At 57.5% G+C, this 72,089-nt stretch overlaps 1 long non-coding RNA gene across 1 annotated transcript; it reads left to right on the top strand.

Moving 5' to 3' along the window:
* Nucleotides 1-28,156: 28,156 nt before the first annotated feature.
* Nucleotides 28,157-42,837, top strand: LOC144946735 (uncharacterized). The gene is made up of 3 exons (XR_013639942.1): nucleotides 28,157-28,214; nucleotides 40,041-40,118; nucleotides 42,814-42,837. It is a non-coding gene; the product is annotated as an uncharacterized LOC144946735 (long non-coding RNA).
* Nucleotides 42,838-72,089: the final 29,252 nt, after the last annotated feature.

Below are 72,089 nucleotides of genomic sequence, written 5' to 3'. Positions count from 1 at the left end.
AGTTGTCCAACACCTTCCACAGCTCCTTGTCAATCCACTGCTGGAAGAAGATCGCCCCACGCCGTGTCGGTCGAGTGTCAGGGGCTGTTTGACCATCACGCTGGTCGATGCGGGCTGATGAAGGTGGAGGGGTGGGACCTCGGACAGGTTGAGATATCACGTGCTGCCACTGATGTTAGCCGTGACCGAGACTCGGAGTCAGGTGGTGTCCAGGCTCAAAAAGTCCAGCGCGAGGCCAACCACTGCGTCACCGCTCCACCAAACACCCTGACACTCACTCACCAACCAAGCCACTCACCCAACACCACTCCATCATCACGCCAAAACACATCACCCCACCACTCACACACCACACAGCGCAACACCCCGACGCTCACTCACTCACCAACCCACTCACCACCCCCCAACCCCCTCGTACCCCCTCCCTCATGCGCCCCCCCCCCCCCACCGTTAATCTATTTTGGCAGGATAAGCACTTAACATTCCCGGCTCTAATCACACGGCCCAGCGATTAACATAATTATTATATTCCTGGGTGCGTTGGGGGGGGGGGTAGCGGGGGGGGGGGGGGCAGTGGGGGGCAGCGGAGGCAGCAGACAAGAGAGGAGGAGGAGTTGCGCTCTCCAAGCTGCTAATTCCCTGGCCAATGTCATGCAAGGAGACGTGGCCGAGAGGGAGGGAAGGGGGAGAGCGCGGGGGGGGCAGGTGGGGGGAGCGGGTGTGGGGGGAGCGAGTGGGTGGGGAGGGAGTGGATGGAGGGAGAACGAGTGGGAGGGGGGGGAGAGCAGGTGGGGGGGGAGCGGGTGGGGAGTGGGTGGGTGGGGGAGTGGGTGGGTGGGGGGGAGCGAGTGGGTGGGGAGGGAGTGGATGGAGGGAGAACGAGTGGGAGGGGGGGGAGAGCAGGTGGGGGGGGAGCGGGTGGGGAGTGGGTGGGTGGGGGAGTGGGTGGGTGGGGGGGAGTGGGTGGGTGGGTGGGAGTGGGTGGGGAGGGGCCCTTATCGCGAGAGATGAAAACTACCCAGGGGTCTATTTTCACGCGGAGGGGGTGCGGGCGTGGAGGGGCACGTCCTTCATTAGGGGCCCCCCACGGTCCCACTTAACGTGTGCGGTCAGGGCTCGTTAGCATGCGCTGGGGTGCGCCGTGCGGGGGGGGGGGGCACACAAAAGATCCCCCTTATAGCCTTACATACTTTGAGGGGCAAGTGCTGCTAGCGAGCAACGCATCACGTGAAGGCCGGCAGGGCGCACGAGGGGGTGGGTGGCCGGCACCACGCACGGCCGCTCCTGCCTCCCCAGCGCTGATGGTCACGCAACGTGCAATCAGGGATTCGTTTGAGGCTGAGCCGACCAAGGGGAGGCCCAGGCCCCGCGTCACCTATCACTTGCCACTTATGTTCGGGTATCGAACGGGGAATGGGGGGGTAGCCGAGTTCCTAGCGCAGTGTGTTAACTGCTGCACCACCACTCCGTGGGTTCACTCACTCGCAATGGCTGCTGATGATGATGATTACACTGATGATGGTGGTGATGATGATGGTGGTGATCATGATGGTGGTGATGATGATGATGGTGGTGATGATGATGATGGTGGTGATGATGATGGTGGTGATGATGATGATGATGGTGGTGATGATGACGGTGGTGGTGGTGGTGATGATGGTAGTGGTGATGATGGTGGTGGTGATGATGATGATGGTGGTGATGATGACGGTGGTGGTGATGATGATGGTGGTGGTGGTGATGATGATGGTGGTGGTGATGATGATGGTGGTGGTGATGATGATGATGGTGGTGATGATGATGATGGTGGTGGTGATGATGGTGGTGATGATGATGATGATGGTGGTGATGATGACGGTGGTGGTGATGATGATGATGGTAGTGGTGATGATGGTGGTGGTGATGTTGGTGGTGGCTCAGTAAACAGGGCGAGCTCCCACTTTGCCAATCAGCTCCCCGCAGCAGCAATAGCAGCAGCAGTCATTGTAGCAGCAGCAGCAGTCATTGTAGCAGCAGCAGTCATTGTAGCAGCAGCAGTCATTGCAGCAGCAGCAGTCGTAGCCCGCGTATGAGTGTCACGTGACTCAAAGTTATTCTCGCAAACCGCAGGATGGCCCACCTCGCATCACACCTCGCATTACACCTCCCATCACACCTTGCATCACACCTCCCCGTCACACTATTAATGGATCATCAGCAGCAATGGCAGCAGCAGTAGCATCAGCGGTGCCATCAGCAGCAGAATCAGCAGCATCAGCAGCAGGAGCAGCTTTAAACCCCTGGGTTGGTGCAGGCAGGCGACCGGGCATGGTTCTGGCCTCGTGTACCCCTTGCCGGCCTCAATAGGCGCTCGCTAACAGCAGCCAACAGCGCTCTGAAATCCCTCTGCTCCCCCCCCCCTCTGCTCCCCCCCAACCACAACGCGACTCGTTCCCCTTGGCCAATGCGCAGCCTACACACACATAGCCTACACACACATAGCCTACACACACATAGCCTACACACACATAGCCTACACACACATAGCCTACACACACATAGCCTACACACACATAGCCTCCACACACATAGCCTACACACACATAGCCTCCACACACATAGCCTACACACACATAGCCTACACACACATAGCCTACACACACATAGCCTCCACACACATAGCCTACACACACATAGCCTACACACACATAGCCTACACACACATAGCCTACACACACATAGCCTCCACACACATAGCCTACACACACATAGCCTCCACACACATAGCCTCCACACACATAGCCTACACACACATAGCCTACACACACATAGCCTACACACACATAGCCTACACACACATAGCCTACACACACATAGCCTACACACACATAGCCTACACACACATAGCCTACACACACATAGCCTACACACACATAGCCTACACACACATAGCCTACACACACATAGCCTACACACACATAGCCTACACACACATAGCCTACACACACATAGCCTACACACACATAGCCTACACACACATAGCCTATACACCACAGGCTATACACACGCGCAGCCTACCACACAGCCTATATACACACACAGCATATACACACGCTATATACACAGCCTATGCACACACAGCCTACACACAGCCTTCACACGGAGACACTTCATACACTCTCAGAGCTGAACATTCTACACACACACAGCTTACAAAGCCTGTGACAGGCTGTTGGGGCAAGCGCTGTTAGCGAGCACCTATGAAGGCCGGAACGACACACGAGGGGGTGGGTGGCCAGCACCACGCCCGGCCGCCTTTGTTTCCCCAGTAGCGATTTTTACACACCGCACCAGGTACTCGTTTGAGTTTGACTCGACCTAGGGGAGGCCCAGGACTGGTTCGGATAATCGTCAGCGGTGTTGGCCGTGAGCGCGAATCGAACTCGGGTCGCCGGGTTCGTAGCGCAACGCGATAACCGCTGCACCACCGCTCCTCACTACACACACACAGCATACACCCATAGCTTACAGCCCGACACACACACACAGCTGACACACACACACAGCCTACAGCCCTACACGCACACACAGCCGGCACACAGCCGACACACACAGCTGACACACACACACAGCTGACACACGCACACACAGCGGGTGGCACTGATTGTGTGTAAACACGTACAGTGCGATGGGGAGAGCACACGTGACACCGCGTGGAAATCGATATACTTGTGGAGTACAGTGCACAAACTCACCCCGACACTTTGCGTGCCTCCCTATTTGCACATCCCACACGCAAAGAGCCCCCCCCCCCCGCGCCTCCTCCTGCCACCACCATCATCACCATCAGCAAGGCGAAGAACTCCCGTGCCTAATTGCCGCAGTCCCATCAAGCTGCCAGTGATGGGGGAGTCAGACCCACAGCACACGACAAAGACCCCCCGTATAGCCTGTAACAATGTTGGGGCAAGTGCTGTTAGCGAGCACCTATGAAGGCCAGAGCGGCACACGAGGGGATGGGTGGCCAGCACCACGCTCGGCCGCCTTTGTCTCCCCAGTGGCGATTTTTTTTCTGGGTTTTTTTCAGTTTCATTTCAATCGGCTCTTGACTCGGGTGCAATCGCAACGATCAAAAACATGAACAAGAAAACATCTTAAAGTGACTTAGCACAAACAGAAAAAAAACAGCAAAAATATTCCAGAAAAAAGAACCATACACTAACGCTGTGTGCAAAAATCCCAGTGGGATGCAAGTCAAACAACAACAACCACAAGACAGCTTAGATTAAAGCAATCAGTCTAACTCCGTGCGATGTTTACACACCGCACCAGGTACTCATTTGAGGCTGAGTGGACCTAGGGGAGGCCCAGGACCGGTTCGGATAATCGTCACCGGTGTTGGCCGTGAGCGGGAATCGAACTCGGGTCGCCGGGTTCGTAGCGCAGCGTAGCGCTAACCACTACACGACCGCTCCCCATCATATCTATGGGACCTTTTTGCCAGGATCAAACAATCATGAAAAAAAAATAGGTTTTACCCTTTCTGGCAATAAATGCGGACTTGATGCCTTGAAAAAGGTATATATTTGGTGTTTGAACACACATCATAGACACACCATACACACATTACCCACACACACACCACACACATAGTGCGGTCACCCACACATCACACACGCACGTGGTCACACAGTGTGGCCACACACACATCATACACACAGTGTACTCACACACACAGTGTACTCAACACACACAGTGTACTCACACACACATCATACACATATCACCCACGCACACTTCAACCGCGCAGTGTGGTCATACACACATCACACAAATAAAGAACAATGATCCCCTGTATAGCCTTCGCAGACTGTTGGGGCAAGTGCTGTTAGCGAGCACCTATGAATGCCGGCACGGTACACGAGGGGGTTGTTGACCGTGAGCGGGAATCGACCCCGGGTCGACGGATTCGTAAGCGCAGCGTGCTAACTGCTACATTACCACTCCCACACACATCACCCACACATCACCCACACATCACACACACATCACACACACACATCACCCACACATCACACACACATCACACACACATCACCCACACATCACACACACAACACCCACACATCACACACACATCACACACACATCACACACACATCACACACACATCACACACACATCACACACACATCACACACACATCACACACACATCACACACACATCACCCACACATCACCCACACATCACACACACACACATCACCCACACATCACACACACATCACACACACATCACACACACATCACCCACACATCACCCACACATCACACACACATCACCCACACATCACACAAACATCACCCACACATCACACACACATCACCCACACATCACACACACATCACACACACATCACACACACATCACACACACACATCACCTACGCATCACCTACACAACACACACACATCACACACACATCACACACATCACACACACATCACCCACACATCACACAAACATCACCCACACAACACACACACAACACACACACATCACCCACACGCAACACCCACACATCACACATCACCCACACATCACCCACACATCACACACACACATCACACACACATCACACACGCAGAGGTCACACGCACGTATCTCCCGCTGTCAATGTGTACAATGTGTCCCCACGCGCCTGTCTCCCGGCGTCCGTCTCAATGTGTCTCAGTGAACATCCAAATCCCCGCGTCTCCTTGAGTCTGTCTCAGCGAGTCTCAGTGGACATCTGAACCCCGCGTCTCCCTCCCTGTGTCCACGCGTGAGTCGCTCCCAGGCGCACGCGCGGCTGTACAACTCCGGAGAAACACGACCATTCACCAACCCACCTCCCAACTCACTCACCCACGCACCCTTTCGCTCACCAGCTCACCGCACTCGCTCACCTACAGCCGCTTGTACTCACTCGTTCACGCTGACCCACCCACTGGGCCCTCACCTCGCGCTCGGCTCATCAACTTGCTGCTCCAGAGACGCATGTGGCGGCTCTTGATGGCTGCTGCTGCATCGCGACGTGTGAATTATGAAGGACCGCCGTCTCGTGTCCACATGGCACCGCGGCTCGAACGAAAAAATGTCTCCTCTATTTATTTTGGTTGCCGAACTCTCGCACCAGGGCATTCACTCACTCACCCTGTCACTCACAAGCTCATCGACCAATTCACTCACTCACTCACCCTGTCACAAGCTCATAGACTCATTCACTCACTCACCCTGTCACTCACAAGCTCATAGACTCATACACTCACTCACCCGCTCACTCACAAGTTCATGGACTCACTCACTCACCCTCTCACTCACAAGTGAATTGATTCATTCGCTCACTTACCCTCTTACTCACAAACTCATCGACTCATTCACTCACTCAACCTGTCACTCACAAGCTCATCGACCAATTCACTCACTCACTGTCACTCACAAGCTCATAGACTCATTCACTCACTCACCCTGTCACTCACAAACTCATCGACTCATTCACTCACTCACCCTGTCACTCACAAGTTCATTGACTCTTTCGCTCACTTACCCTCTCACTCACAAGTTCATTGACTCATTCACTCACTCACCCTGTCACTCACAAACTCATCGACTCATTCACTCACCCTCTCACTCACAAACTCATCGACTCATTCACTCACCCTCTCAGTAACTCGCGGAGAGACCGCCAAATCAACCACTCGCCGGCTCGCTCTTCATTCATTCACACACTGACGACCCCCGTCCATTCGCTGGCACACTCACCATGTCGTCACCAACTCTGTGAAACATCCACCCGTGTGCTAGACACCCGTTCACCAACCACACTCACAGTGGCACTCACTCCCAAACTCAACCACCAACCACATTCACTCACTCACCAAGTCACTCGCTCACAAACACTCACTCACCACGTCACTCACCAATTATCTCACTCACTCACCAAGTCATCTTCCCAGCCACTCGCTCACCAGCACTCACTCGTCAACACACTCATTTACCACGTCAAGAAAACCTCATCACTCACTAGGAAAGTTACTCACGACGAGAGCTCACCAAGTCACGAACACACTTGCCACTCACTCACCAATGATCTCACTCCCCAAGTGAGTAACCTACTCACAACATCACATCACTCACCGCGTCACTCGCTTGCCAGCACCGCTCACTCACCTGTGTGCCGCGTTACTCACTCACTCTGTCACTCACTCGCTCACTCTGTCACTCACTCTGTCACTCACTCACTCGCTCACTCTGTCACTCACTTTGTCACTCACTCACTCTGTCACTCACCCGCTCACTCACTCACTGTCACTCACTCGCTCTGTCACTCGCTCATTCTGTCACTCACTCACTCGCTCATTCTGTCACTCACTCACTCGCTCACTCTGTCACTCACTCGCTCACTCTGTCACTCGCTCATTCTGTCACTCACTCACTCGCTCACTCGCTCACTCTGTCACTCACTCGCTCACTCTGTCACTCACCCGCCAGGGCTCCGGGTCGACTGCGCTTGATCTGGCGCGGGTTGCGCTGCTTGCGCCGGGACATCGCCAAGCCGCCGGCGCCGCGGGCGATGGCGATGATGATGGTGGTGCGTGCGTCAATGATGGTGATGATGGGGGCGATGGGGGCGATGAGTGTGGTGGTGATGTTGTTGTTGTTGCGCGTGTCAACGGTGATGATGATGGTGGTGATAGTTGTCGCGATAGTGATGTTGTTTGCGACGGGGGAGGTGATGCTGAGAGTGATGGGGTTAGCAATGGTGATGGTCACGATGATGATGATGATGTCCGCGACACCGCTGATGCCGCTGATGCTGCCACTGCTGCTGCTGCCGCCGCCGACTTGTCCCCGCCGCGCCGCACGTGCGCGGGGGGCGGAGCGAGGCGCGGAGAAGAGGAGAGCCCCCCGCCCCCCCCCGCGACCTGCGCTTTCGCGTCGCCGGGAACTCAACTCTGACAACACCCCCCAGACCCCGACTGAGGGGGTCTCGGGTCTCCTGCCCCCCGCTTCGCGCCCCCCCACTCCCTCCTCCCACCACCACAGGCAAGGCGCCCCCCCCACCACCCCGGCCGCCGCTCCAAACAATGTCACCCAGGTCCCGTGCCCCCCAGCACAGCAGCACGGTGGCCCCCCGCGAATGTTGCGAGCGAGAGCGCGGCGTGAAGCCGGGGTCCGCGTTGCCCGCTCCGCTCCCACTGACAGCCGCTCCCCCCCCCCGCATCACCCCCCAACACCCCCCTCTCCCCCTGGACCGGGCCACGCCCCCCACCACGCCTCTCCTCTCGCCTAACGCCGCCGATTGGCTACGAGTCCCCACGATTGCCACGCCCACCGCCGTGCTCACCCAACCCGATTGGCGCAGCTACAACCCCCACGACCCCTCCCCCCGCTTGGCAGCTCGACGCCTCCTATTGGAGCAGCTCGGTGTTTGGGCCTCGCCTTCCTCTCCCGAGCCCCGCCCATACCAGCGGAGGGGGCGGGGCAATCGGCCGCGTATCCAGACTGGCAATTGTATAGCCGCTTTCCATCACCGTTGGTGTCCGCAGAGGCGCTTATCAGCACTACCAAGTGTGAACAGAAGCTGCGCATGCGCGTTGCGGATTTTGGTGGAACCCACAGGTGAGGGAAAGGTGAGGGTGAGTTTGGTGATGTCCACCATCACAGTCACCATCACCAAACATCATCACCCTCAGCAACATCACTAATACCATCAACATCACCCTCAGCAACATCACTAATACCATCAAAATCAGTCTCACCGACATCACCAACGCCATCACTTTCAACAACAACAACCGCCTTTTTCCATTAATTGGCGGTGATGTCACAACGACGATTGTGCCAGGCTAGGTGCACTTTGAGGCCACGTGAAGTATTCTCAGGCCCGCTGGCAGGAGGCCACGGGACAGGCTCAGGTGCCATGGGTTGACTGACCGAGATGACTCCCAGATGCACCCACCGTGTGCCAACTCGCTGCGTTTTATCCGCCCGGCGCTCGGCTCGTTGTTGTGAGCGTAGCTCCCCTGCCCTCTGTTGTTGCCGAAGGGCGACTGCCTCCAATGCCCAGCAGCAGCAGCAGCGTCCTTCACGAGCCTCCTCTGCTTCTTTACCCGCATTGTAGACAAGTTATTTACTTGCAAGCCAGAGGAGGTTGTTCGTCAATCGTGTGTGGTGGCTTCCCTGTTTGTGCGATTCGAAGGCTGGCGTGATATGAACTTTCCATGACCTTTTACATTTCATGTTGCGTTCACACAGCTCGAGTCGTATTTTATGTCTGGGTTTTGGGGAGGTCATTTCGCGCCCATTCCCGGTACGGCCACTCGTGCTGCTTACCAAAGACAAAGATCCCCCGTGTAGCCTTAACGGGCTGGAGGGGGCAAGTGTTGTTAGCGAGCACCTATGAAGGCCGGCACGGCACACGAGGGGGTGGGTGGCCAGCACCACGCTCGGCCGCCTTTGTCTCCCCGGTGGCGATGTTTACACACCGCACCGGGCACTCATTTGAGGCCGAGTCGACCTAGGGGAGGACCAGGACCGGTTCAGATAATCGTCACTGGAGTTGGCCGTGAACGGGAATCGAAATCGGGTCGCCGGGTTCGTAGGGCAGCGTAGCGCTGACCACGAAACAACAACAACAACAGCACCACGCACCTGCACTCCAAGTCCTCCGCATGTGGATGTCCGCTTTCTTGAGTCGCGACTTTTCACTGTGTCATCACTGGCTATATTAGTTGTTGTCGTTTGAAAAGATCCCATTTCAGCCACATCCATTTCTGGATGTTTAACGACTGATACGAGCCCACTGCACTCACTGCATTTTTAGAAAACGCACTGCATTCTGGTACAATGCTTTCCATGTGACCAGTGGTGGACAAACCGAGTCGTCATGAGCTCAGAATCAGTTGTGCGACGAGAAAACGTGTAATCAAGCTAAACGTAAAATCGAACATTAGTTGTATTGATTCCAACACCATACGTGTCAAAAGTTGTCAGGGTATAACTAAACCATCCTCTATCAGTATGTGAAAGGCTGCACTATATATGATCATAAACACGCTGCCACTTCCTTTCCCTAGTTATGAAACCTTTCCGCGGACCGCCTGAATGGAGCGTGGTCCGCAGACCGCAGTTTGAGATCATCTCATCTACATCACTCATCGCCATCAACAAATATACTCATACCATCGCCATAATCAGGAGTATTCATCATAATTATCACGTATATTCTCGGCACCATCCTCACGAATATAATCATCTGAATAAATAGCATATTTTTCATCGATATCATCACCTAATACCATCAACATCATCATCACTAATTTTATCACGACAAAAATCATCCTCACCATCCTCCCTAATACCATCGTGATAATCACCAAAATCATCAACAACCACTTTAGATTTGAAGCTTTCGTGACTGCAAGGATTCATACTCTTAGGTGACTTTACCGGAAAAAACCTAAGAGTAACAACCACTTTCTCACCTGTGTGAGAGCTCCCCCTGCCTATCACCTGCAGAGCAAGGGCACCATGCCTCTGTGCGAGTACGCTGTTACTCTACCCCATCTTTACCCCGGAACTACTAACACACCTCTATAACTAACACAAACACTGCCTCTTCCCTTAGCAATAGCACCACCTATATATACACCCCTTAAACTACCATTATCGAACATTTTGCCACCAAATACCCGCAAAGCCGTGCAAACTGCAAGGTAGTTTACACGTTCTATTGCCAACGACAACCACTTAAATATCAAGCAAGACCTTAACAATGCTCCTCGCCGCCAACTCAAGTCCCGATCCCCCTTGAATCGCCCTCTCACCCTCTCACCATCCGAACATCTCACCCAGATCTGGAAGAACACTGGCGGGCAGAGTGGAACAACGCAGACGTCCAAAAGAAACACCTCATTCGAGACACACACATCGCACCCCATGGCTTTGACATTCTTTTGAAGACGTTGGTGTAACGATCAGCTGCATCAGAACATCAACAGGCCGATAAGCACATCTTCATGAATGGAAACTTAAAGACACAAGCCACAGGAGTGTGATGGTGGGCATGCAACCCGAGCTTAGAGATCACGCAGCAAACTACTATAGCCTGCGCTCCTTACATTGAGGAGGAACAGCAACGCGACATGAACTCTCTCTCTCCCGCAGCCCTCTCGTGGCTAGCAGTCCTCAACATTGCCATTTAGCTCTTGAGCACACTTTTTCTGTGTGCGAGAATATAACTATCACTAGCTGACTATCCCCAACACCACCCCCTTACCCCAAACACCCATGCTACTTCTATCCCATACACTCCCCCTAGCCCTAGTCCTTCGTCTATCCTAAACACTAAAGCTTCCTCCAGCCCCAACATTATAAACAACACTTACTACCTACAGCCCTAACCCCAACACGACCGGCCTCCATCTCTCTTGCTGCGCACAGCAGTAAAACAGGACACAGGCAGCAGCCGGCACCATCTCTGCGATGAGTATTTATTTCATCATCATCATCATCACCTTCGTCATTAATATATCAATAATAATTATAATTCATTTATTTTTAAAATAATAATTGTCATTGTAACATCTCTGTGGAGTCCCAGGTCCCCGTGAGCACGATTCCATCTCGGCCCTCGCCGCGTGGAGCCTCGTGTTCATATCGGACATCACTCTCGCCTACGCTGCAGGTAACACACCTGTGTCAGTTGATAGCACCATGGGGTTTGGTCCACTGCGAGTGGAAGGAGGGCGGTCGCGGGCCAGTCAAGGACTCCCGTCCTCACGTGGCCCACCAACCCCCCTCAATGCAAGCACCTTGTTTATACACACGTGTACGTGCGTGTGTGGAAGCACACATGTGCTTGTACTTGTGTACGTGTACTTGTGTACTGACGAGAGGCGTGCAGGTATACAGCAAGTATTGTGGTGGTGATCGAGGAGGAGGAGGAGTGGAGGGTAACACCATAGTTCTGCATCTGGCACACCACATCCAGTATACCTCCTCTCGCTATGGCTGTGGCTACTCGTCACGTGGCACCTAGTCGAATCTACCAGTGACCCGTAACATATTTAGTCAGACATTAAACTCTGGGGAACGAACCTGGGGGGGCAGGTATGACCCCCTCCCTCTGTCCCCCACCACACAACACTAAAACATCAACACAGACAATGACGAACGATGAGATGCAGCGCTTGCACATGGCGGCAGCAAGCTTTTAGGGTTCGAGTTAGACTCGGGATCAGGGTTTGGGTAAGAAATTACGCGTGTGTTGAAGGCTTCATGTGAGAGCAAAGCTTAGGGGTCACCTGTAGGGTGTATAGCGGGGTTAGGGTGAAGATCGTGGTTAGGGGTAAGGTAAGGCTCAGAGCTAGGCTCAGGATTAGTGTGAGGGTTATCTTCAGAGTTAGGCTCAGGGCAACCGATAACGTTGCTTCTAGGCTCAGGATTAGGGGTAAGGTTAGACTCAGGGTTAGACTCAGGGTTAGGGGTAAGGTTAGACTCAGGGTTAGACTCAGGTCTCCGAGGGTAAAGTTAGGTCTAGGGCTAGGCTCAGGGCTAGGGGCAAGGCGAGGGTTAGGCTCAGAAATACTGTCGGGGTTAGCGTCGTCAGGGCTGGATCAGAGTAAAGGGCTTGACCCTGGGGCCAGCGAGCCGTTCGCACAACCGCCGCACGGCCCCCACCCGTGCACCTGTCACAGTATTCAAATCGAAGTTGTCTTGGCTGCACACGGGCTGGCGGTGGTGGCATGGAGGTCTGCTCTGATCCCCCACCCAGGGCCACACGGCACAGGGGAGACCTGGGCCCAGACTTCGCAGCAAACCCACCCGTCACTCCCGCCCCCCGTCTCTCCCCTCACTCCCAGGTCTCGCATTCTTAGAGGAATACGGGACCCAAATAAAACAATGAACACCTCTTCTCTTGTAGCTGCACGTTTGGGCTGAGTGTCCCGGGCCATCCCACGCGAGTGTGAAGCTTTCTTACCGAGAGAAAGGACTGTGAAGTCACAGCAGCAGTGATGCAGTGACCCCACTGAGGGCAGGATTAACAACGGCTTATGTATGCGACACGAGCGATGTCGACTTAACTTGCCACGTGACTTGGTTATATCGATACAAGGCGTCAAATTACGTTTCCGTCTCCAAGAGGCGCAGCTAGAATTTCACGTGTGGGTGTTTGTGTCGACTTCACCTGATCCAATATTTTCTCCGACGCGAATTCCACGCGCGGTGAAGCGCGGCCTCCACTCATCTCACTTCCCATTGGCTCCTGCCCCTTCGCTGGCCACGCTCGTCCCGTATTCGCGTAAAAAGAAAGATCACAGAACCACGGCCGCATAATCGCCGTGTCTTAACTTCATAATGTGTCCAAGGTTGCACTCGGCAAGGACAAAGATCCCCCGTATAGCCTTAACAGACTGTTGGGGCAAGTGCTGTTAGCGAGCACCTATGAAGGCACATATACACAAAAGCACATATATTAATGTAGATATTAAATTGTTTGTTTACCTATCAGTGAATAGCCTTCTCTGCACACTTTTTATAGTATGTACAGTATATAGACTATTTATACTACACATCTATTGCACTAATAGTACTGTATTACACCATTACATAGTCATACAGCATACTGCACATGTAGTAGAAGCTACAGATGCGCAGTCTATACTGCACTCATAGTGCTATGTATATATACCCTGTATATAGTGTTATTCTGCACATCTATATATAGGCTTCTATATATGTGTGGTTCTTAGCACCTCAAATCTTGCGAGATCGGCACGGGTGCCGATGTTTAGCATCCGTGCCGTCGATATGAGCCTGCCTTTGTGGGTGGTAGCTAAGAGCCGACAGAGCCGCCACGTGGCATTTGCCACGATATAAATTATCGCGCTTATCGTCGCACTTATGTCGACGTAAAACGCTCGCATGTCCATGGGAGTTGAGTGACGTCAATGCAGCACTTCTGACAGTGACTTTTCAGGGGTTTGTTTTGTTGGTTTGTCAATGATGAAGCTACACAAACTCGTGTGTGACAGCCCGTAACACAGCCTGGTGAATTAAACGTCCACTCGTGGCTGCTGCGATGGGTAACGTCAGCCCATTACATGTAAAATAAGAATGTTCAGCCCCCTATAGTCAATCCACTGCTAGATGAAGGCCTCCCCATGCCATTTCGGTCGTGGGGGTGTTGTCTGACCATACCTCACCGCGCTGGCTCAGTCCAGGTTGGTGAAGGTTGGGGGAGGGGACGCAGGACCAATTTAGATGTGAGCACTCATGTTAGCCATGCGCTGGGAATTGAACTCAAGCGGCCGAGCTTATAGTGCAGCGCGCTAACCACTGCGCCACCGCAGTTCGACGCGTGCGCTGCGAGCTTCAGAATCAATATTAATCAATGATGCAGCATTGTGCCGGCTGGGATGGGTGGGATAAGAGTTGCTCGTGGTGTTTGGGTTGCGGTTTCCGTCAAATCGTGGTTGTGTCCGAGAGCGATTGCTCAGCGCTACAGCTGTAAACATTTAAATACAGGAGATAACACAGAATACTGACACCAGTGGCACGGCGTGGTTGACATGGGCGCTGTTGCAAGGAATTAAATGGGCCCTCCCCCTTGTCAGCGTCACCCTCCTGGTGCCCGGGCCCTCCCCTCTGGCCCGTGGGAATCCCCCGGTGCAGTTGCACTGCCTGCGCACTCAGTAGCTAGGCCACTGACTTCAGTGTCACCACCTCGCCCACCTCGGCAGAGGAAATTCAACAAACGCGTCTGTATAAAATACAATCTGCCACATCTTGGAGAGGTACAGCAGGACAGAAGAAATGTAAAGGCTTCTTTGGTCTGGTAATTCATGGTACTTGATCACCCGAGTATAAGTGAGATGCATAGAAGCAGCGTTGGACTGCGATGGCATGGGGAGGCCTTCATCCAGCAGTGGACAGATAACTGCTGATGGTGATGGCTGCACAATATCAGGAGAGGGCCACACTGCGTGGCGATAGTTGATAAGCCTCCTGGTTATTCCGATAGCTGCTCCTTGCACTCCTTTCTCAGCGGGATCTTGAAGGTCGTGAGGCGGTGGCCGAACATCTGGTTGAGGAGATCCCGCTGCGACTGGGCCGACTTGCAGCTGGCGGGCAGCGCCGGCCGTGGCCTCGGGGTGTGAGGGCCCCCCGTGCGACTCCCGCCGCAGAGGGAATCGAGCAGCGGCCTCCTGTGGGGCCCCGGCACTTCGCGCGAGGAGGAGTGGCTCGAGAAGAAGGCCGTGTAGAGGGTGCCGACGCTCGACCTGGAGTCTTCAAGGTCGCCGCTTGCGCCAGCAGACGAGCTCGTACCGTTGACATTGCCAGCGGACGTTCCACTAAAAGTTCCACTGACGTTTCCGCCACTAGCACCATTGAGCTTTCCACCGGACACTCCATCACCACTTCCAACACTAGCTCCGTAAATCTTTCCACTGATGTTTCCACCTCCGGCACTGTTAACTTTTTCACTAGAAACTCCACCACCAACATTTCCCCCACCAGTTCCACCAATCCCGCCACCAGTACCACCATTTCCACTGCCGCTTACGGTGACGTTTCCAACGCCAGCACCTCTGCCGCCAGTTCCACCGCCGACTCCACCGACATTTCCTCCCCCACCACCGCAGGCGAGACCCAGGTGGTGTCCATGACGGGGTACGGTCTGGTTGGGGTGGCCGGGCTTGGGGGCCCTTGCCGCCACCTTGAGGCGCTTGCCGGGTGCCTCCCTGCAACCGCCGGTGGGACCAGCGCTGTCACAGAGCCGCTTGGGGCCTCTCTGGGGCTTATCAGGTGAGCTCTTCCGGTTGTAGCTGCTGGTGGTGCTGCAGGCGGCGGCCCACGTGTTATTACCTCCCTTGCTAATACCACCCGTACCGTGGCTGTTACTGATGTTCTTCATGAAAGTACACCCAGCGCTGCTGCTATCGCTGGTGCCCTCTGTCAGAGTATAGGAGCCTCCCTGGCCGGTGCCCCCTGGTGAAGTGTCCCCTGTGCCGGTGCCCCGCGTGTTGGTGCCCTCCGTGATGTTGCCCCCTGTTCTGCTGCTGCTTCTGCTGCTGTTGCTGGTGCTGCTGGTGTGCCCCATGACGGCGACCCCTGCGGTGCCGTCCCCTGCGGGAGACTCTTCCGCGCTCGTGCCCGAGATGCCCGGTGTGATGCTGCTGCTATCGCTGATGCTTTCTGAAATGTTGGTATCGCTGGTGACCCCCATGCTGGTACCCTCTGCACCGTTACCCTCTGCCCTGGTACCCCGTACACTGGAACCCTCTATTCTGGAGCTGCTGTTTCCGATGCCCCTTGTGTCGCTGCTGTTATCGGTAATGCCCATGCTGCTGTTCCTGATGCTATTCTTGATGGACCCTGTACTGGTGCTACCGCTGGTTCCTGTGCCCCATGTGCTGCTGCCACTGTCATTGCTCGCGTCCCCCATGCTGTTGCTATCTGTATTCCCTCCGCTGATGCTAATGTTGGTGTCCGCTGTGTTTCTTCTTTTCGTGTCCCCCGTGTTGTCGCTGTAGCTGGTGCCTGATGTGCTGGTGCTGTAGCTGTCGGCACTCCCCATGCTGCAGCTGTTGTTGGTGCCACCCCCTGTATCGGTGCTGCTGCTGCTGCTGCTGGCGCTGTGTCTTGTGTTCCTCGTGCTGCTGCTGCTATCATTGCCCCCGGTACCAGTGCTGTGATTGGTGGCCCCCATGCTAGTGCTGTTATTGCTGGCCCCCATGCTGGCACTGGTGTTATTAGGGCCCCCCATGCTAGTCCAGTTATTGGTGATATCTGTGCTGCTACTGCTGCTGGTGATCGTGCTGCTATTGCTGTTACTGCTGGTGCTGTTAATACCCCCTATGCTGCAATTATTTCTCGTGCTCTCTGTGCCGCTGTTACTGCTGCAATTGGCATCCCCCGTGCCGGTGCTGTGGCTCACGTCTCCCGCGCTTGTGCCATTATTGGCGTTAGCCGTGCTGTTGCTGCAACTGATTGTGCCCCCTGTGCTGCTGATTGTGCCCCCTGTCCTGCTGATATGATTTCCCTCTGTGCAATTGCTGTGGATGGTGTCCCTCGTGTTATTGCTGTTATTGGTGCCCCCTCTGCTGGTGCTGTAGTTGGTCCCCCCCGCGGGGATTGAGACCCCTCGGAGCAGCACCCTTTCTCGGGACACGGCAACCTCATCCACATACACATTGCCCTCGGTGAGGGGTGCAGGCGGGGAATGAGGAACGGTGAAGTAGCTGTTTCCTTGCAGAACTTCATCATCAGCATCATCATCATCATCACCACCGCCATCATCATCTCTATCATCATCTCCATCATCATCTCCATCATCATCTCCATCATCATCATCATCATCAGCAGGTGCTTCAGAAGGGAAGATTCTTGCTTGGAAGCCATGTGACCTCGCCACACACATCGTGAAGACATTGGCTGCCCCTATCGTCTCCGAGTGCATGGGGTTCTCCTTAGCATCTCCGTCCATTTCACCAGGCTCCTCGCCGAACATCATTCGCCTGCGCTCTGCAAACATCTCGAGTGTCTCGCCCTCGTCCACCCCCAGTTTGCACCTCTTCGGTCGTGGGCCGCAATCCATGGTCCGTGCACGTGAGCTGGTGTTGGCACGGGGCAACTCCCGTGGCCTCACGGCCCTCCGGAAGGCCCTGACGGCTCCCCCAGCCGTCAGGTGCTTGTCCATGTGTCGGTCGAACTGCTCCTTTTTTGAGAAGGTGTAGTTGCACGCGCTGCAGATGAAGGACTTCTTGATGACGTGCATGACGTCGGCACACTGTTCGCAGTCGTAGATGGTGACGTGGCGCACCACCTCGGCCTCCTCCTCGTCCACGCCGTGAGCCGCGCCCAGGTGCGCCCGCAGGTCCGACGCGTCGAGGAAGACGACGGGACACAGCTGGCACACGTGCGCACGCTGCAGGCTGTGCACCACCAGGTGCCTCTGCAGCTTGAAGGGCTTGGGGAACTGCTTGCCGCAGTGGTGGCAGTCGCGCGAAGGGTCCTTGCAGTCGGGGTGGACCCCCCCGGCGGGGATGCGCGCGGCCGCCAGCTCGCACGCGGGTCCCTGTTCGGGTCCCTGTTTGGGTCCCTGTTCGGGTTCCTGTTCGGGTCCCGCAGTCGCGACCTTCGTTGCCGGTCCCTCTCGTGCCCCACTGGGGCCCTGGCCAGGAGAGACGGATGTCGCGTCCACGCCGGTTCCGGCCACCGGCTCGGGAAGGGCCCCCGCGGGCAGCGGCGGCGCCTGCGGCTTCGGACCCCGTTCCTCGTCGTTGTCGGAGTCGCGGGCGCCGTACTCGTCGTTGCACGCGGCCATCATGAGCGCCATCTTGTGCACCTGGCCCTTCTTGGAGAACTGTGCCGCGTGCTCGCGCAGGTGCTCGTTGTACATCCACATGTCCGACAGCTCCTTGAGGCACATTCCGCAGCTCCACGTGCGCTGCTGACTTTGCTTGCAGTGCTTCTCGCGCAGGTGCTCGCGCAGCTGCTCGCGGGAGCTGAACTTGCGCTGCACGCACATGTAGCAAGTGGGGGGCGGCGCCGGGATGTGTGACAGTTTGTGGAAGTCCAGCTCGCCCAGCGTGAGGAACCACTGGAAACATGCGCGACACTTGTACTGCTTGTCGCGGTTCCTCACGGTCGGCTCGTGCCGGCCCCGGGAACACGTTTTGATTTCGTCGGCGAGTTCCCGGAGGACCCCCTCGAGAAACCCCGGTGGCAGTGGCTCTGCCAGGAGGTGCGCGTCCACCAGAGCCTCGGACGCGTCGGATGGAGACGGCGAGAAGAGGCGACGTTCCTCCACGAAGGATGGCAGGAGCTGTTCGTCCAGCACCGGTGAGCATCGGCCGCCGTGGGCTGCTGTGGCCGAGGAGAGGTCACAGATGTGCGGTTCCTCGGCGCTCGGCTCGGCGGTGCCGCGCATTGGGACGTCGCGGGGGGCATCCGCGTGCGCCCGCACCGTGCTCAGGTGCCGCTCGATGGCTTCGATGAAGGGGTCCTCGGGTAGGTCCAGCATCGGGCTTTTGTTCAACTCGCACTGGCCCATCATCTCCATGGGCGCCACCTCTGGAATGCATTGGGGATGTCTGTTACCATTGCAGCTGCCATTCTCGTCCCTCTCCTCCAGAATCCCGCTAAACATGGCCACGCTGGGGCTACCAGGATACGTGTCTCGTAGGGGTAGCGAAGCCTGCAGGCTGCAGGGGCTCTGGTAAAGGTCGGCCTCAAAGATGCGCGCTCCGTGATCCTGCAGCACCATCGGCTCCTCCCTGCTGCTGCCATGTGATGCCATGTCCTGTCGTTCTCTGTCTTCGTTCTCCTCCTCCTCCTTGTCCTCCTCATCCTCCACACTTTTATTCTGGTCGTAGGGGCCAGGCATCACCCTTGGAGCAGTGGCGATGAGGAAGGGGCTTCGGGGCTCCGGTGTTCTCTGTCCACCCACATCTGCATCCTCCTCTGTCACTCTCGGTTGTGCACGGGGTTCCCACATCTTCACTAATCCGGCACTCGCATCCACTTGTGCATGTAGATCTCTTATTGCGTCTCCCGCAAGCAGCGACGGCAGCCGGTGCGTGTGCATCACGGATTCACCAACACCACCAGCTCTTTTAGGGCTGTTGTCTGCACCGTCCATCTCAGTACCTGAGCTCTCATGTGTCGCAGCTGCAGGAATTTGGTCCAGTTCATTGAACAAACTCTCGACAAAAGCCTGCGCTGTGTTCTCCACCACTGGTGTGCACGGGCTGAGAGAACCACATTGCGGTGGCGATAGTTCGGGTTGCGCTGGTCGGGAACTGTTCACAGTCGTGGCCATGTCTGCATTGCACACCTGCGAGATGTTGGTGGTCGTTATGGTCGAGTCTAGTTGTGCTATATGGGCACGTGAGCAGCCGTCAATGTCTGCCACAGGTTGCTTGTGTGGCCAGCGCAGGTCGGAGTTGTGTGTGAGCATGGAAAGGTTAGGATGCGATATTTCCTCCTGTGCTGCCCCCGCTGATTCTGCCACCACCGGTTCTGCCCCCTCAACTGCATCCTCCTTCACGTGCGAGATGTCATCAAGCTGCACTTGTGCGTTGTGTCTGATGGCCTTGTGCCGCACTAATCCCACCCGGGACCTGAAGGAAGCCTGGCACACATTGCACAATGAGGGGGCCTCCTCTGGACCCCATCCCGTGATGACCTCAATGCTTGGGGAACTGGGGGCCTGGGTTACCGAATGTGGACAAGGGTGGCTCATTATCTTGGACCCTGGATCAGGAGGGCTGGAGTGAGGGCCCTTCTTGAGTGGTGGTGCTTCTTCTTCCTCCAGAGCTTCAGGTTCACCACTGCTCAGGGCTCTCACCTCCACATCTGCAGGTGACTTCCCAAATGTGCCACTCAGCGCCAACAATGGCACTGTCTCTGCATCTTCGTAATCGAGAGAGTGGTTTTCTCTCTTGGTGGCTGAACCTGCGACTGGCTGATCAAGGTCGGGACCTGTGTGCTCCGTGTTTAAACGAGGGAGCTCATGGCCCCCGCTGACGATGGCTCCACCGTGATCTCTGCCTCCTTCGTGACCTCCGCGTCCTCCTCCTGTAGCAGTGAACTCCAGCACGGAGGAGCCCAAACACGAAGGGGCATCCTGCTCGCCTATTGGCTCACACCGGTCAACAAGCTGCGCTGGTTGTGATCCTCGGCTTGTTGTGAAGGCCACCGGATGTGCGCTGTTATCCTCATCCACCTGGAGCCGCGTGGCACCCAGGCCCCAGTGCTGAGCGGTGCGATTGAGTTCTTGTTCATGGTGGGCCACGACAGTGACCAGGAGCTCGGCAGATTTGGTAGGGAGGCCACGATGGGGTTCGGCATGAAGATAAACGGCCTCTGGGTTCCCACGCTCCCCCAAGCAAGTTTCACCTGAAGGGTTCATTGCCTTGGTTTCCAATGCCCGTTCAGTTTTGCTTTCAATTTTAGATGAGTGCAGAATATTCAGTGGGACGGCATCAGACTGAGAGGTGATACATTCTCCATTTTTTTTTGCGAAGCGCAGCTGCTGACCCATCGCTCCTTCACTGGGGCATGAATTTCTCCTTCTACGAGGCGACTCGGTAGCATTGGTGAGATGACATCTGTTTCCCGCAGCTGCTTGTGGCTGCTGCTGCTGAGGCTCGTCAGGGCAGGGGTCACCACTAGAGGAGTGTGGACAAGCACGAGAAGAAGTCATGACACTCTCTGTTGTGGCTGAGAAACTGCTGCTCTTATGACCCAAAGAGATGTGCTCGCTTGCAAAGAGTAAACCTTCACATGTGGCCTTTGGTCTTTTCATTTCTGGAGGTTTTGCGGACTCGATGCACTCACCAACTGCTTCAACATTCTCTTTTGTTATTGCATAACTTGATTCAACAGATTTAACTATGCTGTCCATGAGCTCTATTTCCGGATCTGCTTTTGGGCTGTGCTCAAGTGTAGAAGAGTCCAGGAGAGATTTCACGTGGAGATCTTCATTAATTTGCACAAGGCTTCTGCAAACTGGTTTCATGTCCTCCCTGGCAGAGGCTCCACCTGCAAATCCACCGCACTCGGCACCGCTCACGATGTCAGTTTCAGAGCCACCATCACAACTCGCCGCGTCACCGAAGATGAAGCTGTCAGGGGAAATAGGGGAGTAGAGAACGTCGTGAAGGCCCACGGTAGGATTCATGGGCATCTGGCACTTGGGCGAATGTATTCCAACTCCAGGTGCTCCATCTGTAGGGAAGTAAGGTGAGTCCCTGGGTTCCAACTCTGAACAGATGGGTGGGTCACCCTGCACTGAACTTGAAACTACCATGGCCTTCTCCTTGATGCATGCTACTGCAGCTTCAGGGCCTTCGTCACAGAGTTCAGGGACTCCGTTCAGTGTGGCGTTTTCAGAGAGACATGTAGCTTCATCACAAGTAACTGCAGGCTGTGTGTGGACCTCATCGCATTCCAAGTTCTTTACCAGTCCCAGTGAAATTCTTCCTGCTTCCTGCTCAGCTGTTAGAGACCCCGTGTATTCGCACACAGTAACATTACCATTATGTGAAGGCTCTAGTTTTTCAGAGTCTGACGGTTTCAGCATGCCGTAGGGGGCGACCATTGCTGCAGCATCTTCACCCGAGTGACACAATGCAGCGAGGACGCTTAGTGGAGCTGATGGCAGGAAACTCGTGTCCTCGGGAGCTTGCGAACCAAGCTGCCCCAATTCAACCTGCGGCAACTTCGCTCCAAGTGGCATTGTTGTCGTCGTCCTCATCATCAGCCCCGGTGCAATGCTCCGGGTCACTGGGGACATGGTTAGAGCACCACTTTCGCTTGTGCTGTTGTCGCAGGGCAGATAGCGCTCGAGCACGGTGAGCGCACGGGAGTCCGGGGACGGTGATGGCGCTTCATCGAAGCAAGGGCTGAATGGGTGGAAGTCGCCTGTCCAGAAGTCACAGTGCAGCACTGGCGACAGGAAGCTGATGGGCTTTGTCTTGGCTAGCTTGGCATCACTCGGCACTGCTACAACAGACTCGGGCGACTGTGCTTTTCCTCTCCTGCACTCGGCTGGCTGTCCTTCACCGAGGCTGCTTCTGTTGCTACTGCTGCTGCTGCTCTCTGAAGTGCAGATGCAAGTGTCATTGTGCAAAGCTGTGTTCTTAAGATGTTCCACATCTGTGATATTTTTAATGGTGTCCATTATGTTCTTGATCTTGCTACCCTGGACTAAAGGCGGGGTGTGAAACGTGTCTGTCATGTGGAATTCTGTAGAGCTGATGTCTGTCTGTTCTTCGAAATTACTTTCTATATTCAGCGACAGTTTTCCACCGTGACTCAGCAGTGGCTGCGCTAGATTTGAGTTCAGCTCTTGGTTGAGGTCAAAATTCCCCGAGAAAATACTGCTCATCTCGTCTAGGAAGGACCACTCCTTCTCCATGGCATCCGTGGTGCTCAGAGTGTCCACGTGGGCCGCGCTGCCATCCTGGCCGATGTCAGTGGCATGTGCCACTCCGCGGGCCTCGATCGGTTCACACCGCGACCGCTCGCCCAGCTCGCTGAGCTGCAGTGCCTCCAGGATGTCCTCTGCGTCAAAGTGAGCCGCTGTCTTGCCCAGGTGGCCACCCGGCGGGAAGGGCAGCTGAGGGCTGGCGCTGCCACCCAAGTCAAATACCTCGAGGGCAGTACTCGCCAGTGAGTGGCTGGCGCCAGGAGAGACTGCCGGCAACGGATGCTCCAGGGGCCTGGTTGAGTCCGAGTGCTGAGCGCCGGGTTCCCAGTTCTGTGTCGGGTCATATCTGCTGCTCCCTGACTCACAGCTCACGGCATCGCTCCACCTTTCATGATCCTCCAGTCTCCAGCAGGGACTGGTGAGGGCCTGTAGAGAAGCTCCCTCATGGAACTGGGGCCCTCCCTGTAGCCCTGGGCTGCATATGCCCCCAAGGGACCCCCTATCCATCCCTGGCTGAGATTCCTCTTGCCTTGACACTGCCGCCTCGCCGGAACTGACACAACTGCCACCGTCATGCTTACAATGTTCAGTGGCCATGCCCAGCTCTGTGTCTTCATTGTGCTGCTCCTTCCAGGCGTGTGATTCTTTCTGGTGCTCAGGAAATTCTGATTGTTGCACAGTATCAGATTGGAGTCTGTTTTTCCCCAGTGAGAAATTTGTGGTGGTTTGTGTATTAGAGGCGATGTTCAACCTCTCACTTGGTGCGATGGGCTGTTTCAAAGGAACCTCTCTTAGGTCGGTCTTTATGCCCTTGGCTCCCATGGGATCATAATCCGTGTCTGTATCAGATATGTAGTCGTACTCGCTGAGTGGCTGATCTTTCTCCACGGACTTTGGGATGTTTAAAACGAGCTTCAACTTGTCGAGGGGCGACCTCCATGGCTTCATTCTCACTTTATAGAAGTTGTTTTTCTGCAGCACGATTTTGTGAATGAGCTCCTTGTTTAGCCGGCCGCTCACTCCCCTCCGGCTCAGCACGTCCACATGTTTAATGCTCCTGTGAGCAATGGGTTTGTACACGGAGGGCAGAGGCTTCTCCGGGCGTGAGCCGAGGGACTCCACCATGTCAGCACCGAGTCCATCCTTTCCACACGTGTTCCCATCAAGAGCGCCATCTCCCAGACCTCCACCAGTGGCACCACCAACATCGTGTGAGGATGTATGGTGTGGCCGGAGGGGGCTACTCGCGCTGTCTGGTGATGGTGCCAGGATGTCTCGTCTCAAGAAGACAGGTGTTGTGGGCACGCACGCCACAGGTGTTGTGATCGTGAGGTTATAGCCATTCCGCTTCCCGGTCGGCAGGGCTGCCCACCGTCCCCTTCGCTGCTTCTTCTTGCTCCTCCGGCTGGTGTGGTACAGCTGCCGCATGTCCTTGCCTCGCCCGCGCCTACCCCGGTGTCGACTGGCTCTGCCTCGCCCCGCGGTCGCCGTGGGCGACGTCTCCTCGCGTCCCTTCCCGACGTCGTTGTCCATTGCGGCCACCTCCGCTGTGCTCTCCGGAGGTTGTGGCAACGCGGCCGCCGCTGCGACGTCGCTGGCACGACGTGGCACGGGCGCATCTTCATCTGCGAACGCCTCGATGAAGCTGCTGTCCAGTTCGCCATCGTCCGTGTGGTAGCCCAGTCCGTTGAGCGTCTCGATGATCAGGTTGTCGAGCCGGGCCGCGTCGTCCATGTCCAAATCCGTCGCGTGAGCGAGGTGGCCCGGAGCTGTGACCAGCTGGCTCGGGTTGACCGAGAGCTCGTCCTTGTTGGCTTTTGCCGGGATATTCTCGGCGCAGACGGAGGAGGAGGCCCTCGAGCCGCACTCGAAGCTTCTCACACCTCCGCCCTCGGGAAGCTGCGTTGACACGGGCCGCTGCGTTGCCGAGCGACAGGAGCCGCCGCCGAGCGAGGAGGTCACGCTTTCCAGCAGAGCGGCACTCGGCCCGGTCGGCACGCTGCACGTCTGCCGGTGCTGCAGCAGCGATGCCACGTCGACGAAGTTCTTGTCGCACTGCCGGCACGTCAAGAACACGTCCAGACCATCCAAGCTGGCACCATTGAGGGAGTTGAGGAAGCTCTGCTGGTTTTGCGCAGCCACGTGCATTCCCATGACCCTGCACAGTGAATCCTGTAAGAGTTGCCCCGCGGCGTCCAGCCGAGACTGTCGTTCACCCGGCGCCGGCAAGTCGAGTCCCGCGTCGCTCGGTGGCACGCCCCCCTCGCAGCCCCAGGGCCCTGCGCGCGCCCGTCCCGACCAGGGCCCTCCAGAACCAGTGCAGGACGGCGACATCTGCAGGGAAGCGGCCACGCTCGCCGCATTAACGGGTACCGGCGCCGCCTTCCCTCTGCCGACGTGAGCACCGAAGAAAACTTGCGGCAAAGAGAAAACACCCGGAATCCTCGGCTCCTGGCTCTCGTGGGGAGGAAAGGCGGGCACAGGGCCCTGCGGGGCCCCGGAGTAGCCCTCAACCGCCTCGCATCTCCAAGCCGAGACCTCATCCAAAGGGAGTGGTGGGCGCTTCCTGTCTGCGCAGTCCTTGCCGTGCGGTCCCAATGCCGACATCACCAGGTGCTGCTGGTGGCTCAGCTGGCGCGACAGTTCAATCCGGTTCTGGTTTGTCGTGATGGGCGCGTGGTAGATCTGCTGCCAGGGCAGCTTGGCCAGGCCCAGGGGAACCGGGCCCAGGGACATGTGCTGCTCCTGATGACCCACGCTGCTGCCACTAATGCTGCTGCTGTTGCTGGGAAAGGTACCATGTGTCAGCTGGTCCAAGCGAGGCTCCTGCCCGCACAGGAACGGTAGTCCCTTGTCGGCCTCCACGCACAGCGACGGCGCCTCCTGCAGCTCCCACGGAGGCAGAAGGAATGCGTCCGTGCCATTCACGCCATCGCCGGCCACTTGCTCGGCCGCATTGCCAGCGGAGAAGCTGGTTGGCATTTGCTTCAGGCTGCCGTGCTTCTGAATCAGGAAGCCGCAGTCGGAGGTGGCGCTGCCGTCGAACGTCGGCAAGCACGGACCCTGGAAGCCGAAGGGCGCCGCCTGCGCAGGGCCAGACGGGTCGTCATCCGAGGGCTCCATGGGGCTGAACGGGGCAGATGGGTGCGTGCACTCCACCCAGGGTGCTATTGGCCCATGGTGGTACAGGGTGGATTGCTGTAATAGGGGCAGAGGAAAGTGTTTGACGGGGAGCTGCGCGGTGCACTGGAAAGGCACGGAGTGCATCTCGCCGTAGGGTAGCCTGTGCACGGAGTGCTCTCCGTGGCAGAAGCGCGGTGGCGGCTGTAGCGAGTAGGGTCCCTGCGCGAGCGGCTCGGGGGGGGATTCACGCGGGAGAGGCCGCTGCTGCCCGCACACGGCCTGCAGCGACTGTGCGAGGAGCGAGGTGTCGACGACGCCGGGGAGCAAGTTGCTCTCGTCAGACGATGCCGCTTCCCCTCCGGCGCTCGCGAACCCCCAGGGAGTGGCGGCAGTCGTGCCGCGGCGGAAGTGCGGGACGTGACCGACAGAACCCAGCTCCTCGCGGAAGGCACCGCCCTGCGTCCGCCCGTCCGGGAAGACCCGCGGGCTTGCATCGTGCTGCTGCTGCTGCTGAGCGGTACGCGTGGGCAGCGGCGGGCACTTTCCCACGGGCGGCCGGGCATGGAAGTGCGGTGCCTCCCCGCGCTGCCGGTGGCCAATGTCCTCCTTCTGCAGCTCGGCTTCGCGCTCGGGGATGCGGGGCACGTGGAAGCGGTAGCTCCCGTTGACGGGCGGCCGCGGCCCTGGGGCCCTCCTGTGTGGAACGGCCTTCTGTTGCGGGTAGGCAATTCCGATGGTAGGGTTGCTCTTGGGGCCACCCGGCTTATTCCTGCAGAGACCACCGTGTGTCCCTTCCCCACGGCTGTTCCTCCTCACTCGCTCCGGCGCCCGGTGCTTCTCTGGGGACGTTGGGCCACGTATGGCGTCTCCACCGTGGCCAGCGGCCCTCCCCTGGGCCCTGCAGCAGTCGCACCGTTCCCTCTCCCACTCGGCGCTTGCCACCTGCGTGTGCGCCGTCGCCTCCCGACAGACATTGGCGTCTCTTGCTGCTGCATGTTCCATGCGCCCCACGTGCTCCACGTGCTCCACATGCTCCGCTCGCCGTACATCCGTTGACGAGCAGCGTCGGCACAGCACCTCCGCGCGCCATTGCGCCTCGTCCGTGTCGCCGCCGCCGTCATGCTCGTGGATGTACGATGCGAGGTCGCGCCTGCAGCGATTGCTCATCGTCGCCGCCCGTGAGCCGCCCGCCGGTGCCGCCCCGCGTCGGCGATGAGGCACGCGCTGGTAGCTGGGTCATCACTGTGGCAGGACGGCCGGTGCTTGCGCTGAGACCTTGCGCTGGGGCCCTCGGACGGCACAAGAAGCCCACACCTCATGGCCCAACGGTGCTGCGCCACCCTCCTCCACGGCCATGAGTCCTGGAAGAAATAAACAAACACAATTGTGGACTTTTAAAGTGCCGTTATCCTTTCTTCGGGTCCTTCGGTTTCCTCCCAGGTGAAGTGAATCAACAACATCGGACAGCCTGCATCGGAAACCAGCAGCAGCCAGCAATGATGCTTTGTAACCGGCAGAGAATGTGAGCAGCTCAATTCAGCTTCTGAAGAAGCTCCCAGAATGTTGGACATTGTGCCAGACAACATGCGGTACAACCACAAAACACATCGGAGCAGCACAACCCTGAGAATCACCGTCGGAGTATGCACGCTGTTGTTTGTGGGTATTGTCTATACTACATTGGTTTTGCTAATTATACGTAGTCTGAAATCACTTCTTTACGGACTAAATCTTTTGTCATTTTCTCAAATGTCCCCCCCACCATGTTTTAGCGCCTCGAGATCTACTGCATGGGAGGAACCGTATTTATTAATGAATGCATTAGAGGGACCTCCTTTGCCTGTGGATATTGCTCTTAGCGTTGTTTCACCAGCAACATTTCTACCACCGCATTCACGCGTGAGGGCGAGTCGCAGTGCGTCCATCCATGTGCATTCCTCATTTGTCTACGTCTTGTTGTTCGTCAGGTTCTGCTTGGATACGACCTCCACATTGCAGCGGACAAGTGCCAACCGCGACGCATATTAAGGAGGATGATAGTTCTTGCCTTCTGCCTGGACTGGGTGGAGGACTGAAAGCACGGGACACTGCAGACCATGACGCTGTGGCGTGGCCTCACCCAGGTACCCATTATTATTAATTTTTTACTTTACCGATTTAAATATTTGACCTGGATAATTCCTGGAGATCGAAAATAGCATACACAATCAGAAGAAACTAAATCAATAAGCAGACAATTCACCTCCTTCCCAAATATGTCCCTCCAGGGCCATCGGGGAGTGCACCATTTGAGCAGTATTGGTTCAACACAAGCGCACTCTGGACCAGTTTCAACATTCCATAGCACGTCAGCAGTCAGGCTCAATCAGGCATATTGTCTGATGATTTATTGAGTTACTTATATTCTCCCCAACCACGTGAATCATTATTTTGCGCTGTAAGAAGAAAGCCGTGGGCCACATTGGCACGGGGGCCTGTGTTCATGAGCCGCAACCAACGCGGAGCGAAGGCTGGTTAGGCGAGCGTACGATGCCATCGCCGCCGGGTCAGATGGGGCCCACCATGTCGGGAGGCTACGGAGGCCGGAGCTGCTCCTCTTTGTCTCTGAGCCAAGGGGCCCCGGGCCACGCGACGTGGACGGCGCCCCAACCGGGCCCGAGCGAAGCGGAGCGCCGCTCCTCGCCCCGTCGCCCGCGAGCGAGGGCCGCGCGCCACGCTACCGCCCAACCGCACGCTTTTTGCAGCATCATCCCGCGGCGGGAGACCGCAAATAAATTTTCTGGTTGACGTCGGTGACACAGAGGAGAGCGGGAGGGCACGATAGCGGGACACCGGCACCAATCGGCCAAGGGACGAGGGCAGATCCCCGCGGGTCCACGGAGGTGGTGCAAGCCAGCGGGCAGGGTCTGCGGTCGAGACACTGGGAGCATCTGCTTCCGGTTATGGTCCAGCCAGCCCTGCTGCTCCTGGCTGATAACCTGTTGACGCCAAACTCGGCTATCGCATCGCGAAACGAGCTCGGCGCTCCTCCTGCCTCCATGATACATCACGCCTGTTATGACAAGGGCTTCTTTATTTTGTGGGATTTTTCGCCCTATGCCCACCCCCCCGACCGGCCCCCCCTTGTAGATTGGAAGGTTGGGGCGTGGGGGGGGGCTGCCGTGTCCATTAATGTTCAATGAAACGTGACCGAGGCCGTGAAATCATCGGCGTGTGGCTCGGAGATGCAGAGCCCGAGAGCACCGCTCGCCATTCATGTCGCCACGGCAACGGCGCGCGTGTGAAATTTCTCGCCGTGCCTCGTGAAATCGCGGTTTCAAATTTCAGATTTCATTAATGGGGAATGGGAGGAGGGGCAGTATTTACATGCGCGTAAACGTACACCCGTCCGGGCGTTTGAAAGTGCGATGCGTCTGATAAACATCTTCTAAACGAATCATCGGCAGTCGGCCCCATGGTGTTAATGGGCGAGAGTGATGGGAGGGCATACGGGCAATGCATGCAGGGAAGAGCCACTTCACTTCTGAGAAACAAAAAGGAGAAGCGAGTCGTGTTGTCACAATTCTTGTTGCACAACAGAGGCCAGAATCCATGGAGAATGAGCCACAGCTCGCGAGCACGGCACGCGCGCGTGCACACCGGGGGACCCACACGCTCCTTCACGGCGGACGGGCGTGCGTGGGTGTGTGCGTGCGTGGGTGTGCGTGTGTTCGTGTGCGCGAGCGCGGCAGTGGTTGCGAGCCATAAGCGGCGGTGTTCGTGCTTGGCGCACTGTGCAACAAACCCGGCAAACTAAGTTCAGTTCCCGGTCACGACTGCCATCTGTGGCGAATATCTGAACCTGCCATGAACCTCCCGTATGTCAATATGATATTGTGTGTGTCTCAACATGTGGAGTGATGGTGCAGTGGTGAGCGCACTGCGCTATCAACCTGGTTACTCGAGTGTGGTTCCTGACCACAGCTAACATCAGTGGTGAATATCTGAACTGGTTCCGGATCTCCCATAGGTCGACTCAGCCTTAAATGAATACCTGGTGTAGTTTGTAAACATCAACACCGGGGAGACAAAGACGGCAAAGTGTGCTGTCCGCCGTAGCACTCCTCGTGCGTTGTGCCAGCCTTAATAAGTGCTCACTCACAGCATGCTTGAGAATAGGGTTTTCCCTTTTTCTGGCAACAAAACAGGTGTTAAGATGTTAAACACCAAACTGAAACCTTTTTTTACCAGCAACATGTCTGCATTAACCACAATACTTGTGGTCAGAATGCAAACAAAAAACGTACTCTGATAATATTTGATGCATTGTCTTTGAAACTGATTGGTCCACACCAGAGACAACTTTCTTTTGAGCCTATTCTCAAAACGGTGTAAAGGGTTTCAGTTTGGTGTTTAAACAACTTAACAGCTGTTTTGTTGCCAGAAAAAAGTGGAAAACCTCTTCTCATATTTTGGTGCAGGCAAAGCAGGTCCCATGATGTAACAGCATGCTTCTTTAAAACATCTGTACGGAGGAGTTTGTCTTTGCTCCAACAGTCTGTATGTACCACAGAGGGAATCGTCTCTTGAGAGCGTGTGATGCTGTTTGTTCGTAGGGAACGGTGGCGCAGTGGTTAGTACACTGCGCTATGAACCCAGGTTACATCGGTGTTGAGTGAGATTTGAAGCTGTCCTGACTACCACCTTCACCAACCTGCACTGCCCAGCGTGGTGAGGTATAGCCAAACAAATCCCATGACTGATATGATGTGGGCAGGCTTTCATCCAGCAGTGGAATAAACAAAGTGCTGTAAATTATCTGATGTGATGTGTGAACATCAACATTGGGGAGACAAAGGGAGACAGGCGTGGTGCTGGCTACACCACTCCCGTGTTTGTCAAAGTAGTGGGTGTGAGTTGCTGTGAGTGAGTGAGCGGGTGTGAGTGAGTGAGTGTGAGTAATTGGGTGTGAGTGGGGGTGAGTGAGTGGGTGTGAGTGGGTGTGAGTGAGTGTGGGTGAGTGGGTGTGAGTTGCTGTGAGTGAGTGGGTGTGAGTGAGTGAGTGTGACTAAGTGGGTGTGAGTGAGGGTGAGTGAGTGGGTGTGAGTGAGTGGGTGTGAGTGAGTGGGTGTGAGTGAGAGTAAGTGGGGGTGAGTGAGTGAGTGGGTGTGAGTGGGTGTGAGTGGGTGTGAGTGAGTAGGTGTGAGTGAGTGAGTGAGAGTAAGTGGGGGTGAGTGAGTAAGTGGGTGTGAGTGGGTGTGAGTGAGTGGGTGTGAGTGAGTGAGTGAGAGTAAGTAGGGGTGAGTGAGTGAGTGGGTGTGAGTGGGTGTGAGTGAGTGGGTGTGAGTGGTTGTGAGTGAGTGGGTGTGAGTCATTCCCTCCCTTCTCTACGCTTGCGAAACGTGGACCCCCCTAATGGAGCATCTTCGCCGGTTGGAAACATTTAGGCTGGCCTGCCTACGATCCATCCTGAGTTTAACCAGGCTGGATTGTGTGAGGAGCTCACAAATCCTTGAAAGATCTGGGCAAAGTCCCATCGGTGAGCTCCTCCGGCAGGCAAGGCTGCGTTGGCTAGGTCATGTAGCCCGCATGCCCAGCCACCGCATGCCTAAACAGCTTTTGTTCGGCCGGATCGAGGGGGCTAAACGGGCGCGGCACGGGCTAGAGAAGAGATGGAGTGATGTGGTACAGGAGGACGTGGAGCTGAGTGGACTTGCCGGTGACTGGTACCAGCGGTGTCAAGATCGGCCTCTGTGGAGGAGGCTCGTGAAGGACGCTACTGGGCAGTTGGAGGCAGTCGCCCTCCAACAACAACGGAGGGCGGAGGAGCGGCTCTCACAACAACGAGCGGAGCGCCGAGTGGCTAAAGCACAGCAAGTTGGCACAGTAGGCGGCACAGGTGGTGCATCAGCCAGTCATCTCGGTCATCTCAGTCAGTCGACCCGTGGCACATGGGTCTGCCCCGTGACCTCCTGCCAGCGGGCGTTCAAACACTTCACGTGGCCTCAAGGTGCACATGGCCTGGCACAAGCGCCGTGGTGACGTCACCGCCACTTAGTGGCGAATGGCGGTTGTTGTTGTTGTGAGTGGTTGTGAGTGAGTGGGTGTGAGTGGCTGGGGACCGGTAGTGTAGTGGTTAGCATGCTGCACTATGAACCCGGCTACCCGAGTTGGATTCCCGCTCACGGTTAACACCAGTGACGATTAGTTGAACCGGTCCTGTGCATCCCCTAGGTCGATTCAGCCTCAAATGAGTACCTGGTGTGATGTGTAATCATCGCCACTGGGGAGTCAAAGGCGATCGGGCGTGGTGCTGACCACCCACCCCCTCGTGTACCGTTCCGGCCTTCATAGGTGCTCGTGAATAGCACTTGCCCCAACAGTCTGTTAAGGCTATATGGGGGATCTTTGTCCTTGTCTCTTTTTTATGACCTGCATGCAGTGTGGTGGAAGTTGAACACACTGCGATTGAGATGGGTGCAGGAATCAACCAGTGAAGTTCACGGGAAGAGTGACCGTGGTAGTCGCGATAGAACAGTGACAAGGAGGCGACTGCCCACGAGCGACGAGGGAATCGGTGAGTGCCGGGTTCTCAATCACTCTGACGTCACCTCGGCGCTTGTGCCAGGCCAGGTGCACTTTGAGGCGACGTGAAGTGTCGAAGGCCCTCTGACAGGAGGTCACGGAACAGACCCAGGTGCCACGAGTTGACTGAGTGAGATTACTCGCCGTGTTCTAGCCGCTCGGTGCTCCTCTCGTTGTGAGCGTCGCTCCTCTGCCCTTCGTTGTTGCTGGTGGGCGACTGCCTCCAACTCCTCAGCAGCGTCCTTCACGAACCTCCTCCACAAAGGCCAATCTGGACACTACTGGTCAAATCACACTAACTTACCCACTCATCCTCTCTAATCACTCACCCACCCACTCACTCACCCACTCATCCTCTCACTCACCCACCCACTCACCCACCCACTCACCCACCCACTCACCCACTCACCCACCCACTCACTCACCCACCCACTCACCCACCCACCCATCCACCCACCCACTCACCCACTCATCCACCAACCCACCCACTCACCCACCCACTCACTCACTCACTCACCCACCCACCCACTCACCAAACTGCAGGTCACCTCACTTCTCTTTCTGCGTCTTCCCTCGTGCTGCTTCACTACGGAAGTTCCTCCTCCCATCATCCTCCCTCTTCCCCCAGAGCTATTAACGCAACAACCTTGCTCAATTTAAGAAACCTGTGAACGATTACAACTTTTACCGTGCCAGTTGTTGCTGGCCACTCCACGTTGTTGCCATCTGTTTACAGACAACAGGTGGCAACAACAACAATAACAATACAGGAGACGCGTCACACGCCGCTCGCCGCGCGTCACACGCGGAGAGCGGTGGGCGCGGCGGCACCACGGGCACAATTTCCCTTTTTAATTTCTAGGGATAAAAAAAAATACCTGCTGCCTCATCTGGAGGAGCCGTGGGGGGGGGGGGGGTAGGGAGCCCCCTGCTCCCCCCAATCCCCCCACCCCATCCCCCCCGCCCGCCCCCCATGCAGGCCCCGTTCCGTCACGACCAGAGCTGCTACCGCCGATAACGGCGCCTGCTCCTCCTCCTGCTCCTGCTCCTCACGTCCCCCAGTAATCCTAATCCTCTGATGAGCTCTGAGCGGACGTCTGTCTCCTCATCAGCTCCTTCCAATTGCTCGCCTAAGATACGGGCCGCATGCTTTCATATAGCGAACTCTCGCTCCGACTCTCCCTCCCATCTCCCACCACGACCACACAAAAGCAACAACAACAACAATAGCCATAATTCGCCACTAAGTTTGCAGGTGACGTCACCACGGCACGTGTGCCAGGCTAGGTGCACTTTGAGGCCATCTGAGGTGTACAAGGCTTGCTTGCAAGAGGTCATGGAACGGACCCAGGTGCCACGGGTTGACTGGGATGACTGGCAGTTGCACCACCTGTGCTCCCCACTGTGCCAACTTAATGTATTTTAGTCGCCTGGTGCGCCACTCATTGTTGTGAGCGTCACACCTCTGCCCTCCGCTGCTGTTGGAGGGCGACTTCTTCCAACTGCCCAGTAGCGCCCTTCACAAGCCACATTTACAGAGGCCGGCCGATCTTGACACCGCTGGTACCAGTCTTCGGCAAGTCCGCTCGGCTTATATCCTCCTGCACCATATCAGTCCATCTCTTCTACAGTCCGTGCCGAGTTATGCCTTCCCTTTATGCTTGAACGGCTGTGTTGGCTGGGTCATGTAGCCCTCATGTCCAGCCACACTGCTTGCCCATGCAGCTAATGTTTGATCGAATAGAGGGTGCTGAACGGGCGCAGCACGGGCTAGAGAAGAGATGGAGTGATGTGGTACAGGAGGATGTGGAGCTGAGTGGACTTGCCGACGATTGGTACCAGCAGTGCCAAGATCGGATTCTGTGGAGGAGGCTCGTGAAGGACGCTGCTGGGCAGTGGGAGGCAGTCTCCATCCAACAAAAGCGGGGGACGGACGAGCGACGCTCACAACAACGGTCGGAGCGCCAGGTGGTTAAAATACAGCAAGTTGGCACAGCAGGGAACCCAAGTGGTGCATCTGCAGTCATCTCAGTCAATCCATGGCAACTACGTCTGTCCCGTGAACACATGTCAGCGAGCCTTCGACACTTCATGCGGATTAGAAGTGCACCTAGCCTGGCACAAGCGCCGCGATGACTTCACAGACACTTAGTTGAGAATGGCCGCTGTTCTTGTTCTAATGTTGTCATGGGGAGCGGTAGTGCACTGCGCTACGAACCCGGCCATCCGAGTTCGATTCTCGCTCACGACAAAATATCACTGGGTCTCCCCTAGGTCGACTCAGCCACATGTGAGCACCCGGCGCGATGCGCAAACATCATAACCAGGGAGACAAAGGCGGCTGGGGGTGGGTGGTCGTTCCGGCTACACCACCCATTCGTGCGCCGTTCCGGTCTTTGTAGATACCGTTCGCTAAAAATCCCTTGCCCCATCGGCCTGCGTAGGCTACACGGGATGGAGTGAGACCTTTGTTTGTGTGTGTATCTCTGAACGTGTATCATCTGTGTGTGTGTGTATCTCGTGTGTGTGTGGGTGAAGTGAAATGAGCACAGATAGGGTGCACGGGGACAAATATAAATCATCAAGTATCTCGAGCGGCGCTATGGTCGCCTCGCATGAAGAAAGCGGCGCGCGAGGAATTTGCTTACGAATTGGGGGGGTGGGGTGGGGGGCCGCGTGTGTTTTATCTGCACATTTATGGCCACCGAGATAATGAGCCAAAGTTTTGAGAAATAAAATAAATAAATACAGAGAGAGAGAGAGCGACACGGCCACAGCCACGGCGCGCGGCATGCAAATCTGATGTGTGCCGTGAATATCAAGTGACGTTAGCGGCCACTCAGAGAGAAGGAGGAGGAGAGAGGAGGAGGAGGCGGCCGAGGCGCTATCTCCGCATGACTATTCATAAGCAAATGAGCTGCGAGTTTTTTGGGGCTGATGACTGGGCCGCCTGTTAGCGGCAGATTAGCGGCGCTGCTCCGCGCCGCTCGCACGGCGGAGATAGCGCGGCGCGCACTTCTCCGCGGGTTACACGGCGCTGGATCTCATTAGTGGCTGCCCCCCCCCTCCCTCCCCCTCCAGCCCCCCCCCCCTCCAGCCCCCCCCTCTGCCCCTGCTACCTCCCGCCAGCGCGCTACCAAAATAGAGATATTTGACGCACGGACGGAACGGCGCACGGACGCCACGACCGGCCGCCGCGTGGCCAGCCTCATTAGCATGTCCACGAGCTCTGTAATTAAGTGAAATGTTAAGCGAAGGACATTTTGCACTGCGAGTGGGGGCCGCGTGGCGAGAGGGGGGCGTGGGGGGCGGGGGGCGGCCCGTGTCCTGCTATGAAATTAATCCGGAGGCGCCGCTTTTGTTGTCGAGGGGGGAGGAGGGGGGGGGGGAGAAACAAAGGCGCTCGGGGTGAGGGGTGAGGGGTGCGAACGTGGCTGGGGCTTTACTCCTACCCCTCACACCCAGTGGCGGCTCCAATGACAATGCCGATATCTCCCCCCCCCCCCCAGCTAACACACACACACCACACAACGCACCACTACACACACACCACGCACACACACACCACACACACACACCGCACACACTACACACACCACACATACACACACACCACACACACCACACAACACACACCACACAACACACACACTACACACACCACACACACCACGCACACACACACCACGCACACACACACCACGCACACCACACACACACACCGCACACTACACACACTACACACACTACACACACTCCACACAACACACACAACACAACACACACCACACACACTACACACACACCACACACACCACGCCACCTCCCGCCGGATCAGACCCCCCTTGCTTGCACGGGGGTCACCTGCAAAAAGCGGGACGCCGACTCAAGACCCCACGCGTGGGGTCGCGATGGGGTGTGGGCGGGGGGCTCGGGGTGTGGGGGGGGGCTCGGGGTGTGGGGGGGGGCGAGTGGTGCATTGCGATTCTTCACGCAATGCTTAATCCTCAAGCGCCGGGGACTCGCTTTGAACCCCCTCGCCCCACCCACCGCGAGATGCAAATGGGGGGTGGGGGGGAGGTGGTGGGGGGAGCGCCACTTCAAGTGTACCCCCCACCACCACCACCCCCCCTCCACCACTCCCCACGTGTCCCTCCCCCCCTCCCAGCCCGCCACCCCCAACTCCCCCTGCGGCCACTAACGCGACGAGGGGGGCCCCACACGGAGCGCGACATTGATTCCGCGTGATCCCTATTCCCTGCTGCCTGCAGCGTGGGCCCTGAGACACGATCCCTCCTCATTGATCCCTCCTCCACGACCCGCAAACTCGCCCAGTGCAAGGCCCCCGCATCCACCACGCCCTGATCCCTCCTCGTCCTCCATACACGACGGCCCTCCTCCTCCTCCGCGATCTTTAATCCCGGATACAGAATCCTGTATCCACGATCCCTAATCGATGATCCCCGCTTACTGAGCCCTGATAAATGATCCCCCCTGTCAATGACCCCCCCCCCGCTCGCTGACCGCTGCTCCCCGCGTGATTGAGGCTGCGGGCAGCAGGGGGCGACGTCGGCACAGCGATGCGCGCTGACGCCCAGAGGCGGCGAGACGGTCAGCCACAGCCTGACCGCTCCTCACCGCTCACGACACCCAACGCGGACCGCAACGGCGACAACCACAGCCAACAACGCGAACGCAACCATAGCCACCACACTATCGCGAACACAGCCATAGCCACCACACTATCGCGAACACAGCCATAGTCCTGGCCACGACACTCAGCAGAGTAACTGCGCAACGCCAATCCCAACTCCAACCCGTTTACAACTCCAGTACCATTCCCCCTATCCACTGCACTGACCCTACCACAAACGCCGTCTAGAAGCAGCCCTCCTGCACACGCTGCCCGCTATTACCCTCGCCTCCTCCCCCCTCTGCACCCCATCCCCTGTCCTCTCCCCGCCAAGGCTGCCCGACTAAGACGGTGGCTTTGGAGACGCCACTTGCGATCGGACTGGTAATTATAATTGTCGGAGAGCAGCGCCATCACCCGCGGGGTCCCGTCACACACGCGTCTCGCGCACGGCCCCGTCTCACGCGTCTCACGCGTCCCACGTACGACTCGTGCCCAAGTCGCTTCCCGTCTCGCACTCGGCACGCGCCCAGACTCGTTCCGCCCCGGGATAGACGGAGGCCGGCAGCAGCGGGAGCCACCTGCGCAGGTGATCACGCAAATACTCATGAATATAAATAAATATATAACCCCACAATCCGCCTCCTTTACATATCGGGGTCTCTGCATCTACAACCCCACGAGGATGATGATGATGTGCACCTCTCATCGGCCTCGTCACGACATTGTCAGCGGCATTGGTTCAACCCACGAAAAACTCCGCACCGGTTTTGGCATTCAGTGGCTCGTCAGCAGTCAGACTCGCTTGAACCAATCCTGCAGGTCCCTGTCTCGCTTGAACCAATCCTGCAGGTCCCTGTCTCGCTTGAACCAATCCTGCAGGTCCCTGTCTCGCTTGAAACAATCCTGCAGGTCCCTGTCTGTTGTGAATGGGTCCTGGTGTACTGCTGATGAGACCCTGGTGATTATAACGGTGCAACTTGAACCCTCACGATGATGCTTGGAAGGCCGAATGTGCTGCACAAGAAGCCACAAAAACTCCTCCTCGCAGAAGCCTGGCGCACGAGCTCCCTGGCTTCGGATCTCACGGACCACCACCCGAACTCGCGACCGCACACAAACTATGGCAACGGCAGAGGCGGCTCTACTCGCCGCTGATGATGATGACGAATGGAAAATTCATTTTAAAAAATCTCCGTTCAGTGGTGCCCAGAACAGAACCCTGGAGCATGAAACGATTCGGCACCCGATTTGCAAATACGGAGGGAGGGAGGCGGAGGCGTCATCACAGCGATGCTCCGCTCCGCAAATCATCCTGGGGCGACGACCTCTCAATGTGAACCACAGCTCGCTATTGCCCTGCAGCGACAGCGACAGCGGCCACACGGCGAAGGACGAGGGGAGAACGCGAGTGATGGTGCTGCTGCTGCAGGATGATTACTTGGTGTAACGCGAACAGCAACGACTCCGGCGGGAATCATTCCGAGTCGTGCCGGGGCGTCTCTACAGAGAGAGGGGGGGGGGGCTACCCCCCGCGGCGCGTGGCTGAACGCTGTCTGCCCCCTACCCCCTCCACCCCCACTTGGGATGGGGGGGGGCGCTGGGGGTGCACGGGAATTTCCCCCCAGGAGAGCGGACGGGGAGGAGGGGGGGGGGACGGTGGTTGCTCCGGTGAATTAATCAGACCTCGTCACTCACTCGTCACTCTCACGGCTGTCGGCTCCTGGGAGCTGAGGCTGCCTCGAGCGATAGCCCAACAACAGCAGCCTCAATACAGCAGCAGCATCATAGCAACAACAGCAGCGTCATACCAGCAGCAGCATCATACCAGCAGCATCCTCATAACAGCATCATAACAGCAGCAGCATCATACCAGCAGCAGCATCATACCAGCAGCAGCATGATACCAGCAGCAGCATCATAACAGCAGCAGCATCATACCAGCAGCAGCTGTAACATCATAAACATCGACACATTCGCCAGTAACACGGCCCTCGTTATGAAACACGCACGCACGTGATCGCCGACGTTTCGGACAATAGCCCAGCTTCATAGCAGAGGTATGGGACTTGCTCGCACAGCTGATGGGTGTCAGGGCATTGAGGGGGGGGGGAGCTCACCTGGAGAGGTGAGAGGTGGGAGGGAGCGGGGGCAGCTGGGGGCCGGCGACTGCTCACTGGGCCATGCTGGGGGGGTCCAGACGAATACCCTGGGGGGGGGAGGAGGGGCAGAGGGGGTGAGGCAGAGGGGGGGAGCAGAGGAGAAGAGGGGGGGGGAGCAGAGTGGGGGGGGGGGGCAGAGAGGTGGGGGGGTGAGCTCCCTCGTCATGCACAGCGCTGTGAGCCCTGGTGGCTGCGGCTCCCTTCACGATTGTCCCCCCCCCGCGCGTGGTCACAGCGACTCGCTCATCCAGGGCCACGTGGCGCTCTCGCACCTGCGGGGGCGCGTGTCTGGGGGGGAGCGGTGGCGCAGCGGTTAGCGCGCCGCGCTACAAAAACGACGAATCCGAATTACATTCAGACGATAATCTGAGCCAGTTCTGGTTGTCCCCTAGATATAGACTCGCCCTTAAATTAGTACCGACTGTGGTGTGCAAACATCAGCACTTGGAGAGACAAAGGTGGCCGGGCAAGGATCTGCCCGCCCACCCAGTTGTGTGCCGTGTCGGCCTTCAGAGGTGTTACTCACTAACTGCACTTGCCCCAGCAGTCTGTTTGGGTTATACGGGGGATCTTTGTCTTTGTGTGTGAAGATGAGGATCGGTGACGGAGTCACGAACACTGAGACCTGAGTTGGATTCTCAATCACGGTCAACACCAGCAGCGGACCGGTCAGCGTGCACCCGCCTGAGCGCTCCCACTCGCCGTCTCACACAACCCTCACTCTCTCACACTCTCACTCACACTCTCACACTCTCTCACACTCTCTCACACTCTCTCACACTCTCACTCTCTCACTCACACTCTCACACTCTCACTCACACTCTCACACTCTCACTCTCACTCTCTCTCACTCTCACTCTCTCACTCGCCGTCTCACACAACCCCCACTCTCACACAACTCTCACACAACTCTCACACAACTCTCACACAACCCTCACTCTCTCACACTCTCACTCTCTCACTCTCTCTCACACTCTCACTCACACTCTCTCACACTCTCTCACACAACCCTCACTCTCTCACTCGCCGTCTCACACAACCCTCACTCTCTCACACAACCCTCACTCTCACACAACTCTCACTCTCACACAACCCTCACTCTCACACAACCCTCACTCTCACACAACTCTCACTCTCACACAACCCTCACTCTCACACAACCCTCACTCCCTCACTCTCACACAACTCTCACTCTCGCACTCTCACACAACCCTCACTCTCACACAACCCTCACTCTCACACAACTCTCATTCTCACACAACTCTCACTCTCACACAAATCTCACTCTCACACAACCCTCACTCTCACACAACCCTCACTCTCACACAACTCTCATTCTCACACAACTCTCACTCTCACACAAATCTCACTCTCACACAACTCTCACTCTCACACAACTCTCACTCTCACACAAATCTCACACAACTCTCACTCTCACACAAATCTCACTCTCACACAACTCTCACTCTCACACAACTCTCACTCTCACACAACCCTCACTCTCACACAAATCTCACACAACTCTCACTCTCACACAACCCTCACTCTCACACAACCCTCACTCTCACACAAATCTCACACAACTCTCACTCTCACACAACTCTCACTCTCACACAACTCTCACTCTCACACAACCCTCACTCTCACACAACTCTCACTCTCACACAACTCTCACTCTCACACAACTCTCACTCTCACACAAATCTCACACAACTCTCACTCTCACACAAATCTCACTCTCACACAACCCTCACTCTCACACAACCCTCACTCTCACACAACTCTCACTCTCACACAACTCTCACTCTCACACAACCCTCACTCTCACACAACTCTCACTCTCACACAACTCTCACTCTCACACAACCCTCACTCTCACACAACTCTCACTCTCACACAACTCTCACTCTCACACTCTCACACAACCCTCACTCTCACACTCTCACCCTCTCACTCTCACACAACTCTCACTCAACTCTCACTCTCACACAAATCTCACACAACCCTCACTCTCACACAACTCTCACTCTCACACAACTCTCACTCTCACACAAATCTCACACAACCCTCACTCTCACACAACCCTCACTCTCACACAACTCTCACTCTCACACAACTCTCACTCTCACACAACCCTCACTCTCACACAACTCTCACTCTCACACAACTCTCACTCTCACACAACTCTCACTCTCACACAACTCTCACTCAACTCTCACTCTCACACAACCCTCACTCTCACACAACTCTCACTCTCACACAACTCTCACTCTCACACAACCCTCACTCTCACACAACTCTCACTCTCACACAACTCTCACTCTCACACAACTCTCACTCTCACACAACTCTCACTCAACTCTCACTCTCACACAACCCTCACTCTCACACAACTCTCACTCTCACACAACTCTCACTCTCACACAAATCTCACACAACCCTCACTCTCACACAACTCTCACACAACCCTCACTCTCACACAACCCTCACTCTCACACAACCCTCACTCTCACACAACCCTCACTCTCACACAACTCTCACTCTCACACAACTCTCACTCTCACACAAATCTCACACAACTCTCACTCTCACACAACCCTCACTCTCACACAACCCTCACTCTCACACAAATCTCACTCTCACACAACTCTCACTCTCACACAACTCTCACTCTCGCACTCTCACACAACCCTCACTCTCACACTCTCACCCTCTCACACTCTCACCCTCTCACTCACACAACTCTCACTCGCACTCTCTCACTCGCCGTCTCACACAACCCTCACTCTCACACTCACACTCTCTCACACTCTCACATTGGCTCGCACACAATTCTCACTCGCACTCTCACTTCACACACAACTCGCACCCTCACACAACCCTCACTCTCGCACTCTCTCACACATTGGCTCGCACACAATTCTCACACAACCCTCGCACTCTCTCACTCGACCTCTCCACTCGCCCTCTCACACAACTCGCACACAACTATCACTCTCACTCACTCTCACACGCACTCTCACACTCTCACACAACCCTCACTCGCACTCTCACACACACTCACGCACTCTCCCTCACGCACTCTCACACACACACTCACGCACTCCCTCACGCACTCTCACACGCACTCTCACACGCACTCTCACACGCACTCTCACACGCACTCTCACACTCTCCCTCACACTCTCACACAACCCTCACTCGCACTCACACACACACTCACGCACTCCCTCACGCACTCTCACACACACACTCACGCACTCCCTCACGCACTCTCACACGCACTCTCACACGCACTCTCACACGCACTCTCACACGCACTCTCTCTCTCGCCACTCGCGCATTCGCTCTCGCGCTCCCCAGAGGCCACGGGGAATTCGACTCCACGAGGCGCCGCGCGGCTCCTGGGCAGCAGCAGCAGAGAAGGCGGATGAAGCGAAACGGTAAGAAAAACAAGTGCAGCTCCACACGGGGGCCCCGGACGGCACCGGTGCCTCCTCCTCCCTGCGTCTCCCTGCGTCTCCCTGCACCCCTCAACTCCTGCTACTGTCTCCCACTGGCGTCCGCCCCCCCCCCCCCCCCGTGTCTCCCGCAGCTTCCGAGATCTTCCCGGAGCCTGCACGGAGCCTCCTGGAGCCACGGTGTCCAGGTCCAGGCAGGGCTCCTCTTCCCAACAAAAACACAACGCGTTTCACGTGGCGAAGTATTTGAGGCATTTGAGGTTCTGGCAGCTTCTCCGCCCAAGAGAGAACTACCCAGGGCTACAGCAGCAGCAGCAACATCGTCATCGTCATCATCTCCACGATCATCATCACCACCACCATCATCATCATATGCGCGGCCAAGCTTCTGGACATGAGTGCACGAGGCAGGCACTGATCAAGAGATATCTGAGACTTCCTGGTGCTCGGTTATTGTGCTTCACGTGGCCTGAGTGTGAAACCTCACCTGGGGGACCTCACCTGGGGGACCTCACCTGGGAGACCCCACCTCACCTGGGGGACCCCACCTGCTTACCCCCCCCCCACCACCACCACCAAACACTGACCCTGGGATGGATAACATCTGTGAAATACTGGAGCTTTATAGCTCATCGGATTCCTGCAGTATAAATAAACATTCTGATTCTAAGAGACGCCCCTCCCCAATCCCCCCCTCCTCACCCCCCTCCACGCCACGGAACGCCCCCCCCCCCCATTCTTCCGAGCCGCTTGGAAGTTCCCCAAGTCCCTTGTTCATGAATATTTCACAGATTTCTCATTTAATGAACCCACGGCGTCTGGCTTTGCCATGAAGCAGAACAGGAATGAAAAATACAAATGTAGCCTGGAAGCGGTGGGGGAGATGGAGGGGTGGGGGGAGATGGAGGGAGGGGTGGGGGAGACGGAGGGAGGGGTGGGGGAGACGGGGGGAGGGGTGGGGGGATGCGGGGGGAGTGGTGGGGGGAGACGGAGGGAGGGGTGGGGGGAGACGAGGGGAGGATGGATGTCAACAGTTTCTCCACAGGTTAATGAGCAGCGTTAAAATAGAAATCTGCGGAAGCCCAAAGACCTTCCCCCACCTCATCCCCCCACCACATCGTCACACTCATCACCCCCCACCACTACGCCCGCCCCCTCCCCCGTGTCCCGTAAGCGCACAATCCCCCCCCCCACCCCCCACACTTTTGTTTTTCGGAAACCTTCCACACTGTACAGGTCCGCCCGCTGCGGCCTGCCCCTCAGACACCCGGAGACTTGATGGGCGGAGAGGGCGAGAGGCCGGTCTCTCTGTTGTCGCTGAGTGAACGGGAGCGGTGGCAGTGAGTGCGGGGGAGCCGGGAGGAGCGCACTGACGCAGGTCGGGGCGGATTCCCCACTCCCCCCACTCCCCCCACCACCCCTCCCCACCACCACTCCCCACCCTCCCCACCCCTCCCCACCCCCTCCACCTTCACACATAAAACAGATGCAGGCAGCTGCAGCCGGTCGCCGTGATGAAGGGCGGCGTCTCGCTGCTAAATCCACGGCGAAGGCTGGGAGCTGATCTCGCTGCAGAGTAGCAGTCATCATCATTATTATTCTCTACAGAAGGCGGAGTCAAGTTTCCAGTAGGGGGTGGGGAGCGAGGGGGGGTGGTCAATGCCACCATCCCCATCTATTGACCCCCCCTCCCCCTTTGATCATCCCTCCCTCACCAGGCAGCCCCAACCCCCACGCCGCTCCCTGATCCCGATTGTCCCTGATGCTTCCCTCCCACCGAGGTGAACTCTCTTCGCGTACAGCTCTGATGGTGCGGTCTGCTGCTGGCCGCTTGGCGTTTGTGGGACCTTTGGACAAGCGAGCTGAAACTAACCGCGATTTACAATTAAAATAACAGCGCGGCAAGCCCCTGGCTTCACTCACACGAGTCCTCACTCTCTATCCACTGCTGGATGGGGTGCCTCCCCCATGCTGAGCGGGGGTTATCCGACCATACTTCACCACGCAGGTCAGCACAGGTCGGATGACAGCGGAGATAAACAGCCGCAGAAGCATAGACGTACAGTACTGTACAACAATGTATTTGCACCATTGGAACCTTTGCCAGTAGCAAAATATGATAATTGGTTTTTTACCCTTTTATCTGGCAACAAAACTGACACCTTTTTTACAAGGAGTCAAAACCAATTATCATATTTTGCTACTGGCAAATGAGGTTCCAATGGTGTAAATGCTTACCCCGAGCTCTCATACTCTAATGGTGCATTGTCTTTGAGTTGTGTGCCTTTTGGCGTCATCTGGTCCAACACCATGTGAGACTAGGCTCTAAGCTCTAAGCAAAGCTGTCTCGGGTGTGGACCAATCAATTTCAAGGACAGTGCACATACATTATCAGAGTTATGTTTTTTTTTGCATTCCGACCGCAGGTATTGTGGTCAATGCAAACATGACTCCTTGTTAAAAAAGGTGTCAGTTGTGTTGCCAGATAAAAGGGTAAAAACCCAATTATCATTATTAACAATGCATTTGTTTTGCTTCGCTGGTCCTCTGATGCCAGTCACTCAGCCGTGCAGTGCGTGGCCTATAGCACCTGTTATGCATGTCGGTCGCCGATACAAACACCGTCCAGGTTGAAACCTGCTTAGCTTTCGGGATCCGGCATATCCCGGGATGTACGGGGTATGCAGACAAAGACCCCCCCCCCCTCGTTGCCTCAACATAATGTTGGGCCAAGTGCTGTTAGCGAGCACCTCGGAAGGCCCACACGGCACACGAGGGCGTGGGTGGCCACAAACAACGCCCGGCCGCCTTTGTCTTCCTAGTGGCAGAGACCGCACTAGGGACTCATTTGAGGCTGAGTCGACCTAGGGGAAGCCCAGGACTATGAATAATCGTCACCGGCGTTGCGGCCATGAGCGGAAGGCGCTGGGTTCGGAGTGCAACTCGCTAACCGCTGCGCCACCGCTCCCCACACACGACAGAGTCGCACACAGATCCCCATGCGTAGACTTGGCTAACAGGGCTCAGAGTGGCATATCCCCACTCGGTATGACTATCATCACCATCATCATCATTACCAACGTTATCACCATAGCCATCATTACCATCATCACCACCATCATTACCAACGTTATCATCACCATCGTCATCATTACCATCATCACCACCATCATAATTCCTTGACTTCCACTCCGGTATCAGCCTGGAGACCACGCCGGCCATCGTGCCCTCGGCTCGCCGTGGCGCGTCCTGCCAACGCGCCACGCGCCTCTCTTCACAGTTCGTGGCGTCCTCATCGGCAAATGAAACCAACCAAACTACTGGTGGAGGGGGGCGGGGGGATACAGATGTCGAGACGTACAGAAGAAGGCGGCAGGGTGGGTGTGTGTGTAGGGAGTTGATGTCACCGGGTTTGACTCAAGTCGCACGAGATACCCATCGCTAATTACCCGGCCACGCTCACGGAACAGAGACTGAACATTGTCCCTGGCAGTGCGGAGGGACGCGTGCTGGGGATGACACGGAGAGGCAGAGAGAGAGAGAGGAACGCGTGGACTAGAGATGACACGCAGTCGAACGACTTCGTCTCAACTGCTGAGAAGATCTCGTGTGGCCTGGGCGGGACGCGAGACGCCTCGAAGGGACGGCGACGGACGACGGGGTCCACAATCACGACGGGGTCGACTATCACGACGAGGTCGACAAGAGGCCTTCGTCCAGCAGTCGATAGATCGTGGATAGACCATCCACACGCAGCGAGGAATTGAAAAAATAACGGCGATAATCGAGGGGTGTCGGGGGACGGTCAGCCCCCTCCACCCCCACCCCCCGTGCCCCCGCCGCCTCCCCTCGGGACGATCTCACGTAGACGCGAATCCCTGACTCTGGAGACCCCCGAGAAGCTGAGTTGTGACCCGGGGTTCAGAGGTGCCTGTGATGAGCCCGGGCTCCCACGCGACGCCAGGTGATGGTCTCAGCCGCGTGGCGCACACGACGGAGGGAGGGGGGGGACACTCGGCATTGCCAGCGAGCAGGCCGTGACACAGCCATGCGCACCAAAGTCGTTCTCGCCAGGCTCGAGCCTGCTCAGCTTGCGAGACCGTGTCCACATCCAACAGCGCTCCGGGGTGAACGATCTGGTCGAATGAAACGCCCTTGCGCATCGCAAGCAAAGAACGCGCTCGTCCCCTTCCCACGTGCCCTCCCCCCCTCTCCACGCAGATCGATAACACGGCCTGTGTGTGTCGACGGGTCACGTCCGTGCCGCGCGCAGCAGCAGCAGCAACTCGGTGGCACGCGCAACAGCAGCTCGGTGTCACGCACGCGCGTCCCGCTGCGTTCACTCCTCGAGGGGACCCGGGGCCCAACTTCGACTAAGTCCGGTGGGGGCGCGCATCGCGACCCCCCCCCCCCCCACGTTTGTGGGGAATTGGAGCAGCACGCGGATCACGGCGTGGAAGCGGCACGACCCCCACCCCCACCTCGCCCCTACCCCCCGCTGGGGCTGCAGGTGGCACGCGGCTTTCTGCTGCTGCTGCTGCTGCTGCCCGTGCGGTCACCCACTCGCACACTGGCAACCCACACTCGCCCATCGTCCCCACAGTTCCCTCATTCGTTCAGTGATTCATTCATCAATGGATTCATTCATTGAATCATTCCGAAATTTCGCCCGCATCTCCTCGCATACATCCATGTATTTATGTGGAGTGGTTGTATCACTCTTATCATTTTGCATCGAACTGGGACCCCATAGCGTAGAGGGATAGAGGATCACCCAGCAGCATTGACTCGAGCGAGCCCGACTCTGCTGATGATGATGATCACACACTGCTGATGAGATACTGCTGATGATGATGAGAGACTGCTGATGAGACACTGCTGATGATGACACACTGCTGATGAGACACTGCGTGTCGGAAGTGGTCCAGAGCAATCCTTGTCTTCAATCAATGCTGCGGAGCCTGGGTGGACTCTGCTCATGGTGGAGATTCACGGTTCTCCCGGCAGCTCGGAGACAGCAAAACCAACACCGCGGGCCACGGTTCGGCCTCACGCGGCAGGGGGTGAGGGTCAGGATGGGGGGGGGGGCATTCCCCGCGTCTCCGTGCTCCACCCCGGGCACCCCCTCTCCGGGTCAGGAGGTCAACCTCAACGATGCCGTTGACGCCAATGCCTCTCGCCGCCGTCGCTTCCTTCCCTCTGCTGCATCCTGCAGTTGCCACGCGGTCAGCACGCCACCTCCACGGCTCCGCTCGCTCTCGCGGTCTACCCCCGCACGCGGTTTGCTAAGTACGGTGCGAAAGAAGTCCGACATGCACGCAGGACGCAAACTGCAGCTCGCGCCGCCCCTGCTGCTCCTTGCCGACAACCCACAGCCGGGGAAGGCGGCCAGAGCCGGCGCTGCCAACTCGACATTGAGCAGCCCCCCCCCCCCCCCCGGTGGTCCTGCTTGGGGATGTTTTGCCAACTCCGTTCATGAGTGTTGACACGGTTGACACATCCTTCAAGGATTGATCTCACACTCTCACCAACACCACCACCACCAACAACACCACCAACACCACCACCAACAACACCACCACCAACACTACCACCAACAACACCACCAACACCACCACCAACAACACCACCAACACCACCACCAACACCACCAACACCACCACCACCAACAACACCAACAACCCCACCACCACCAACACCACCAACACCACCACCAACACCACCACCACCAACACCACCAACACCACCACCACCAACAACACCAACACCACCAACACCACCACCAACACCACCACCACCAACACCACCAACACCACCACCAACAACACCACCAACACCACCACCACCAACAACACCAACACCACCAACACCACCACCAACACCACCACCACCAACACCACCACCAACACCACCACCAACAACACCACCACCAACACCACCAACAACACCAACACCACCAACACCACCACCAACACCACCACCAACACCACCACCACCAACACCACCAACACCACCACCAACACCACCACCAACACCACCACCACCAACACCACCACCAACACCACCACTACCAACACCACCACCACCAACAACACCAACACCACCAACACCACCACCAACACCACCACCAACACCACCACCACCAACACCACCACCAACACCACCACCACCAACACCACCAACACCACCACCACCAACAACACCACCAACACCACCACCAACACCACCACCAACACCACCACCACCAACACCACCAACACCACCACCAACACCACCACCAACACCACCAACACCACCACCAACAACACCAACACCACCAACACCACCACCAACACCACCACCAACACCACCACCACCAACACCACCACCAACAACACCAACACCACCACCAACACCACCACCACCAACACCACCACCACCAACACCACCAACACCACCACCACCAACACCACCAACACCAACACCACCACCACCAACACCACCAATACCACCACCACCAACACCACCACCAACACCACCACCAACACCACCACCACCAACACCACCAACACCACCACCAACACCACCACCACCAACACCACCACCACCAACAACACCAACACCACCAACACCACCACCAACACCACCACCAACACCACCACCACCAACACCACCAACACCACCACCAACAACACCAACACCACCAACACCACCACCACCGGCCTGGTCTTCTCTTCCCGTCGTTTGCCGACTGCCCGGTACCAACCCATTGCCTGTCCCTTGTCACCTGCCCCGCTCCTCCACCCGCTCCACTGTGCTGCCGTGTCCCACTCACCACCCCCCCCCCCCCCTTGCTGATCACATCCACACCGCTTTCTAGCAGCAGCATCATCATCAGCAGATACACTATCATCATCAGCAGCAGCAGATACACTATCATCATCATAAGCAGATACACTATCATCATCATCATCAGCAGATACACTCTCATCATCATCAGCAGCAGATACACTATCATCATCATCAGCAGATACACTCTCATCATCAGCAGATACACTCTCATCATCAGCAGCAGCAGATACACTATCATCATCATAAGCAGATACACTATCATCATCATCAGCAGATACACTCTCATCATCAGCAGCAGCAGATACACTATCATCATCATAAGCAGATACACTATCATCATCATCAGCAGATACACTCTCATCATCAGCAGATACACTCTCATAATCAGCAGCAGCAGATACACTATCATCATCATAAGCAGATACACTATCATCATCATCAGCAGATACACTATCATCATCAGCAGATACACTCTCATCATCAGCAGCAGCAGATACACTATCATCATCATAAGCAGATACACTATCATCATCATCAGCAGATACACTCTCATCATCAGCAGATACACTCTCATAATCAGCAGCAGCAGATACACTATCATCATCATCATCAGCAGATACACTCTCATCATCAGCAGCAGCAGATACACTATCTTCATCATAAGCAGATACACTATCATCATCATCAGCAGATACACTCTCATCATCAGCAGCAGCAGATACACTATCTTCATCATCAGCAGATACACTATCATCATCAGCTGATACACTATCATCATCAGCAGATACACTCTCATCATCAGCAGATACACTCTCATCATCAGCAGCAGCAGATACACTATCATCATCAGCAGATACACTATCATCATCAGCAGATACACTCTCATCATCAGCAGCAGCAGCAGATACACTATCATCATCATCAGCAGATACACTATCATCATCAGCAGATACACTATCATCAGCAGCTGATACACTATCATCATCATCAGCAGATACACCATCATCATCATCAGCAGATACACTATCAGCAGCAGCTGATACACTATCATCAGCAGCAGCAGATACACTATCATCATCAGCAGATACACTATCATCATCAGCAGATACACTATCAGCAGCAGCTGATACACTATCATCAGCAGCAGCAGATACACTATCATCATCATCAGCAGATACACCATCATCATCAGCAGATACACTATCAGCAGCAGCTGATACACTATCATCATCAGCAGCAGCAGATATACTATCATCATCAGAAGCAGATACACTATCATCATCAGCAGATACACTCTCATCATCATCAGCAGATACACTATCATCATCAGCAGCAGCAGATACACTATCATCATCAGAAGCAGATACACTATCATCATCATCAGCAGCAGATACACTATCATCATCAGCAGATACACTATAATCATCAGCAGCAGCAGATACACTATCATCATCATCAGCAGATACACTATCAGCAGCAGCTGATACACTATCATCATCAGAAGCAGATACACTATCATCATCAGCAGATACACTCTCATCATCATCAGCAGATACACTATCATCATCAGCAGATACACTATCATCAGCAGCAGATACACTATCATCAGCAGCAGCAGATACACTCTCATCATCAGCAGCAGCAGATACACTATCATCATCATCAGCAGATACACTATCAGCAGCAGCAGCAGATACACTATCATCATCAGCAGCAGATACACCATCATCAGCAGCAGATACACTATCATCATCAGCAGATACACTATCATCATCATCAGCAGCAGCAGATACACTATCATCAGCAGCAGATACACTATCATCATCAGCAGATACACTAACATCATCATCAGCAGATACACTATCATCAGCAGCAGCAGATACACTATCATCATCAGCAGATACACCATCATCAGCAGCAGCAGATACACTATAATCATCAGCAGATATACTATCATCATCAGCAGTAGATACACTCTCATCATCATCAGCAGCAGATACACTATCAGCATCGTCATCCTCATCAGGAGCCGACACGCCAGATATGACATCGCTGCGTCTAATCCCGCACCTTGATAAGAGCTTACCAAGAGCTTACCGAGAGCTTACAAAGATATTATCAAGAGCTTACCAAGATCTTACAAAGATATTACCAAGAGCTTACCGAGAGCTTACCGAGAGCTTACAAAGATATTACCAAGAGCTTACCGAGAGCTTACAAAGATATTACCAACAGCTTACCGAGAGCTTACAAAGATATTACCAAGAGCTTACCAAGATCTTACAAAGATATTACCAAGAGCTTACCGAGAGCTTACCGAGAGCTTACAAAGATATTACCAAGAGCTTACCGAGAGCTTACAAAGATATTACCAAGAGCTTACCAAGATCTTACAAAGATATTACCAAGAGCTTACCGAGAGCTTACCGAGAGCTTACAAAGATATTACCAAGAGCTTACCGAGAGCTTACAAAGATATTACCAAGAGCTTACCAAGATCTTACAAAGATATTACCAAGAGCTTACCGAGAGCTTACCGAGAGCTTACAAAGATATTACCAAGAGCTTACCAAGATCTTACAAAGATATTACCAAGAACTTACCAAGAGCTTACCGAGAGCTTACAAAGATATTATCAAGAGCTTACCAAGATATCCCCGTGCCTGAGACTTTTGGCATTTGAAGTCGGAATCCCAACCGGACACCGACCAGTCGAATCGTCATCATCGTGAGCAGTAGCAGCAGCAGCAACATCATCATCGGCAGCAGCATCATCATCATCGGCAGCAGCAGTATCAGCATCATCGGCAGCAGCATCATCATCATCGGCAGCAGCAGTATCAGCATCATCGGCAGCGGCAGCAGCAGCAGCATCGCAGCCCGCGGCGTTTCCCATTGGCGGCACAAGCACGCGGGGCTGCTCCGCGCATCCGTCAGCCGGACGGGCAGGAAGGGCGCGCGGGGCCCCCGGGACAATGGGACACGGGCACGGGGGGGGGGGGGTCACAGCCGGGGGGGGGGTCACAGCCAGGGGGGGTCACAGTCGGGGGGGGGGGGTCACACCCGAGGGGGGGGGTCACAGCCGTAGAGCCACAATCGGTGCGGTCTCCACATGGCTCCACCACCTGAGTCTCTGTCTCTCACAGCGCCTGCCGACCATTCCACATGGCGGGAGCCCGGCGCTACTCACACTCACACACACGCTTGTGTACAAGGAAAAGATTCCTCCATCTCGCCTCGAAGTGTTAGAGCGAGTGCTGTTAGCGAGCACCTAGCAAGGCCGGCACGGGACACGAGGAGGTGGGTGGCTTACAATACGCCCGGCCGCCTTTGTCTCCTCACTGGTGATGTTTACACGCCAGGTACTCATTTGAGGCTGAGTCGACCTAGGGGAAGCGCAGGACCGGTTCAGATAATTGTCACTGGTGCTGGCCGTGAGCGGGAATAGAACTCGGGTCTCTGGGTTCATAGCGCAGCGCGCTAACCGCTACACTGCCTCTCCACACACAAAGACAACATACGAATATCCCCTGTATAGCCTATTAACGCGTACGCGCCTGATGACCCCTGACCTTTATAGATAACCCCGCCCCCCCCCGACTTCGTCTGATGGCCCCATTAAACTTGCATGTTGACCTCTGACCATAAACCGACGACCCACACGAGCTTTCCCACACCTTCCCGATGACCCCTGACCCCGTCTGCTGACCCCTGCCTCGCGTGCTACCGCATGACTTCGCTGTGACCCCAGGAAGCCGCTCAGTGAGTGAAGCCGAGCGGAGAATGTTGAATGTGAATTGTTGAATCTTAAATGTGAAATGTTAATGAATGTTGGATGCATTGCCAGGGAGAGAGCTGCCTCGCCACATGGGACAGCTCCTCACTGACACACTCCTCGCTGACACTAACACACTCGCATGCTAACACACTCCCTGCCTAACACACTCACTGATACACTCCCTGGCTCACACACTATCAATCACTAACACTCTCCCTACGTGAGTGTGAGTGGGAAATATGTGTGAGTGTCAATGAGTGAGAGTGTGTGTGAGTATGTGTAAGTATGTGTGAGAGTGAATGAGATAGTGTGAGTGAGAGTAAAAGTGAGAGTGTGAGTGAGTAAGAGTGAGTGTGTGAGTGCGTGTGAATGAGTGTGAGTGAGTGTGTGTAAGTGAGTGAGTGTGAGTGAGTAAGTGTAACTGAGTGTGAGTGAGAGTGAGTGTGCGTGAGTGATTGAGTGTGTGAGTGAGTGTGAGTGAGTGTGAGTGAGTGTGTGAGTGAGAGTGAGTGTGCGTGAGTGTGAGTGAGTGTGTAAGTGAGTGAGTGTGTGTAAGTGAATGAGTGAGTGTGTGTAAGTGAGTGAGAGTGAGTGAGTGTGAGTGAGTGTGTGTAAGTGAGTGAGTGTGTGAGTGAGTGAGTAAGAGTGAGTGTGTGTGTGAGTGTGTGTAAGTGAGTTAGTGTGAGTGAGTGAGGGTCACCCTGGGTCAGAAGAAACTCGCGCTCAGAGATTCCACGTCACGCGTGAACTTGGCGAAGAGAACGCCGGAGAAGCTGAGGGTGACGACGACGAGAACGCCGGAGAGGCTTGAGGGTGACGATGACGCGAAGGTGGTTGTCGTCGCGGCCCCAACGACGATGATTACGATCGTGACGCTGCTGCTGCTGACAAACTAAATTGTGGTTCCCCTGAAGACGCCACTGCTGATGACGATGGTGGCGGTGACTCCGCTGATGATGAAAAGCGAGGGCAGCTCTCGCGAGGCCTCCACCTGCACTCGACTCGCACCGCGAGATCCTCGCGAACTTCAAAGGGAACTCAGCCGCCACCGCTGGAGGGGAGGGAGGGGAGGCGGCGGCGATCTGGACACGATTCCCACTCTGCCCTTCGCTCGGGAGTCAACGACTGCCGCTGCTGCTGCCGCCATATGGGGGAGGCAACACGTGGGGCCGGCACGCGAGGCTGGCGGGCCCACGAAGTGACGAGCAGACGATGTCGGGCGCAGGTGGCGAGGAGATGGGAGATGCAATGATGAGGTCGGGCCACGAGGCGATGGGGGTGATGGGACGGAGTGAGTGGCAGGTTGAACGAGGGGGCGGTGGGGTAATGAGGGGGCGTGGTGGTTTACTGACGAGGTGATAGTTGATGTGGCGATTTCTGGACTCGCTGTCCACTGAGCGAGTTCACGACTCACTGTCACTCGCACGGACCCCTCCACGCGCCATCAGTCTCCGCGGGGGGGGGGGGGGCACGCGGCGTGAGGGCCCGAGCGGGGGGAGGAGATTAAAGCCGCGGAAATAGCGCCGAGAACCCCCCCCCTTCACCCCCCCCCCTTCACCCCCCCGCCCCCCTGCGCTGCCCCCCCCCCCCCACCCCCGGTAGCGTCTCCGCGGGCGACGCGAAGTGAGGCTCGGGGCACCCCGCAGGGGACCCCCCCCCCGCCCCCCCCCCCGTGGTTCACGCGCCCCACGTCACAGCGCGCGCGCTACTGCGCAGCGCATCCCCGGGGGCCCCCCACCCTCATCCCCCCCACCCCCCCTATCCGCCGCGATCCCACGCGCCTGCGAGCGTCACTCCGCACGTGTTCACAATCAGCGCTGATTGGCCACGCGGGAGGGGGGGGGGGCATGGCGGCACCTGCCCGAGACGAGCGCCCCGCTAACAAGGCGATGAAGGGGGTCACGCTCGGCACGGGCGGCCTCCTCGCCTCCCGCACAGCCACCAGGGGCCTCACGCTCGGAGTGATGGGTGAAGGCGCAGCCCTGCAATGTCGCGTCCACGCACCTGCCGACGGAAGGGTCTCCGCTACAGCGGATGGGTGAGTGGTAGGGTGGGTGAATGTGTGAGTATGTGGGTGGGTGTGTGTGTGAGTATGTGAGTATGTGGGTGGATGGGTGAGTGTGTGGGTGGGTTCATGTGTGAGTATGTGGGTGGGTGGATGGGTGAGTGTGTGGGTGTGTGGATGGGTGAGTGTGTATGTGTGTGGGTGCGTGTGTGCGTGCGTGCGTGAGCGTGCGTGTGTGTGTAGATGTGTGTGCGTGTGTGTGTGCGTGTGTGTGCGTGTGTGAGCGTGCGTGTGTGTAGATGTGTGTGTGCGTGCGTGTGTGTGCGCGTGTGTGTGTGCGTGTGTGTAGATGTGTGTGTGTGTGTAGATGTGCGTGTGTGCGTGCGTGTGTGTGTAGATGTGTGTGCGTGTGTGTGTGCGTGTCACGGCCGTCACCCGTGAGACGCGCGCTCCCTGTGGCCCACGTGCTGGGTGCGTGGAGCGTGCACGGTGAACGAGGCCACGCTGCCCAGGTCACACGAGGACTGTAGGTAATGTAGTGGTCACACGTGGACTGTATGTACTGTAGTGGTCACACGTGGACTGTAGGTAATGTAGTGGTCACACGTGGACTGTAGGTATTGTCACACTTTGTGATGAATAGCTCATTGATGCTGATGCATTAAAAGCACAACCCTAACCCCATAACCCCTTAAACATAACCCCAAACCCTTGATCCCAACCTCAGGCGTGACCCTGACCTTGACCTCATCATGAACTCCATAATGACCTCTGCCAACGGCGCTGACCCCGCTCCCAGCGCAACCATCACCGTGACCCCCACCCTCACTTCGAAGCCCCTCACCCAGGCTACACGTGACCCCGTGACCTGACAGCAAGCTCAGCCCCTCCGTGACCCCGTGACCCCCCGATGCGAGGACCTCAGAGACGGCACGCGCGCCCCGCCCCCCCATCTCCCCGCACTCATCACCCCCCCCCTCTCCACGGGGCCCGCATTCCAGCTGCATACTTGGCCATAGTCACATAGCTCACCTCGAGACGGCCCCCCAGGGAGGGTGAGCGCCGTAACTCTTTGAGAGATCTCCCGTTTCCCCCCCTCGCTCGCTCGCTCTCTTTACTCGCTGGATCTCTCTCTCTCCTCCACTCTCTCTCTCTCCACTCTCTCTCCACTCTCTCTCCACTCTCTCTCTGTGTTACTCTCTCTCTCTGTTACTCTCTCTCCACATCTCTCTGCCACTTGGCTCGGTTCCCGATGCCGCTCGGGTCACCAGGTGCTGCTCCGGCTCGAGTGGAACAGTAGCAGCAGTAGCAGCAGCAGTAGCAGCTGCTGCGGTAACAGTAGCAGCAGTAGCAGCAGTAGCAGCTGCTGTGGTAACAGTAGCAGCAGCAGCAGTAGCAGCTTATCAGCTGCAGAAGTAGCGGCAGCCGCGGCAGCAGCATCAGCAGTCGCAGTAGCAGCAGCGGTAACAGGAGCAACAGTAGCAGCAGTAGCAGCAGTAGCAGCGACGAGTGGCAACGTGAGAGAGGAGAGGCTGTATCGGCTACAGCGCCTCGCCAGGCTGACCCCTGCTGAGCCCGGCTGAGTCCTGCTGAGCCAGGCTGAGCCAGGCTGAGCCTTGCTGAGTCCTGCTGAGCCAGGCTGAGTCAGGCTGAGCCCTGCTGAGCCAGGCTGAGCCAGGCTGAGCCCTGCTGAGCCAGGCTGAGCCAGGCTGAGTCAGGCTGAGTCAGGCTGAGCCCTGCTGAGCCAGGCTGAGTCAGGCTGAGCCCTGCTGAGCCAGGCTGAGCGAGGGATCCGCGCGCGTGCCGCGGGACCACGATCCGAGAGGCAGAGGCAGGCGCAATGCGCGTCGACGTCTCTGCACTGGGCTTCCCATTGCCCCCCCCCCCCCCACGTCTGTTGCTTTGCCTTCGTCAGCAGGCAAATGAGCAGCGTGGTGAGGTCTCGTCGCCTCGTCCCCGCGAACTTCACTCCTCGCACCCGTGACGAGGACTCGGCCTAGCGGCCACGTCGACTGTCTCGTCTCATCCACGCTGTGTTCAACCACCACCACCAGCACCACCACCACCATCACCACCAGCAGTGTTCAACCACCAGCAGCACCACCACCAGCAGTGTTCAACCACCACCAGCACCACCACCAGCACGCTGCAGATTACAACAACGCACTCACCCGCTCACACACACACACTCACTCACACACTCACACACCCACTCACTCGCTCACACACTCACTCACACACCCACTCACTCGCTCACACACTCACTCACTCACCAGCTGACTCACCCACCCACTCACCCACTCACACACACTCACTCACACACCCACTCACCCGCTCACACACACATCCACTCACTCATACACCCACTGACCCACTCATACGCACACCCACTGACCCACTCATACACACACCCACTGACACACTCACTCACAAACCCACTGACACACTCACCCACCCACCCACTGACCCACTCACTCACAAACCCACTGACACACTCACACACTGACACACTCACCCCCCACCCACTGACCCACTCATACACACACCCACTGACCCACTCACTCACAAACCCACTGACACACACACACACTCACCCACCCACCAAACTGCAGGCTACCTCACTTCTCTTGCTGCATCTTCCCTCGCTCTGCTCCACTTTGGAAATCTCTCCTCCCATGATCGTCATCATTGTCTTAAAATCACAAGCTTGCTCAATTCAAGATGCGTGATACGCTCCTCGTATCTATGACATCTCTAAAGATGATGCGTTTTGCTGGCCGCTTGGCGTCTTGCGCCTTGAGTCTGTGCTCAGCAACTGCATGAAAAATAAAACAAAATAAAGCAGGGATTGTAAAACTACTAAACTATTTAATTTTTTAAATATTTATTCAGAAGCAATCTGGCCACAAATAATAGCTCAACGCAGTAGCTCGTCACGTGCAAATGTACAGCAGCAGCCAAAGACTTTAGACGCGTGGCGATGTTGATTCTAAATGTGGAGGGAAAACCCGGAGGACCCCGAGAAAAATCCACGCGACCACGGAGAGAGAGAGAGAGACGCAAACTCCAAATATACAGCAGCAGGCATCGTCAGGGTCGGGGTAGAACCCACGACCTCCTGTACACCAGGCGAGGTAGTTAACATCTCCTAGCCACCGTGATGATGATGAGAGAGAGACACGCAAACTCCAAATATACAGCAGCAGGCGTCGTCAGGATCGGGATAGAACCTACGAGCTCCTGTACACCAGGCGAGGTAGTTAACATCTCCTAGCCACCGCGATGATGATGGTGAGAGAGACACACGCAAACTCCAAATATACAGCAGCAGGCATCGTCAGGATCGGGATAGAACATACGAGCTCCTGTACACCAGGCGAGGTAGTTAACATCTCCTAGCCACCGCGATGATGATGGTGAGAGAGAGACACGCAAACTCCAAATATACAGCAGCAGGCATCGTCAGGATCGGGATAGAACCTACGACCTCCTGCACACCAGGCGAGGTAGTTAACATCTCCTAGCCACCGTGGCGCCCAGGTAATGACTCCCACGAGTACCCCCCCCCCCCCGTGCAAACCGTGGCCCCCACCCCTCCACCTGGGCCCCCCTCCCTCCCCCCAGACCCCTCCACACCCCTCCACACCCCGACAGACCCCTCCACACCCCGACAGACCCCTCCACACCCCGACAGACCCCTCCACACCCCGACAGACCCCATCACAGCTGAACGCGACGCGCTCGTCACGCGCGAAGACCCTCATGCTCTGCACAGTGGCGACCACGTGATCAGCGGCGCGCGCACTGCTGGATGAGGGCCGTCGCTGGTCGTGCGGCCGTTGTTTCACCATATTTCACCATACTTCACCATACTTCACCAGCGCTTGCCAGTGCGGCGGGAGAGGGAAGGGAGGGATGAGGGAGGGGGGCGTGGCCGAGGGAGCATACGAGTACAGTACAACATTTAACTCGCCGCGTTTGAGCATTAAAAGCCACGACGTGCCCCCCGCTGCAAACCCATAGCACCTGCACAGCATGCCTCCTGATCGCCCATCCGAGCGCTATCCAGGCTGAGCCCCGCTGAGCTTCCGACACGTGTCAAGGTGGCCGCGATGCCGGTGACCCGCTCACGGGCTTGGACTGATTCACGAACCGCCGCTCTCCTCGTTCATCGCGCGGCACTCCGCAAGGGTCACGAGGAGGGGGAGCGGTGGCGCTGTGGTTAGCGCAACGGCGCGCTGTGACCCCCCCCTCCCCCCGGCTGCTGTGGGGGGTGTCAGAGGCGAGGGTGACGTGAGCGGCCGGCGTGGCGAGGTTTGGGTGAGAAGCAAACCGACACGCGGCACGGAGACACTCGCCAAGCAGTGGAGTCGCGAAGAGATTTTAGTGCAGTTCGCTCGCACGCACATGAACTCTCGTTTACCTGAACTGTCCACCACATCTCCCACGGACATGAACTCCCATACAACTGAACTCTCCACACACGTGAACTCCCACGCACGTGAACTCCCACGCACGTGAACTCCCACGCACGTGAACTCCCACGCACGTGAACTCCCACGCACATGAACTCCCACGCACGTGAACTCCCGTGTACCTGAACTCCCACGCACGTGAACTCCCGCACACCTTGATGGAGGAGTCGGCGCAGGAGCCACCAGAGCCGCGAGGAGCAAACCTCCTCCACCTCCTCCACCTCCTCCTGCTGCTGCTGCCGCCGCCGCTGCTGCTGCGGGGAATGCTGCTGCACAGCAAGAGCTGAAGCAGCGACACTTCCCCTGCAACTTCTGCTCCTGCTGCGCGTGAGACGCGGCTCCCCGATGCCCCCCCCCCGCGCCGGCCTTCCCCCCACCCCTCCCACCCTCCCCCCAGCCCTCCCCCCCACCTCCTCAAGTTGAGCTCATCATCACCAGTCACAGCCAATAGCAGCAGCGGGAACTCCCCCCCCCCCCGACTCCCATTCCCTGCCCCAGCCCCTCCCCCCAGCGCCCAGCCCCTCCCCTCAGCGCCCAGCCCCTCCCCTCAGCGCCCAGCCCCTCCCCTCAGCGCCCAGCCCCTCCCCTCAGCGCCCAGCCCCTCCCCCCAGCCGGGGGACCCCCGGCAAGTGACCGCACGAACGACGTCCGCGTCGAGGCCGCTTGCGGGTCGTGTGGGGGGTTATTTGACCATACTTCACCGCGCCGGTCAGTGCGGGTCTGTGAAGCGGCGGCCGCTCACGTGGGAGCCCCCGAGTGCATGCCGGGACAGCGAGGATGCTGCTGCACTGCCCTCTGCTGCCCACCCATCGAGCTCCGCCGGAGCCCATAGCACCTGTTATGCATGGTGGCTGCCCATCCCAGCCCTGGCCAGGCTAGGCCCTGCTTAGCTTCCAAGACCAGCGCGATTGAGCGCTGGTTTGGAAGCTGCCCCGGGTCATGTGGTCAGGTACGGGTCATGGGGTCAGGTATTTGCACCACGTGGTCGCGGCGTCGCGAAGCATCAGTTAACGCGAGGGTTTGATGGAACCAAGTAAGTTGCAACTTACTTTGCGTTTTCTACGAGTTACCTTCTCAATAAATGTGTCCGTGTCTCGCACCCCCAGAAAGGGCATCTCGCCCCCCCCCAGGTGAAGAAGAATAATAACAATAATAATAATAACCACCGAGCTCATCGATCACGTTCGATGCAGAAGCTCGCGACACGTGCAACCATGGGGCAGGAGAAGCGAGGCAGGAGTACAGTACAACAACAACAACGACGACGACATCGAGTAGCGAATATCCAATAGGACCACGCGCGGTCAGAAGGGGAATCGACGCCTCTTGCCCACAGCCCCCGACTCCCCCCGCCTCTACGAGCCCCCCCCCACCCCCGCCTCTACGAGCCCCCCCCCCACCCCCGCCCCCCACTCGCCGTGATCTCAATCAGGAGCCTCGCGCCGATTCGCCGCAGGGGGGGGGGGCTGAGGGGGGGGCTGCGATGAAGAGGCGAGAGCACTCGGGCCCTGCCCTGGGGGCTAAACACGGGGCCCGCGGGGCGGGCGGTGGGGAGAGGAGGGGGGAGCGTGAGGTGGGGGGGGGTGCGAGGTGGGGGAGAGGAGGGGGAGGGGTGAGGGGGGTGCGAGGTGGGAGCTCAAGAGGCGTTGGTGCCAAATATGAGCGAATTTAAGTGATTCTGCAGACACGTGCCGTGCTTGCTGCACGGTGGCAGCCACCACCACCACCAACAACAGCAGCCACCACCACCACCAACAACAGCAGCGGCAGCCACCACCACCAACAACAACAGCAGCGGCAGCCACCACCACCAACAACAACAGCAGCAGCCACCACCACCACCACCAACAACAGCAGCGGCAGCCACCACCACCAACAACAACAGCAGCGGCAGCCACCACCACCACCACCACCAACAACAGCAGCAGCCACCACCACCAACAACAGCAGCGGCAGCCACCACCACCAACAACAACAGCAGCAGTGGCAGCAGCAGCGGCAGCCACCACCACCACCAACAACGACAGCAGCAGCAGCAGCGGCAGCCACCACCACCACCAACAACAACAGCAGCAGCGGCAGCCACCACCACCAACAACAACAGCAGCAGCCACCACCACCAACAACAGCAGCAGCAGCAGCCACCACCAACAACAACAGCAGCAGCGGCAGCAGCAGCAGCCACCAACAACAACAACAGCAGCAGCCACCACCACCAACAACAACAGCAGCAGCAGCCACCACCACCAACAACAGCAGCAGCAGCCACCACCACCAACAACAGCAGCAGCAGCCACCACCACCAACAACAACAGCAGCCACCACCACCAACAACAACAGCAGCAGTGGCAGCAGCAGTGGCAGCCACCACCAACAACAGCAGCGGCAGCCACCACCACCAACAACAACAACAGCAGCAGCGGCAGCCACCACCACCAACAACAGCAGCAGCCACCACCACCAACAACAGCAGCAGCAGCCACCACCAACAACAACAGCAGCAGCAGCGGCAGCAGCAGCAGCCACCACCAACAACAACAGCAGCAGCCACCACCACCAACAACAACAGCAGCGGCAGCAGCAGCCACCACCACCACCAACAGCAGCAGCCACCACCAACAGGAGCAGCAGCAGCGGCAGCCACCACCACCAACAACAGCAGCAGCAGCCACCACCACCAACAACAGCAGCAGCAGCGGCAGCAGCAGCCACCACCACCACCAGCAGCAGCGGCCACCACCACCAACAACAGCAGCAGCAGCAGCGGCAGCAGCAGCCACCACCACCAACAGCAGCAGCAGCAGCCACCACCAACAAGAGCAGCAGCAGCGGCAGCCACCACCACCAACAACAGCAGCAGCAGCCACCACCACCAACAACAGCAGCAGCAGCGGCAGCCACCACCACCACCAGCAGCAGCAGCGGCCACCCCAACAGCGAATGCACCGAGGCGGCTCACGGCCCAACTTGCCTGGCCACACGTGACGTCACCGCACCTGAAGCACGCCGCCCTCACCTGGCGGTGACCTCTTCGCTATAAGGTCACCGCATCGAGCAAGGAGGGTCGCGTTTGGGGTGGGCGCCTGGGATGGGGGGGGGTTACCATTTCCCTCCCTCTGTCCACCCCACCACCCTCCACCCCAACTCCTCACTGCTCGAGGACTCCACGTCGCTGGACCGCGCTGCCGAAGCCAAAAGCCGGAGGAGCGGCGGCCACTGGCCAAGCAAATCAGAGAGAGAGAGGAGAGAGAGGAGAGAGAGAGGAGAGGGGAGAGAGGAGAGGAGACGGAGTTCGCGTTCACTTGGTTGTGGCCGTTGCGGCCAAGTCGGGTGTGTTGTTACCGCCACGTGGGGCGGCGTGGGGGAGTCGTGCGAGCAGAAACACGTTCACTGGCCACGGCGGAGATGGAGACACTGGGACACAAAGACACTGGGACACTGGGACACTGAGACATTGAGACACTGAGACACTGGGACGAGACACTGGGACACTGGGACACTGAGACAGCGAGACACTGAGACACTGAGACACTGGGACACTGGGACACTGAGACACTGGGACACTGAGACACTGAGACACTGGGACACGGAGACCCTGAGACACTGTTGAGCTCTCGTTGTTTAGAAAAGTCTGACACAGTGAAACACCGTGACGTGCCAAGGTGTTTGATAGGAGACAGAGAGAGAGACACACAGACACACAGGGTAACAATCCATCGAAAGATTGCGGCAGACATGAAGTTGGGACATCGCGGTACGCGGCAGACATCGGGACAGCGGCTCGCGGGAGACGGGGGGGGGGTGACAAGACGCGGGGCTTGTGATCGTGGCACGAATCACGAAGCGATCCCAAATGCGAAGTTCGCAGATGCACCCCTCAAGTACACGTGGATTCACACAACACGTGGATTCACACAACACGTGGATTCACACAGCACGTGGTTCAACAACTAGAATTAAAGTTTAAAGACCCCGAGACACGCCGCACCCCGCACCCCGCCCCACCAATCGTGAGCGATAATTGCAATCCAATATCCCACAATGCACTCCACCCCGTGTGACGAGGACGCGGCGTGTCAAGATGCGACCGCGTGTCGGGACGCGGGGGGCACAGGGGGGCCGAGCCAGGCAGAGGGCGGGTGGGGCACAGGGGGGCAGAGCCAGGCAGAGGGCGGGTGGGGCGCAGGGGGGCCGAGCCAGGCAGAGGGCGGGTGGGGCACAGGGGGGCAGAGCCAGGCAGAGGGGCGGGTGGGGCACAGGGGGGCAGAGCCAGGCAGAGGGCGGGTGGGGCGCAGGGGGGCCGAGCCAGGCAGAGGGGCGGGTGGGGCACAGGGGGGCCGAGCCAGGCAGAGGGGCGGGTGGGGCACAGGGGGGCCGAGCCAGGCAGAGGGGCGGGTGGGGCGCAGGGGGGCAGAGCCAGGCAGAGGGGCGGGTGGGGCGCAGGGGGGCCGAGCCAGGCAGAGGGGCGGGTGGGGCGCAGGGGGGCCGAGCCAGGCAGAGGGGCGGGTGGGGCGCAGGGGGGCCGAGCCAGGCAGAGGGGCGGGTGGGGCGCAGGGGGGCCGAGCCAGGCAGAGGGGCGGGTGGGGCGCAGGGGGGCAGAGCCAGGCAGAGGGGCGGGTGGGGCGCAGGGGGGCCGAGCCAGGCAGAGGGGCGGGTGGGGCGCAGGGGGGCCGAGCCAGGCAGAGGGGCGGGTGGGGCGCAGGGGGGCAGAGCCAGGCAGAGGGGCGGGTGGGGCGCAGGGGGGCAGAGCCAGGCAGAGGGGCGGGTGGGGCACAGGGGGGCCGAGCCAGGCAGAGGGGCGGGTGGGGCACAGGGGGGCCGAGCCAGGCAGAGGGGCGGGTGGGGCGCAGGGGGGCAGAGCCAGGCAGAGGGGCGGGTGGGGCACAGGGGGCCGAGCCAGGCAGAGGGGCGGGTGGGGCACAGGGGGGCCGAGCCAGGCAGAGGGCGGGTGGGGCGCAGGGGGGCCGAGCCAAGCAGAGGGCGGGTGGGGCACAGGGGGGCAGAGCCAGGCAGAGGGCGGGTGGGGCGCAGGGGGGCAGAGCCAGGCAGAGGGGCGGGTGAAGAGGGTCGCTGTCTCTCGCGGCAAGGAAAGAGGCGATCACGGCCACAGGAGAAGATTGAGGCCAGCACCCTGGAACATGGGGTAGGGGAGTGGACAGCACGGACGGCTGGTGAGGGAGTTCCAGACCCTGGGGGGTGGGGGGGTGCAGCAGAGGGGGATGGAAGGTTGACCGCGGGCTCCTGACAGAAAGGGGGAAGTCGGGCAAGGCGAGATGGGGGGGGGGCTCGTCCCGGGGGGCTCGTCTCGCGAACGCGGCCCCACGACAGAGGAGGCGGCGGCGCGTTCGTCGCTCGTTGCTGCAGGAGGTTCACGCGTCGATTGTCAGCGGCCGCCCTGGTTAATACCGCGGCGTGCATTGGCCGTAAGAAACGTCACTCGCCGCCATCTAATAATTCATAAATAATGATGATGATGATAATTTCATTTTATGGAGCGTCATTCATGCACATGAATCCCACAACGCTGCAACATCAATGAGCCGGTCCCTTGCACAGATGATACAACATCAAAACCCCCCACGACTTAGCAGATACAATTAAAGATCACGTGCCGTCATTCCCCAGGAGTAGGCCAATTATATTGCCAGCGTCACGTGTCCACAGTTCCCACGTGTTGAAAATGACTCAATTGTCATTGTACCCCCCCACCCCCTCCGCCACCCATCCCCCACCCCCTCCCCCACACCCTCCCCACCCCCAATAACAACAACCGCCATTCGCCACGAAGTGACGGTGACGTCACCACGACGCTTGTACCAGGCTGTGTGCACGTTTCAGTTTCATTTCATTTTACGTTGAGGCCACGTGAAGTCTCGAACGTCCGCTGGGCAGACCCAGGTGCCACGGGTCGACTGACTGAGATGACTGGCTGATGCACCACCTCTGCCCCCTACTGTGCCAACTTGCTGTGCTTTAGGCACTCGGCGCTCCGCTCGTTGTTGTGAGCGTCGCTCCTCCCCCCTCCGTTGTTGTTGGAGGGCGACTGCCTCCAACTGCCCAGTAGCGTCCTTCACGAGCCTCCTCCACAGAGGCCGATCTTGACACCGTAGTATCAGTCATCGGCAAGTCCACTCAGCTCCACATCCTCCTCTACCACATCACTCCATCTCTTCTCTAGCCCGTGCCGCGCCCGTTTAGCCCCCTCGATCCGGCCGAACAAATGCTGTTTGGGCATGCAGTGGCTGGGTATGCGGGCTACATGACCCAGCCAACGCAGCCTTGCCTGCCGGAGGAACTCACCGATGGGACTTTGCCCAGATCTTTCAAGGATTTGTGAGCTCCTCACACAATCTAGCCTGGTTAAACCCAGGATGGATCGTTGGCAGGTCAGCCTAAATGTTTCTAACCGGTGAAGATGTTCCATTAAGGGGGTCTACGTTTCGCAAGCGTAGAGAAGGGAGGAAATGACCGTGGCCGAGAAGACCTGAAGCTTAATGCGGAGCGACAGACCAGGTAGCTTCCACACAGCGTTACGCAGCCGATGAAAAGATAATGCCACTCGACTGATACGGAGTGTCAAACCGGAGCCGGTCATGAGCACACTGCTCAGGTATGGGAAACTTTCCACTCTCTCCACGACTGCCCTATTACCAATTGGGAGTTGTGGGGGTGGATTATCCGATGGTACAAAATACTCAGGCAGGTGCTTAGTTTTGGTGGGGCTGATGGTCAGTCCCCACCTCTTGGTGGCAAGCTCCAGGTTCAGCAGCAGCACCTACAACTCCTCCTCTGAGTGAGCAGCAATTACCAGGCCATCGGCATACATAACGTGGTTGACCAATAGGGAGCAATCCCTTGACCGCACCCGGGGATCGATCAGCGTGCCATTGTATCTGTACCAGATGGAAATTCCTCCGGTGCAGCTATTGAAGGCTTCACGAACTACGTGGTCGAAATAGATGTTAAATAATGTCGGAGCCAGAGGACATCCCTGTCGAACCCCAAGGTGTATAGGGTTTGGCTCTGACTCCCGGCCACGTAGTTTTACCCGGGCACGCTCACCATCATGAAGGTCCTTAATGATCGTGAGCAGCGGGTCAGGGACTGCGAAAGCACGAAGAACAACCCAGAGCCCAGACCTACTGATGGTATCATAGGCCTTGACCAGGTCAATAAAGTAGAGATGTAGGTCTTGTTGGAATTCCCTACACCTCTGCTGTAGCAGACGGACAGAAAATATGGCATCTGTGCAGGACCGCCCTTTCCTGAAACCACATTGTGGCTCCGCAAGCCTCTCCTCCGCGTGCCTGGCAAGGCGATGTTGAATAATCCTTGCCAGGACCTTTCCCAGCACACTGAGGAGTGAGATGCCCCTGTAGTTGTTACAATATATGCAGTGCCCCTTCTTAAAGAGGGGGACCACCAGGGCATCCTTCCAATCCTGCGGAACCCGTCCAGTGGTCCAGACTGTTGTTATGATGTCATGTAGGGCTGTCTGTGCACAAACGCCACCCTCCCTCAGCATTTCGCTTGGGAGATCATCGCTGCCCGGTGCCGTTCCTGGTCTCAGGTAGGCGATCGTCTACCCGCCTCTACGCAGCGGGATAAGACATTTGGACTCTTTCCTTTCTCTCGAATAACCGAGAAGGGATTTTTTATTTTGAAAAAAAAAAAGAAAAATTGGTAATAAAAAGGTAGGCGGGGTGGAGGGTCGGAAAATTCCAGCGCTGACAAAGCGCCCCCCCCCCTCGCCCCCCCTAGCCCCCCCCCTCGCCCCCCACGGCCAACTTGTTCCTGGCCACGAGCCCGCGTAAGCGCGGGGAGCGCGCTCACACTCTCACTCACACTCTCACTCGCTCACTCTCACTCACACTCTCACTCACACTCTCACTCTCACTCACCCTCTCACTCACACTCTCACTCACACTCTCACTCTCACTTTCACTCTCACTTTCACTCTCACTTTCACTCTCACTTACACTCTCACTCACACTCTCACTCACTTTCACTAACTCGCACTCACACTCTCACTCACATATACACACTCTCACTCACACTCACTCACGCTCACTCACACTCACACTCTCATTCACTCACTCACCCACTTACTCACTCACACTCTCTCTCGCACTCAATCACTCTCTCTCTCGCACTCACTCACTCACACTCTCACTCACTGACACTCTCTCGCACTCACTTAAACTCTCTCGCGCTCGCCCTCCCACTCGCGCGCTCACACGCGGCGCAGGGCGGCTCCAGGAATTCGCGCTCGTTTGACGCGAGCGGTGCCCTAGGGCGCATTGTCGGAGACCCATAGACTGACACACAGACCACGTGACACACATAGAGACCCATAGACTCACACACAAACCACGTGACACACATAGAGACCCATAGACTGACACACAGACCACGTGACTCACATAGAGACCCATAGACTGACACACAGACCACATGACTCACATAGAGACCCATAGACTCACACAGACCACGTGACACATATAGAGACCCATAGACTGACACACAGACCATGTGACTCACATAGAGACCCATAGCCTCACACACAGACCACGTGACACACATAGAGACCCATAGACTCACACACAGACCACATTATTGACATAGAAACCCATAGACTCACACAGAGAGCCACAGACTCGCATAGAGACCCATAGACTCAGATAGAGATCCATAGATGCATACAGAGACCCATAGACTCACACACAGACCACGTGACTCACAGAGACCCATAGACGCACTCGCTCGAGTCACAGCGTGAAGGCGGCTACTCAGCGGCATGAGCGAAAGGCTCCCAGTCGGAAGGGTGCGCCTTCAGTGTCGTGGTCAGGGGTTGAATCCCATCAGATCCACCCTCCGAGGTCGTTAAAATTAGTACCAATTCGTGGGAAAGATCAACATGCGGCCGTCGCCATACGGATGCGGAATGTCCGCCGCTGGCTCAGGGCTGTAAGCGGGGGCTCGTCTGAGCAGGACGGAGCTCGGACTTACGCGTTTGGCCTCGCCAGGGGTCGCGTTGAGACCTCTTCTGGGTTCGAATCGGGAGCGAGAGATCGACCGCGTGGCGATGGACGGCGCTCTCAGGGCGACACAGACCCTCGCGCGGGGCGAGAGGTCGTCACCTGAAGCGATCTCCGCCGTTGGTTCTGCGGCAGCTGCTTCCGCGGGGCGTTCCCCGGCGTGATGGGACGCGGCGTGATGGGACGCGGCGCTCAGGGCGAGAGTTGAGAGTGGGGGGAGGACGACGGGTGGGTGGGGGGGCATCGTAATGGGTGGACAGAGGGAGAGATGGACACTGGGGGAGGGGGTGGACACTAGGGGAGGGGGTGGACACGGGGGGTAGACACTGGGGGAGGGGGTGGACACAGGGGGAGGGGGTGGACACTGGGGGAGGGGGTGGACACTGGGGGAGGGGGTGGACACTGGGGGTGGACACTGGGGGTGGGGGTGGACACTGGGGGAGGGGGTGGACACTGGGGGAGGGGGTGGACACGGGGGGTAGACACTGGGGGAGGGGGTGGACACAGGGGGAGGGGGTGGACACTGGGGGAGGGGGTGGACACTGGGGGTGGACACTGGGGGGGGGGTGGACACTGGGGGAGGGTTGCACACTGGGGGAGGGGTGGACACTGGGGGTGGACACAGGGGGAGGGGGTGGACACTGGGGGTGGACACTGGGGGGGGAGGAGGGGGCTGTGATTGCGTCGCTGTTGAGGCAGCGGCGCCGCCGGGCGCTGCCTCCGTTTGAGATCCCGCTCCTGGATCCCGGCCACCCCGCGGGGGGGTGGTGGGGGGCTGGTGGGGGGGTGTTGGGGGGGTGGGGGGGTGTTGGGGGGGTGGGGGGGGCTGAGGGAGGGGGTGGGGGCGTTTCCACTCGCTCGGCATACCACCGCTAATGCTCGTTGGCCGGTATTCGATGAAAATAACAACAATAATGTCAACTATTCACACGGCCACAGCTTGCGCCACACGTCTCCAGACGAAGTCTCGCTCTTGCTCTCAGCGGGGCGGCTGCGCCATTGCGATGCTCGGGCCACAACTCCCAGCGCCGTGCGAGTGCCGCGCGGGGAGCCGCGACCCCCCCCCCCCCGTCACTGCCGCCTCCTGCCCGCGCCAAGCCCCGAGTGGACACCCCCCCCCCCCCCAAGAGGCGGCTCAGGTAATGATATGGTGGCGGTGGTGGTGGCGGTGGTGGTGGCGGTGGTGGTGGCGGTGGTGGTGGTGGTGCCGGGGGCGGTGGTGGTGGCGGTGGGGGTGGTGGTGGCGGTGGTGGCGGCGGTGGTGGCGGCGTTGGTGGCGGTGGTGGTGGTGGCGGTGGTGGTGGCGGTGGTGGTGGCGGTGGTGGTGGTGGTGGCGGTGGTGGTGCCGGGGGCGGTGGTGGTGGCGGTGGGGGTGGTGGTGGCGGTGGTGGTGGCGGTGGTGGCGGCGGTGGTGGCGGTGTTGGTGGCGGGCACCCCACACAATGAAGCCCACGGGCCCATCACGCCGCGTTGGCTTCAGCGCGACGCGGGTTGTTGACTCTCTCGGGCCGCGCCGCCATTGTGCTCCTGTGACGTCACCGCATTGGCGAGTGACGTCACACGGCCGTCGTCAAGACGTTTGTATCTATACGTATGTTGCGACTTCTTTCGTACCGTACGTGGTCAAAGCGCGCTCATCGGAGGTGCGATGACTATACACGAGAGTAACTTCGTTGTTGTTGTTGTTGTCCCCCCCCCCCAGTAACGAGAGCTTCCCACCTCCACGCGCTCCTCGACTTGGCGATTGTTTGCGCGGGGGAGCCGCGCGGGCGGGGCTGGCAGCACGTGCTTGGGGTGGGGGTGGGGAGGAAGGATGGGGGTCGGGAGGTCGCGCAATGAATCCGCCCGCACCTCGCCTCCATGAAGGCGGACAGCGCCACACGGGGTCCCTGAGGACGGGAGCCCGGGCCGGCCCAGACGCACGGAGCTGACGGGAACTCCACTCGGTGGGGGGGTGAGGGGGTGAGGGGGGGGTGAGGGGTTGTGTGAGGAGGACTCCACTCGAGATGTGTTCCCAGGAAGGCCTCACCGAGTTTCAGGGATTGGGGGTTTTTTTTATCACCACCACGCGGGTCCCGCTACATCGGAAAGTTTGGGGCAATTCCACTTCGACAACTCGAGTTTGGCTTCGTGTGCCGGGAAAGCGCAGGGGGCCGGAGACAGCCCAGACGAGGGGTCCGCACTCGGGAGCTCCGCACCGGGGCAATGGGTCATCTCGTGCTGAGCCGCCCTTTCCTGGCCACGTGGCTGCCCACGGCACACAACGTCTGCAATTCCCAGGTCGTCCCGCCAATGGAGTATACACCAGGCCCCCTACTCCTCGCTCGGCTTCCAAGATTTGACGAGATCCGGCCGCTGTGACGGTGATCCGGTTGTCAAAGTTGCAGCTCCGATGCCGGGAAGGCGGCACGCGTCGACTCGGCCAGGACTCCGCTCGACACCGGCGGCGGAGAGGGCGGCAGCTGCTGGGTGGGTCGTGGCCTCTCGGGGTGCCGTGAGAGATGGCGACGGCTTGGGGTGGGGAGTGGATTGTGCGCGCCTGCTGCTGATGCTGATGCTGCTGATGATGATGCTGCTGCTGATGATGATGATGCTGCTGCTGCTGATGATGATGCTGATGATGCTGCTGATGATGCTGCTGCTGATGATGCTGCTGCTGATGATGCTGATGATGCTGCTGCTGCTGATGATGCTGCTGCTGATGATGCTGCTGCTGATGCTGGAAATGATAACATCGCTGGGAACTCTCCGCTGCGGGGGGGAGGGGTCTCTCGGTGACGTCACCCGCCCGCGTCTCGCGTCGCGCGCGGCGACGGTCACGTGTCACCTCGCCGCGTGCGGCTTGGTGTGTTCGGGACGTCTCATCACGAGCCTCGCATCGAGTCGCCCCTCTCCCACGCCCACCAACTCCGCTCCTCCACAATACACAGCCACGCAGCCCCACCCCCCTGCCCACGCGTTGTCCTCACAGCCCCAGGGCAGTGGTGAGTCCACCTGGCACGGCTGCCCACCTGGCACGGCTGCCCGCCTGTGGTGCGGTTGGAATCCGTT

Source organism: Lampetra fluviatilis, chromosome 42 (genome assembly GCF_964198595.1).
Source record: "Lampetra fluviatilis chromosome 42, kcLamFluv1.1, whole genome shotgun sequence".
In the NCBI taxonomy this organism is placed as follows: Eukaryota; Metazoa; Chordata; class Hyperoartia; order Petromyzontiformes; family Petromyzontidae; genus Lampetra; species Lampetra fluviatilis.
The sequence above is the reverse complement of the archived record's forward strand: the minus strand, read 5'-3'. Positions and strand labels throughout refer to the sequence as shown.